The sequence below is a fragment of the Pistacia vera genome, unplaced genomic scaffold, assembly GCF_008641045.1.
Source record: "Pistacia vera cultivar Batoury unplaced genomic scaffold, PisVer_v2 Contig549, whole genome shotgun sequence".
NCBI classification, from domain to species: domain Eukaryota; kingdom Viridiplantae; phylum Streptophyta; class Magnoliopsida; order Sapindales; family Anacardiaceae; genus Pistacia; species Pistacia vera.
The window spans coordinates 1,051,811-1,123,899 of NW_022196389.1; the positions used below are offsets into that span (position 1 = coordinate 1,051,811).

Below are 72,089 nucleotides of genomic sequence, written 5' to 3' on the forward strand. Positions count from 1 at the left end.
TTTACTTTGGGGATTTTTAATCATGATTCTTGACCCCCACCCGTTTCAATTAATGTGTAATGATTTATAATTGGATTGGATAGGCTGATTTATTATTATCAATTTTTCTTACAAATTTAAATATATATTTCAAAATATTATTTATAATTTTATTTTTTTAATAAAACTCAATTATTTCATATATTTAGTTTAGAAGATTTTATCCAAAAAATAATATTAATTAAATTTCCTTTGATTGAAAATGTAAAAAAAAAAAAAAAAAAATCTTATTTTAAGGGAGGTAAAAATATTTTATTTCCTTAAATAAAAAAACAATACAATAAATATATGGATTAAATATCGTGTGACCCGACCCAATAATGTGTGGGGTCCAGTTTTTATTGTGCGATCTGGAATCATCAAACGGTGGATGATGGGGAAGTAGGTAGGTTGTGTGGGGCGGTTGTACTGAGAACAAAATAGTTGATAGCTCCAGCGCGTATTTTCGACGTCAGTGTCAATTCGACTTTCTGTATTCCACTTTCACTTAGCGTTTCACAAATCCCGATTTGTACGGTGCTTCGCCTGATTATTAAATATGATGCACCTCTTTATATATACCCTCACAAATTATTTAAAGCTTTTAGGGCCTTAAATTACATTATTTTTTTAAATAAGGGATAAAAAATGAGTTTAATGTTTTCGAAAACAAATTTGGTACAATTAAAAAACTAATATAAAATATGAAAATAATTAAGACTCGTATTCATAATTTTTTATGTTTTTAATCTTGAATAACTTTGAATATTATATAAAACACTTGCATGTATTAAAATATTAAAATATATATAAAGTTTGAACTTAATTTTAGTTTTAAAATTTAGTTAAGATGACAAATCAGCAATACCTTAAAATCGTCTGAATTAATATCTCATACCAAAACACAAAAACAGAATATAAATAATTAATTATTATAAAATAATAATACATGTTAATAAATTAAACAAATAGTAATAATGGTATAGTATTCTTCCGTATCATAAGATTTTCATCTTTATCACAACGAAATAAATGAAAAATCCGGTTTGATGAAAGAGCAAAAAGGGACGGTGGGAGAGGTGGGAGCTTAGTAAGGTTGTGGTAGATGAGAAGAGGATAAAAGCTTAGAGATATTAATGTTTTAAGTGAAGAGATATTGTGAGGGGGTTTTGAACGGCTAGTGACGTTGCGTGTATTGAATGGTCTCCATCTCCTATCGGATAATATCATTTCTTATTTTTATTTTTTTATTTTATTTTCTTATATATTTCACGTCTTATTTTATTATCCACTCCATCTTTGCTTCTTGCACCCAATTTTTTAGGAGATTCTTCTATCTTTATCAATATCTAAATTCTTGTAGTAATTTCATTATGAATTTAATACTTTGATGACCTTTGATTATTTTAAATATTATATTAATTGCTTATACAACATAAGAGAATGCTAATATATCTTATTGACTGGCTGATGATAAAAAAGTAAAAAAAATTTTATGAGTTTTTTGTTCGCTCTCTCTCAGCACTAATAAAGTGCATAGGACTCTTACTTCAATGTTTAAGATCCTGAAATTAGTTGAAGTGGGTAAACTGACATGATAATCCCGATAATTAAAAAAATGGTCTAAAATATTTATTAAATGATTTGAAATTGAAAAAGGTGGAGTGGAAATAGCAGAATGGGGGGAGAGAGAAAGAGAAGAGAGAAGGATGGGATTGAAATTTGGAAGTAGCAAATAGTGTGTTTGTTTGCTTCGTCTTGAAGAAGAGTGAGAGAGTGAGTGAATGAACGGTTAAGACTCGCCTCCCAGTTAGTCTAGCTGGCTTATCTTGTGGTCCCCTAAGCCCACAACAATTCAGTGGGACCCCTCCTCTTCTTTTCTTTCTTTTTTTTTCTTCTTTAATGCTCACGATTGGCTTTCTAAAGTCAAACTTCTAATCTAATTATGAAGAATTCCTTTCATCGCTCAAGTTCATCAAAATATCCCTTCTACTAAGGTTTTAAAAGTGACTTAAATCCATTTTTATTACGATAATCTCATAACAAATGTCACCGTAAAGTTTTACACTTAAAAACAACCATTAAGTGAGAGATTCTCCCTTATTTGTGGGATCCTAACACAAAGCTGTCTCTGTATTTAGTTTACAATAAACAAAAATAGTTTTCTAAATAGAGAAATTTGTGGACAAAAATAATTTCAAGAAAGTTTAAGGATGAAAATGTATATAATATTTCACCTAAATAGGATAACCACAAAGGCTGCTCACGTGAACAACTAGTAGTATGTTACATAGCACATTACAATTCACAAAAAATCACAAGATACCCAAAAAGGAATATTCTTATTTCATTAAATTATTATTTTATCCAATCGAAACGTGAATGTAAGTCTAAACTATTTCAATGATTTTGACACATCTTATTGATTCTTATGGAATAAGAGCAAATTTAGATATTAAAAATATTTAAATTAAAATATTAGCAATAATTATCATGGGTGACTGATGTAAAAATGTAAAAAATATTTAATATGATCTCCCAATTGAATCTCTTCGAAGGTAAATGAGTAAGAGGGGATCTAATAATCTCTCTAAGTTCGAATCCTCTTATCACGTGATAGTTTCGGGTCTGGGAGATGGGTAGGGTGAGAAAAAAATAGGGTAGAACTGGAACCGTGGGTACCCGAGTTTCGTTCCGATTCCTACCAGAACCAACTGCCACAGATTGGTTCTCGGTTTCGAAAACCTGAACCGACAGCTATACGGTCTTTCCAGTTCACCACCTTAGGAACCAGAACCAGACCCTGAAATCAATAACTAAATTGAAATGTTAAAAAAGTATAAGGACCATTGAATTTTACAATTCAATTAAAGTCTTACCTTATTTCTTCAGAATTTTCTCTTGTTTTGTTTGCTTTTTCACAACTGATTTAATTGATGTTTACTTGTTCTTAAAATAATTCACCATTCTTAGTAAAAAACAACTTTATTTTTCTTCTCATCATCTATACTGATCACAACAACAAAAAAAACCATTTTTTTTAAAATAAAAATAACTTTGCTTTTTTCCTTCCATTTTCTTCTTATCGATATTGACCCAACACACAAAGAACCAAAAAAAAAAAAAAAAAACATGAAATCCAATCCAACAAATTCTGCCATTTAACATTAATATTAACAGAAACCCAATCTTCTCATTTTTCATACAAAAAATTCGGCATAATTTTTTTATTATCTACAAAAAATCAACAAAACATAAAAAAAAATCAATTTGGCTAGACGATCAAATTCTTCTTGCTATTTTTTTAAATTTGGCACAAATCCTTTTTTAGTAAATGCAAAAAGGAGAAGGAGAGATGAAGAGAAAAGAAGAAAAGGCTTATTATCAATTAGAAGAGACTTTAAAAAAAAAAAAAAAAAAAAAAAAAAAGTGATACAAGTTTCATTTGTATCAACGAACATATTTCTTAATCAAGCATTTCTTTTTTTTTTTTTTTAAAAATATGTTCGTTTATGGATAAGATTAAAAAAGTGTATATTAATTTGTAAAAAAGTGTCAATTACTATAAAAGATGTCGGTTTATGATAGAAATGACCCGTGTCTTTTCTCCTTTGTTTTTTTTTAGAAAAGTGTATTCCATTTAATAATTATCATAGCTTTAACATTACTCCCTCCGTTTTTATATAAGTTGTTTTGAGGGTAATATTTGTTTCAAAATAAGTGCGTTCTCTTCTTTCAATGCCCCACTTCTTTATTCTTCACCTTTCCCCTCGTCTCCTCTCTTTCACAATTTATCTCTCTCTTAATTAATATTTCACTGTCTCACACACGTGTTACAAAGTGAGAAACAAAATTTTCCCATCGAAAAAGTTAATTCTCTGCACACTTTTTATTCCTTAAAAACTGTATAAAAACTTAAAACGACACTTATTATAGAAACGGAGGGAGTATAAAGTTAAACAATATGTTACGAACATAAATATCAGATGTTGGGGGATGTTTTAATAAATTAAGAAATAACCCTAAATTTATTTATTGCCATTATTTGAGGAACCTGAATAGCATTTCCCTCTCCAACATTTTCTTTTTCAAATTTCATTTGACCAACTTTACTCCTTTCTATTACCCAATTGCCATTTATTCATCAATCAACAATTATTATAATCATAAAATCTGTCTTTAATTCCAAGAGGGGGGGCCATCCCAGAGTGAAACTGAAAATGGTAAACATACACAACACCCCAATAATTCTTTAATGTTTTTGTCATACTAATTATTATTTTTAAGAAAAAAAAAAAAAAAGGTGCTTGGGTTATGGAAGTTGACGTAAGACAACAACATGTCAACATTTCATATTATGAGAATTCCTCCTTTAAATTGGATTTCACTTTTTTTTTGTATCTCAAAAGAGGAAATGTTTTCAAATTTAAGAGAATTCCCAATTATAGCCAATGATTCATGATGCAACAAAGATGGATTCACAATACGATTTTATAAATTTTCTCTCACCATCTTGACGTGGCAGTTCGCATTTAGTCAACTCACAATTGGGTTAGCGGGATCTATTATTGGACAAACGAGACCCATTACGAGCTACCACGTCAGGATTGTGAAAGAAAATTTGTGAGGTTAGGTTATAGGTGAAGAATTATCGTTCATGATGAAGAGCTAAAAGGGAGTTTATTTTATTTTATTATTCTTTGTATTTGGATTAAAATAAATAAATATCCATTGTTGTGCGGGAATCCAGAGCAGATAAATCCCCATTTGGAATGCAAATATTACACGATATGGATCCCCTAATCAAGATCAATCAACTTAACGTTGAATCGAATTTATAAACCCCATTATAATATGTTTTAGGGACAACGAAAATAGGTCATAAAGAACTCATTAGAAACTCTTGTAAAAACAAATCACTTGCCTTGCATATTCAATAACATAACCATGACCGTAGGTTTTACAATATAAGTAAACACACCACTTTAAAAAGTCTCTTTTATTCTTTGATACTTCATGCATACATCCTATATGGTTCTAACGTTTGTAAATCCTTGCATCAACATCTATAAAGCCAATAATTTTGAAAATAATTAAGCATATACATGTGCTGTAAAATAAGGATGGAATTTAAAATGATTTTGTCAAACACTTTAGTTAATTTTTTGACATGTATGAAGAATTAATGGGATTGAAATTGACAGAATTATTTGCCCACAAATTGGAAGAATTTGTGCTTAATTCTAATATAACATTAAAATATCTGAGATTGTGGATTCGTTTTTTACATGAATGACACTGATCGGGGTGACATTAATTATAATATTCTGTTGAAGATATTATCATTTCAGTATAAAGTAATTATTTAATTATGAGATATGTGTACTAGGGAAGGCTCCATCTGGGTAGGCCAAAGTCAAATTAAAAAAAAACAGAATTTGAATTGTATTCTGTTAAGATGTCTCAATCCAAATCCAACATCAACAATTATTGAATGACACCGTGGCTTCTATCTTCTCCTAATATGGGTTCGGCTTTTGCAAACATTTTCAGATTCTGGTTTTATTTTTATATTAAAATTGCTTACCTAGATCCGATCTGGGAGACTCACTCTTCGTATTTTCTGATTCATAAAATATTTTATTATATCAACTGCAATTCATATGATTAATAAAAATAATAGCAAAATTGTCTTATAGATTTGTGTTTTTTTTTAAGAATTCTTTCTTTCTAACGTTCTAATTTTTTTTTTTTAGTCAGTTTACTTGTACTTTAACTAATTCTCCAAAATCGTGAAGTGAATAGTTGGGTAAATCCTTTAGGGAACTCGAACTCAGGAACCCATATTGAACCTTTTTTTTTTAATGACCAAGGGTGTTTGAGCCAATTTACGTATACCTCAACTAATTCTCTGAGACCGTGAAGTGAATAATCAGGTAAATCCTCTAGGGGACTCAAACTCAGGAACCCATAATTTACTCTTTTACTATCAAGCCACTTAGTGGTGATTAATCAGATTTATTGTTGTTGTGGGAGAAATCCAATAAACATGGATTCATACCGCATGTCCCAAGAATTTGCTTTTGTTCAACGGACAGATTTACGTCACTTGTCAACCTATCTTAAGTTAATCTCATTTACGAGTTAAGTATTGATTTCAAGTTAAACATTGTCCACAAGTTAAAGGCCGACAAGAAGTTAGATTTCACTTATAAGTTTGCTATTGTAATAGCCTATATAAGCTGGTTTTCTACCCAAATAGGGGGACTCTCTCTCTCTTTTCCATTCATGTAAGCCGGATCTTCTTTCTTCTACACATATATCTTATTAAAAGAAGAGAGCAACTCTTTGTAATATTTAATCAAAGGGAAAAACACCCAAAGCAATAATATAACAATACACATAGACTTGGTTTTAACCCGCCGAATCACTTTAAAAATCTTATTTGTCTTTCGTTATTTAGCACACACCCTATCAATTAGCCGATTATCCGTAATCATGCCCACATCTTGCCTAGTCCCATCGAGGTCGAATGGGCATCTCTGATTGTTACGGATTTTCGTAGTAACATTTTGACACTAGAAGGAAAGCCCTCCCCCTTAACAATCATCTCAATCGTAGCAACAGCCGCAAAGCTCTCTTTGTTTTCCAGTAGATTCTTAGCCATCTTTTGAATTGAAAGAGGTCAACCATGGCTCATATCACCAAATCCAACTCCAAAACCAAAGTTGTCGTCGGACAGGGGGAAATTTAGCATGATAAGTCTTGCAAAGCGATAAGCATAAAAATTGTAGTAAGTCTTGCAAAGCAGTAAGCATAAAAATTGTAGCCCCTTAAGTTAGCTTTCCAGTGGTTTAAAAATAATCTAAATACAAGGTCTACAGCTCAAGTTATCATCAAAATATTGAAGCATGCGGACCTCTTCGCCATAGCTCATCGACTAAAGCGCGACCTCGTTGCCTTAGCTCGTCGACTAGAGCGCAACCTTGTCGCCTTAGCTCATACACGAGAGTGACCTTGTCACCTTAGCTTGTACACGAGCAAGACCTCTTTGCCTCAGCTAGTACATGTGCGACCTCGTCACCCCAGAGCTCATCGTTTTAGGAGCTCGTCGTTTCTGATCTTGTTGTTCTTGAGCTCGTCGTCTTGAGCTTGCCGTTTAGAGCTCATCGTTCAAAGCTCGTCGTTTATGAGCTCATCATTCCTAAGCTCATCATTACTGAGCTTGTCGTTTCTAAAGCTCTTAGTTTTTGAAGTCTGAACTCGCACTCCAAAAACTGGAGGGCTATTGTGGGGGAAATCCAACAAGCATAGATTCATGCTGCACGTCACAGGTCTACGCCATATGTCAGCCTACCTTAAGCTAATCTCATTTACAAGTTAAGTGCTACTTTCAAGTTAAACATTGTTCACACAACAAGTTAGATTTTACTTATAAGTTTGCTACTGTGACAAGCTATATAAGCTGGTTTTCTACCCAAATGGGGGGACTCTCTTTGTCTCTCTCTTTCTTCCATTCATGTAAGCCCCTTGGGTAGGGGTGGCGAAATCTGGTTAACTGAACCAGTTTTGAACTTTTTTTAATTGAACCGAAAACCACTTTAAATAGAAATTGAACCGAAATCGGACCGGTTTTGTGCTTGAATCGGTTTTCGAATCAAATCAAATAATTAGTTTAGTTAACTGGTTTTAAACCGGTTTTCAAAATTAAAAATTTAATTCCTCAAATTTTTTTGTTCTATCATTCCTCCTCTCTTTCATTTTTTTTTCTCTTTCTTCTGCAACTTTTTTGTCTCCCCTTCTCTTTACTTCGGGTTTTTCTTCTCATTTCTTTCTTATTTTCTCTTTTCTTCTTCCTCAATTCTTCGTCTCTTTCTTCTTCACTTTTCCTCCTCTTTTCTTAGCCTTTTCCTTATCCTCGTGCTTTTTCTTTTTCTTCTCACTTCCTCTTATTCTTGCTTTTCTCCTCCTCCCCCTCTATTTTCTTTGCTTGACAGCCAAAGAATGCCTTGGCCGCCACAATCTGGCCAAGTGAAGCTTTTAGTTGACGATGATGATCCATCAGCGTTAAAGATACCAAGGCAGTGGACAAATAATTTGCAATGTGGGGATTAACTGAATCCATTTTGGGTTGACAGAAATTTTACACTGCCAAGTTTCTTTCTCTTCCCAGAAAGAGGAAGCTTTTGGGTGAGAGATGTGGAAAGTAAAGGAAATTCAAAGCTTGAGTGAATTAAGTTTTAAAAATTTCTTGAAGAGTGCAGAGTGAGCTAGTGAGGAGTTTAGACTTTAGTTAACAATTATGCAACATTGCAACTTAGGGAGTTAGGGTTAGGGATTAAAATTAGTTTTAGATTCATTTAGGATTTTTTTTTTTTTTTTTTTTTTTTTTTAAACCGGTTCCAGTTAACCGAATTTTTTTTATTGTCGAACCAGTAACCGAACTTATTAACCAGTTTGGACATTCTTCCGAACTGAAACCAAACTGATTTCGAAAAAAAAAAAAATTGATTTTTTGGTTCAATTTCGGCCCGATTTCCAATTCAATTTGGTTTTCGGATTTTCTTTGCCCACCGCTACGGCCTACCCTTGGGCAGAGAGATATTTTTTCCTTTACACACATATCTCATTGAGAGAAGAGAGCAACTCCTAAAGCAATAACTTAATAGTGGACGTAGACTTGGTTTTAACCTGCCTAATCACTTTAAAAATTTTATTTGTTTTTCGTTATTTAGCACAAACCCCATCACTTAGCTAATTATTCGTAATCACGCTCACATCTTGTCCAATCTCGCCAGATCGATTGGGTATCTTTAGCTGTTACGAATTTTCGTAACAACAATTGCTTTCATTAATTTTTCTTCTAATGATCAGTTTGTTGTTTGAGATCAATCAATTATATTGTAATTTATGTTCTTATCTCAAAACTTATTACAACAACATCCTCTCCACTTTTATGTTGTCTACAAATCACTTTTTTTTTTTTAATTTTCTTTTCTTTTGGAATTATTGATACAATTAAACCCTTTGTTTAATCCTCTTTTCACGAATAGTTAGAGAAAATTTAGTTAAAATAACTTTTTACTTAAACATAAAATAAAATTACTCTTTTAACCTCATTAAAATAAAATTATATTCTAAATGGTTCTTAATTTAGTTTGGTTATTTTTTATTTATTTATGTTAGTATTATTTATTTATTCGATTTATTTAACAATATTAACGATGATGATTTTCAAAATATTAAGGCAAAACAATTGTAATTATATTGAATAAAAAATTATCAAAAATGATTAAAGTTTTAATGCTCATAATTACCTTGAAAATTATAAATTATATCATTTTTTGAAAATTCACTGCTACTCACTTGAATTCCTGACTCTGCCACGGTATGACTTTATTTTTATAATTAAACACAATATTAAATTTTGAGTAGTGTATAATTCTCAAAACTATGTACTAATCATTGTTTGAAGAATACATAAATACCTTTAAAATAATGATTTATCATATGAAATTCACCATTGTATAAACTTTAGAAACATATGATTATTCTTATAAAATGTTATGGGGAGTCTAATAAATTAAATGATAATGGATGGATATTTATTATCAAAAATAGCAATAAAACATTTTAAAGTATAGTTTTTTGAAATAACGAAAATATATTTTAATATATAGCTAATAATGATATAATAACATTATGACCTGTCTTATAAATGAAATTAAAATTAANAATACATAAATACCTTTAAAATAATGATTTATCATATGAAATTCACCATTGTATAAACTTTAGAAACATATGATTATTCTTATAAAATGTTATGGGGAGTCTAATAAATTAAATGATAATGGATGGATATTTATTATCAAAAATAGCAATAAAACATTTTAAAGTATAGTTTTTTGAAATAACGAAAATATATTTTAATATATAGCTAATAATGATATAATAACATTATGACCTGTCTTATAAATGAAATTAAAATTAAAATAAAGCAAGTCAAAAGTATAGAGTTGAAATATTTAAAAAAAAAAAAAATTAATAAAATAATAAAACTCCTTTATAAAATTCTCAGAAAAATAAAATGATATTTATCAAAATGAATCGACAACAAGCATTATTCAAAAGATAATATTATATTTATAGCTCAATCTCACAAACTTTCTCTCTCAACCTTAACATGACAGTTCACAATTGATCAGTTTACAAATGAGTCTTGCCTACTCGCAATAGGTATTGCATGCCCAATTGCGAACTTTTCCGACGGATTTGGTTTGTATGCCCTTGAGTAAAATCCATTGGGTCCAGCATTTTCAAAAACGAAATATACCTGGGCTTAGTCTGAAGTTTGAATAAGGTCTTTTCCTTCTGGGCCTAATCTTGGCCCAATAGAAATCACATTCCTTTTGGATTGGACTTCAAAGGGAGTTGAAAACTTAAATAATTGCAGCTGGCAATTTGGTATAGCTGTTAACCATCTTTGGTGCTATTTAAAGTGGCATTATTAGTCTTGGATGATTTATATAGAATATGGTAGCTTATAAATGTGGGTTGTTAGCCCAATTGTATGTGTAAAAGTTTGGATAAGGAGATCTATAAATAGGGGTGGACAGTTTCGAGTACTTGCCTTTTTTTAAGGAACCGGAACCGGAACTGGAGCCGGAACTGAAATCGACCGGTTCCTTTGATTTGGAACCGAAACCGGAATCGCACAGTGTTGATTACCATTTTTTGAAACTATAACCTACCTTGTGATAACCAATTCCGAGTAAGAACTAGAACCGAAACTCGGACACCCTACTATTCCAGTTCTACCCTGTTTTTTTCCTTACCCCTATCTATAAGTCAAATTCAAGAAGCTTATCAAATCATCCAATACGCACCTTTTTTTCAACCTGATTGGCAAGGAAATTAATGGCCTCATATTATTATATTCAAGGGTTTTTCTCCCACAAATTCGGTTCATTATTCAGGACCCACTTAAATAGAAGATCTGAGCCGTACATCACAACAGCTGGTGGTCACTAAATTGAATTTTTATTGAGTCAGCACGAAATGAGTTGCGAGTCAAATTATACAACTCGCTCGACTAACCACGTACATTGCACGTGATTCTTAATGACAAACATAAGTACACTGATTTAATGACTTAAATTACTAAAATTATGTGTATAATTAATAAGAAATTACAAATTTTATTATTGGATGTATAAAAGAATATAAGATCAGGTTATTATAACATAAATTATTAACAAGAAATAATATTTATAAATACAAAGAATGCTTTTTTTTTTTTTTTTGTAATAGAGATGTCAAGATCAATTTACGTGTACCTTAACTAATCTTTAAGGTCCAAACACCTTACAAGTCCAAAGAACCAGGTAAGCCACAATGTTATTGTGGTACTTCACTTTTAAGGCTGCAAGTTGTTTGCTAAGCTACGTGTCAACCCGCATGTAGATTACTTCATTTATAAGCCAATCAGTATGGAGCCACATGTTCGGTTGCATGTGGATTGCTGCTTCATAGAGAAGATCACCTTCGGAATACTATAAATAGGGGGTTCCCTCCCTAGATCAATGATCCAGATTTTCATTTTCTTAAGAGCTACAAAGCAATTTTCTTTCTAAGACCAAATATCTTGTGTTGTAAAAACATCAATAAGATAACAATGGACATAGGAATTGCTTATTGCATCTGAAACACTTTAAAAACTACTCTTATTTAGTATGTTATTTAATGTCTTGCACTTAATTTTTCTATACACATCATCACACCAACCTATCGGTTCATCATCATATTTGCTATTTCTCGATCTTCTATAAACCCTTTGCATAGACTTCCCTGAAGGCTTACGTACCTCTCATTGGTGCGAAAATTATTGGGTGGTAAAAACATGCAAATTGAGTCATCACCACGTGTTCTCCAAAATGCCTTGTCATCAGGACGCATGTCATCTCCTTAGAAGACATTTTTTTTGGAGTCACGTAAAGCTTCAAGAGGAAGAAAGCTAGCTGCCTCTTCAAGACCACATGTCAACCTACATGTGGAGTACATCACTTTTAAGGCTGCAGGTTGTCCTCTAAGCTACGTGTCAACCCGCATGTGGATTACTTCATCTACAAGCCAATCAGTACGACGCCACTTGTTCGGTTGCATGTGGATTGCTTCATACCAAAGATCACCTTCATAACACTATAAATAGGGGGTTCCCTCCCCAGACCAAGGATTCATAATTTCATTTTCTTAAGAGTTATAGAGCAATTCTCTCTCTAAGACCAAATATCTTGTGTTGTAAAAACATCAATAAGATAAAAATAGAAGTAGGAATTACTTATTACATTCGAACTATTTTAAAAACTGCTCTTATTTAGCCTGTTATTTATTGTCTTGCACTTAATTTTTCTATACACATCATCACACCAACCTACTGGTTCAACATCATATTTGCTATTTCTCGGTCTTCTATATATAGACCCTTTGCGTAGACTTTCCCGAAGGATTACATACCTCTCGTTGGTACGAAAATTGTTGGGTAGTAAAAGCATGCAAGCTAAGCCATCACCACATGTTCCCCAAGATGCCTTGTCATAAGGACGCGTGTCAGCTCCTTAGAAGACATTTCTTTTGGAGTCACGTGAAGCTTCAAGAGGAAGAAAGCTAGTTGCCTCTCCATAACCACACGTTAACCTGTATGTGGACTACTTCACCTTTAAGGCTGCAAGTTTTCCTTTGAGCTAAGTGTCAACCTACATATGGATTACTGCATCTATAAACCAATCAGTACAGAGCCATGATAGAAGCTTGAAAATACGCACGTACTTAGTGGTTTATTGTGATTATTTATGAGAAATTAGGTTTAATTTATGCAATTTAACTTAATTATTTCAAAAATATCTTTTATGGGGTCATGGATATGTTTTGAGTGTTTTCAGGTTGCAAGTGCTTAAAGATGTCATTCAGATGAAGAATAATGTCGGTGATGGAATGAGTGATAACGAGGAACAAACGTTTCAAGAATTGAAGTTGAAATGAGGAAGTTATAGGCTCTGTTTGGTTCACAATTTTGTGTTTTTGGGAAAAGTTTTTTGAAAAAAGTTGAATTGGGCGGGTATTACGGTGTAGGATTTACAAATTAATAAAATACCCCCTATGTTTGTTTATTTACAAAACACCCCTTATAATAAAACATTAAAAGTTAACAAAAACACCCCCAACCCACCCTCAAATACGGACAGCCGACCACCACCGCCGGAGGGTGGCCGGATTCACCATATCAACGCATGACCGGCTGGATCTTGCCAGTCGTACGCCGATATGGCCTTTTCCGGCCAGATCTAGGCCAGATCTACAGCTAGATCTGGCCATTGACGGCCAGATCTGGCCGTATTTGCTTGTTAACGATGGCCATCCTACCAGGTTCTGGCCATTTTTCGGCGGTGGTTGTCACGCCTGTGGCCCCACACAGGAGTTCCTCGCGGTGCCCACACAAGTACGTGACTCACAAAGTACTGTCCCCCCCTCGGAGGCGAAAGAAATCCCTTAAGGGGGGGAGAGATATCCTGCCATGCTATGTGATCATGGTTGGCCACCTGTGTGGGGCCGTTACATAAAAAGGCGCCTTTTTATTGTCACGCCCGCAGCCCCACACAGGAGTTCCTCGCGGTGCCCACACAGGTACGTGACTCACTAGGTACTGTCCCCCCCTCTTAAGGGATTTCTTTCGCCTCCCCCATGGCTGGAACCCATGCCCAAGGGGCTATAGGCAAATGGGAAGCACCATGAGTACCATGCGCCACTAGGTACGTGACTCACAAAGTACTGTCCCCCCCTAAGGGATTTCTTTCGCCTCCCCCACCACTTGAACCCAAGACCAGGGGCTATAGTCAATTGGGAAGCATGGTGAGTACCATCAGGCCAGAAAGAAATCCCTTAAAGGGGGGGGGGGGGGGGGGGGACAGTACTTTGTGAGTCACGTACCTGTGTGGGCACCGCGAAGGACTCCTGTGTGAGGCCGCGGGCGTGACAGTGGTGGCCGAAATCTGGTAAATGTGGATTGCTAGAGTGTTTTTGCAATTTTTTAAAAAATATTTAGGGGTATTTAATTAAATTAACAAATTTAGAGGGTTTAAAAAAATTGAATAATACTGAGAGTAGTATGCCCAAAAACTAGAGTTTTTGGGTATTTTACTGTTTAACTTTTTTGGGAATACTAAAAGTAGTATTCCCAAAATGCAACCAAATGAAGCCATAGTGTTTTAAAGTAGAAGTGCAAATCTTGGGAAATGCTCCCATTTGAACATGCTTTCATATTTCAACAATAACTTGAGCTACAGATATCGGATCGAGATGATTTTTGGACCATTGGAATACTAATGCAAAGGGCTACAATTCACTTAGCCATATTCAGATGTTATTATGCTTGAAAAATCAACATCTTTCATGCCGCAACATAGTTTCGTGGTGCAGCAGATTCTAGACAAGTCAAGTCCTTTTAAGGTAGAACCAACTATGCCTAGGCATAGTGTCGCAACACAATTGCGATTTTGGAAATTTGTGCACTAAATTTATGACGTGTTTTTCTTGTTTTAAGAGTTCTAAATTGAATAGGATAGTGGGAATCATAACCCTAGCCCCTTAGGGATATACATATAAGTCTTTTGCTGATTTTTGAGAGAATTAAAGAAGGCTAATGCAAGAGAAGATCAAAGTGACAAAATTTCTGGAGCTTTTGATTCGTAATATAGAGAAGTTCTTTTTATTTATGTCTTAAACTCATGTTGATTATTTTAATAAAGACGATTGTTTCTTTCATGTTGATTATGAGCTAATTTATTTTTTAGGGCTAAGATGTGGTCCAATCTCTACGATTATGTGTTGATATATTTTTGTTAATTTTTATTAAGCATGCTTTCTAAGTTTTATTATTTTGCTTAATGCTTTTAATTCTTAAGGCCCGAGAATTGAATGAATTAATGGGCTAGGTTGAGATTGAGAGATGATACTAAGTTGGTCTAGGGTAATAAAATCATAGGTTGAGTAAACGTTAGAGATAAGTTACCGCGACCTGTGAGATTTTGGTAAACTCCATAGAGTGTAATGATTTGTTAATACTTAAATCTGATTTAGAGATATCTCAGGTTTGTAATTAAGAGTTAATCTGGTAATTGTTCGAGAGAAAGTTATTGGAATTCTAGGGAGTTTGACCTGTAGAAAAAGCTTAATAAGGTTAGCATAAATTATCAATACATAGGAATAAAATTGATGTGAAATCTATGCCCTAGGTTTAGTCATATTGCATGGTTTTATTCAAAGTCTATTTTTATTTCAATTTTAATTTGTTTTCGATTAATTAGTTTATTTAGGGTTTTTCTTCAACAAAATTTGGTTAATCAAATAGTAACAAGATAGTCAATTTTGGTAATAAATATCTAGTAATTCCCTATAGTCAATTTTGGTAATAAATATCTAGTAATTTCTTAGGGTTCAATATATGGTATTTACTCATTATTATTTGCAAGATTTTGTATACTTGTGAATAGTCCTGTCACACCACGTGTTCAATTGCATGTGGATTTCTTTATACTGAAGATCACCTTTGGAACACTATAAATAGGGGGTTCCCTTCCCAAATCAAGGATCCAAATTTTCATTTTCTTAAGAGTTACAGAGCAATTCTCTCTCTAAAACCAAATATCTTGTGTTGTAAAAACATCAATAAGATAATAATGGATGTAGAAATTGCTTATTGCATCCGGACTACTTTAAAAATTGCTCTCATTTAGTCTATTATTTACTGTTTTGCACTGAATTTTTCTATACACACCAACCTATCGGTTCAACATTATATTTGCTATTTCTCGATCTTCTATAGACCCTTTGCATAGACTTCCCAAAAGCTTACGTACCTCTTATTGGTGTGAAAAAATGCATCAACATTATGGCGCTAAATGGAGGGCCTTCGCCATGCTCTTCCAACAAACCAACAATCTTGTTACATAACTGCATTATGTCTACCACAATGCACGTCACCAGATCCAATTAAAAAAATCTTGTCCCTACCAATCAGGTGGGAAAAGCTTCAACCAGCCGTTTGCAACCCATTCTTAAGGAGAATCATCTAATGAGACCAAAAAATGGAGCTAACGCTCAACGAGAAGATCCCCAAATGATTAATGTCCTTGGGATGTTAACTAACGCAGTCCGAACGCTAAGACAACATTTGGATAATACCATTAATGTGCCAGGAGCCTAAGGGCAAAATCAACTGAGTGGTCCTCAAAGATTGGTACCAAGAGCTCAATTACCTTGGTCGTCGCACAATGTGACTGCGATGTCCCAAAACGCCTCAAATGACACTAGTGAGCGTCGCTGCAGTCAGATGCAAGGTGCCAATAGTTCCCATAGAAATAACGACTGTAATTTGCACCCGAAGCCAGCTCATAATAATATCAGGCGACGAGGGGAACCTAACCCATGTAGCAATGCCCAACAGTGATGTGCAGGCAATAACCCACATCAAGAAGTTGTCCATAATCGTCACGATGACAATAATGCACACCCTGGTTGTCTCTAGAACAATGACTCGCCCCAAGCGACCAATAATGTGCGAGGAAGCATGTTTGATAGGTTAGGGAGAATGAGGCATCAAGGCACACACAGAAACAATCACAGTTGCTAGGTTGTAATGCAAAGTGACAACAAGCCTTGTACGAAAGTCACAGAAAGCAACCTCGTTGTTGGCTAACAGTTAGAGGATCTATAATGAGCTTTAGACGAGCTCCAAGCCAAGCAAGAAGAACACGCGATCGGGCATAGGGGGTTTTATTTTCTTCTGAAATTCTTTATGAACCAATTCCCTCAAGATTCGGAATGCCTAATGCCAAAGTTTTTTATGGTTGCAATGATCCACAAGACCATCTTGATGTGTTCAATGACTTGATGGAGTTACATCAAGTCTTTGATCTAGCCAAGTGTCGACACTTGGTGGTCACTCTTAGCATAGAATTGAAGATAGGTTCAGGTCTATCACCTTGTGGAGGCAGTTAAGTGCCCATTTTCTCAAATACTTCCAAGCAAACCAGAAATTCTTTATGCCACTGAGTTATCTTAGCAACATTCGCCAAGACAAGGATGAAACATTCAAATCCTATATAGAAAGGTTCACCAGCAAACTGAACCGAGTGACAAATACTCTCGAAAAATCAATACAGACTCTGATCATAGTAGGAGTCCATCCACAAACAAACATGTGGAAAGACCTTCAAACTAAGGACCACGTGACCTTGGCACAGTTTTACCGAATGGTGGAAAAATACATGCGAATAGAAACTTAATGACAACTCTTGGAAATAACTCAGGATCTCAACCAAAATCCACATCTAGGCTAGAGATCACTCAAGTGAGAAAAATAGGCTTGACCTAACTTAAAGATGTAACAATGATCAGAAGGATCCAGATAAAAAACCACAAGTGGATTTCAAGAAAACCTTTGCACCCCTCCCATGTCAGCGCTTCGCGCCGTTGACTGCATCGGTTGAAGAAATCTTGTTGTCACTAGCAAAGCAGGACTCCTTCCAAAACCAGTAAAGTTAAAAGGACCAACAGATAGACGTAATTTTAAAAAATATTGTCGATATCAACGAGATATCAGACATGCCGCGGAGGAATGCTACACCTTAAATAATGCAATCAAGGAGCTCAATCATAAAGGTCATTTAAAAGAATTTGTGAAGGATAGGCTAGATCGCATGAGGCATTGGAAAGATGACGTATCATAGCCAAAAACTCAAGAAGAAGACAACATCATCATAGTCATTTTTGGGAGACCTGGTATTGGGGCAAATTCTAGGCGATCTCTTAACCTGTATGCAAGAGAAGCGAGGTCGGAACCATATGCAAATATAAACAGTCTCAGGTTATAACCTGCCAAATGCTAGCGAGCTAACGTTGAACCAATCATCTTCATAGAAAAAGACGCGAGGTAGGTTCACCACTCGTACGACGATGCTCTTATCATTACTGCACACGTGGGAAACCACAAAAGTCCATAAAATGTTAGTGGATAATGGAAGCGCCGTGAACATCCTTTATTATTTAGCGTTTGAAAAGATGAGACTAAAGAATGACATTCTGAAACCAGCGTCAACCCTTTTATATGGGTTCATGGGAGATCATATTGTTCCCCTTGGGCTAATCACTTTACTTGTTACCATAAGAGAGAAAAATCAGACAACTACAATGGCCAATTTTTTGGTCATCAATTGCCCATCCTCGTTCCATGCGATTATTGACAAACCCTTTCTCGAAGTCTAAAAACAGCCACTTCAGTGTATCAGTAGACAATCAAGTTCTCTTCTCCACAAGGAGTTGGTTTCGTTAAGGGATCACAACTCGAGTCACATTGCTTATTAGGGATATCGATCCCATGCAATGATCATTTTCAAGGCCAAACCAAGCTCAAATCTTGTTAACGATATTATTAATCCTCGGGTCATTGAAGAATAATTCACTAGTAGAACAGTGGAAAAGCTATCCAAAATGCCAGTTGATGAGTGCAAACCTGCTTGCATGTTGCAAATAGGAAGTGGCCTCAACAGCCAGGTCGTAAAACAATTAATTATTTTTTTTTAAGGAGAACCAAGATGTCTTTCCCTTGACTCATGAAGATATGGTCGGCATCAATCTGAAATCATTTGTCATTGATTGAATGTTGACCCCGAAAAGCACCGTGTCTCCCCAAAACGATGAGCCATGGATTTAGAGCGCTATGAAATGCTAAAAAATGAAGTTGACAAGCTCATATCCATCGGTTTCATTCGTGAAGCTTGCTATTTGTAGTGGGTGGCTAATCTTGTTTTAGTGAAGAAACCAAATAGCAAGTGGCGAACATGTGTAGACTTCATGGATATGAATCAAGCCTACCCAAAGGATGGGTTCCCACTCCCCATAATTGATTAGTTGGTAGATACAACATCCAGACACGAGCTGTTAAGCTTTATCGATGCATGTTTAGGCTACAATTAGATCCTGATGTACGACCTGGATGAGGAGCACACTTCGTTTATCACCGACCGAGGACTATATTGTTAAAAAGTTATGCCCTTTGGCTTTAAGAACGCCAGGGAAACTTACCAATGCTTGGTAAATCAAATGTTTGTTGAACAAATAAGAAAAACCATGAAGGTGTATATGGATGACATGCTTGTCAAATCTAAAACTATATGGGAGCATGTCAATCACCTCATGGCAACATTCTATGAAAATATAAAATGAAGTTGAATCCGCTCAAGTGTGCCTATGGCGTGGGCTCAGGAAAATTCATTGGATTCATGGTCAGACAACGAGGAATCGAGGTGAACCCTAAAAAAATTATAAGCTTTGCTAAATATGAGAAGCCCAACCAAGCCAAAGCACGTCCAAAGTTTGACTAGGAGAGTGGTAGCCTTATGTCGCTTTGTATCCAAGCCAACATATTGATGCCTCCCTTTTTTCAAAGTGTTAAAGGAAAATAAAAAAATTCAATGGACTAAAGAATGTGAGTGAGCCTTCCAAGAGCTAAAGAAACATTTGGGACAACCACCTTTGCTCGCAAAACTAATTCCTGGTGAAGTACTTCTCCTATACTTGTCAGTCTGATTGTATGCAATCAATGCCTCACTAACACGAGAGGAAGGAAAGGCCCAATGGCCAATATATTACATCAGCAAGAGGCTACTTGACGTAGAAACTCGATTCCCTACAGATGAAAAACCTTACACTCGCCTTAGTAACTGCATCAAGAAAACTGTGACCTTACTTTCACGCTCCCATCACTCAAATGCTGAGCAACTACCTACTGCGCCAGGTGATCAAAAAACTTGAGACATTAGGTAGGTTACCAAAGTGGTCAATGGAATTAAGCTAGTTCAATTTGTAGTATAAGCCACAAACTACAATCAAGGGGTAGACACTTGTGGATTTCATCTTTGAATGTTCTTATCAACCAAAGCAACAGCCAAGTCCCAGTGAACAACAAGACAAAGGGAACACACACCGGACGCTCGAAGTACTAACAGCCTAAAGCTTATACGTTGAAGGGTCATCAAACAAGAAAGGGGCTACAACAAGGTTGCTGTTAATCAGCCCTAAAGGCATACATTTGCATGACGCCGCTAAGTTTGCATTCAAGGCCTCAAATAACAAAGCTGAATATGAGGCCTAACTCGTTGGATTGTGTTTTGCTAAGGAAGTAAGAGCGAGGTCAATAAATGTGAATAATGACTCCCAATTGTGATACAACAGATCCTTGGCAAGTATCAGACCAAGGAAGAAAAAGTGATTACTTATCAACAAAGGGAAAAGACAGAGCTAGGCTCGTTCGACAGTCATATAATCAAGCAAATCCCACAAGAGTAGAATTCCAACACAGATGCTTTAGCATGAATAATGTCTACCTTCAACAACAAAGTTCTTGATGCAATCCTTGCATGGCTCCTTGAGGTCCTAAGCATATTAAACAATAACCCAACAACGATGACTATAGACTAAACACCAATGTGGATGGATCCCATCTTCGTTTATTTGAAAGAGGGGATTCTACCAAAGAATAAAACGGAAGCAAATAACGAGATGCTCATGCGTTTAAACCTAGATATGATTGAATCATATCGCAACACAGCACAACTATGAGCAGCGTTGTATCAACAGAAGGTCTGGAAACATTTCAACTCCAAGGTCAAAATCCAGAACTTCAGGATCGATGATCTTGTATTGAGGAAAGTGATGCCCAATACACGAGAACTCAATGTCGGAGCCCTTGGTCCAAATTGGGAAGGTCCATAAGAACTTATCATTTAAAATAATTAGATGGCAATGAAGTACCTATAGCGTGAAATGTTGAGCATCTACAACCCTATTATCAATAAGAATGCAGGTTGTGTACGATATGAGCAGTAACCAATGTTTTGAAAATCGGACTGGGAGCTGACCAGGCCAAACGGCTGGTTCTCGGTTTGAACAGTTTGATCGGTCCGACCGACTGGTCGGACCGGTGATGTCAGCATGCTGACGTCAGCATAATGTCATGCTGATATCAGCATGCTGAAATAAGAAAAAACGTAAAAAAAGCCAAAAAATTCAAATTCTCTATCTAATTAAAGTTTAAAACCCATAAAAAACAACCCTACAACAATAATTTCTCCATCTAATTAAAGTTTAAAAACCATCAAACCAACTCTACAACAATAATTTCTCCATCTAATTAAAGTTTAAACTTTAAAAACCATCAAACCAACCCTAGGCTACAACAATAATAAAACCATCAAAGTTTGATAGTTAAAGTTTACAAATTCAATCCTCAAGTCTAAAGTCTAAACTCTAAAGTTTCAAACAACATTAAAGTCATTACAAAGTAATATCAATTATCAAATATGAATCCACCAACGGCCAACCATCAAAATTACAAAATATCAAAATACCTACCAATCCACCAACCAACATATAAAATTACATAATATCAATCCATTCCACCAACCCAACCACAAAAAAATTCAATAGAAGCTCACGGTAAGTGAAGGGAAAAAGGAGAAACCAAACAGATTCTTCAACGGGTCAACCCATCCTAAATTGATTATCCACATCATCATCCGAGTATCATCATTATCATCACCATCAACTACAAATTTAGCAAAAATTAAAAACATAAGTTAAAATTTATAATGTACATTGTTTTTTGATATTATAAATTAAAATAGTTACCAAGTTGGTTAAAAGTTAGAAAACAACCTTGTGAACCACCTGCTGAATCATAATAGGGTTGGCCATCAACATCGACAGGAATAGATCCTTCTTCGTAAAGTGCTTGCTCCAATTCATCTAAATTGAAGTCATCACCCTCCTGTTCATCATCAGCAATTCAAAATTCTGTTCTATCAATGCCTTCATAATCGATAGGATCACAACTGCTTTTCTTGTAACACATCCTGAAAGACATACCAAATAAAAATATCACTAAAAATATGAGATAATAAAAATATTAAAATTGCCAATGCTTTATACTTATTTTTCAAACGCAAGTTATAATGGATAAAAACCAAATCATTCAACCGTTGATGCTTCAATCTATTCCTTCTTTTTGTATGGATACGTTCGAAAACACTCCAATTTTGCTCACATCCTGAAGAGGTTGAAGTTTGGCTCAGAATCTTAATTGCAAACTCTTGTAACTATGGAGTACTATACCCATATGTCCTCCACCATTCATCTAATTAAAAGTTAAGAGTGTTTAGTGTTAACCATATGAAATAATCAAATAAACAAATTCATAACTTAGAAATTGGACTTAAAATTGAGAAATTTAATAAGTAGGTCGTGTGGTTCTGCAAGTTTGAAAGGCAAGCTCACGATAAAAGCTTTCCTCGCGATCTCGATATATTCTATTTTCGTCCACTACTCTTGTCTTGTTCAACTTGAATGCACTTGCTTTATTATCGACAACATCAAGGAAACCACGCATAACCTCTAGTTTCTTGCAGAAACTTGCACGATCATACTGAAAAGCCGGATTCAAATAATAAGCAGCAGCATGAATGTCGAGACGCAAAAGCAAATCCCACCGCTGCTTAATAATTTCGGTATAAGGCTTGTACAATGTCTTTCTTTTTCTAAAGAACTTCTTGATCGCTTTTTTGGCTCTGTACATGCCATCATACACGTATCCTATTGCAGGTCTCTGAGTCCACAACTTGCAACAAACGCATCAAAGGAGCCACAATTTTGGAAACGTAACCCATGTTATCCCAAAATTCATTATCTAGAATTATGGGAACAACATTCTTGCCTTTACTACTTCTGGCATATCGAGAGTCCACAAAAAACCTATCAATCACCATAGCTTGCAAGTCATGTTTATACTCATGTAGACTTCTTAATGCAATAAAAGTAGTAGCAAACCAAGTTGCACCCGGTCGTATGATTTCTCTCCAACCCTGTTCAAATGATACATACAATACATAATAGATGTTAGTAAATTATTACAAGATGTTTATTAATAACTTGACAAAAACATGAGTTAAAGGTTTATAAGCTATTACCTCTCTTTTCCTTAACCAAGCTATCAAAATTGTGTGATTATACACAAACTTGGTTACTTTAGAAGCACGTTTTGCAAGAGGCACTATGTGGTCCAACTCAGATATATCTTTCAAAATTAAATTTAAGCAATGGGCTGCACAAGGTGACCAAGTAATATTCTCATACTTCTCAGACAACATTCTTCCAGCAGCTTTATAATTTGCTCCATTATCCGTGACAACATGAACAATGTTGTTTGGTCCAACCCATAAAGCCATTTCCTCAAACAACTTGAATAATGTAAAGGCATCCTTTACAACATCTGAAGCATCCACTGATTTTATAAAGTAAACACCTTTAGGACAGTAAACAAGAAAATTAATCAATGATCTATGGCAAGTATCAGTCCAACCATCAGCCATTAATGTACATCCAACCTCTTGCCAAATCCTCATATAATTGTCAACAATTAATTGGACTTCCTTCTTAGCATCTCTCAACAAATTCACACGCATAGCATCATAAGTAGGTTGTTTATACCCAGGGCCAATTGCAGCTATAGCATCCAACATAGGCTGAAAATAAATTGAATTTAAAGCATTCATCAGGATGTAAGCATCATAAAAGAATAGTGCAACAGACATGTATGCTCTCCACTTTGCATCTTTTCCAGCCAAAACACTCCTAATTGAAGGCTGAGACCCAGAAGTAATTCGTGGAGCAAAATAATTACTAACCCCTATAGTTTTCTTTCTCTTACTACTCGTAAATTGTTTTTTACCGCCACTACTACCACCTTCATTCATGGTCATTTGTGATGGTAAAACCTCTTCATTTTCTTCATCTAACTGATCACCCTCAAATTCATGTACTACAGCACCAAAAGGAGTTGCATGCTTCCGGAAATCTTATTTTTCCTTATTTTTTACTCCTATTTCTTTCAATGATTCATTCATATTGAATCTAACATCAAATGGAACCTTAGGACACTTTCCAATATCCCCTTTTACTCCTGCTAGGTGTTGCTTCATTCTGAAAATACCACCACCTCTAGTAACCTTCCCACAATGAAGACAAGATAATATTTTCTTTCCATCTTTATCAACACTCTCAAGAACATGTCCCCAAGCTATATCGGTCTTTCCTCGAAAAGATTGCGAGGAAATGGATGCGGCTGATGAGTTATGTGTAGACGAAGATGATGACATTCTCGCCCCTGGCAAGTGGCAACCAACAATCAATTTGTTATCCTATATGAACCTAACTACTTTATCACCTTAGATTCATATAGGATATAGAATATGCTAAACCTTATTTCAAATCTCTGGCATTAATTAGTAAAGCCTAATTATTTGCTTCCTTCACTGTTTTTCCCATTTTAGAAAGAGCCAGTTGATATTTCAGTTTTATTTTAATTTCTTAAGGCATTTGGTTAACTAGGACTCTCATTTTTTATTTTTTATCTCTTCATTCTTCAAGTCCATGTAGTTGTGGAACATTCAAAAAATTTGCTCCGGATAGGGCATCACTTGTAAAGAACATTGACTCTATATACATAAAATAAAATTTTATTGTTTTCAAGACACATGAACGACATTCTATTGACTTCCAGTACCACTTTCTCATACCCTATACACATCTTTCTGGCTAATGTTATTTTACATTACAACTTAATTTCTACTTTATTAATCATCCCTAACTTTGATCATGAAGTATCCCTTTGAAGCAAATAAACATATATACAAGATCCTAATAGAATGAACCAATACAAAATCTAAATTTCATTTTGACAATTTAAGGGTTGCTTTTAATCATATGACTTCTTTTAAGTAGTAAACTTGATAGAATCTGTAAGTGTTCATAAATCTGTACATAAAGCATAGAAGATAGAAAAGATAGGAATATGTAGATTGTTACTTGGTCACAGCAAATGGCAGCTTGTAGATGGCGGCAGACGGCGGCAGACGGCAGCAGATGTGAAGGCTGAAGCTGAAATCTGAGCTGAAATGACTTATTTGGCAGATCAGCAATGGAGATGGTGATGATTGAAGAGTTCACATTGAAGACTAGAAGACTAGAATTTGAAGAATGAAGCGCTGAAGCAGAGTAGAGCATATTGCAGACCGAAGACTTGAAGACTGAAGAGTGAAGACGTGAGGCGCTGAAGCTTAACTGAAAGCTTGAAGGAGATTTGACTTCTGAGATCTCGAATGGAGGACACGAAGAGGAGGACTACACTGGAGAGTGGAGGAGATCGTGAATGGTAGTAGCAAACGGCAAACCAGATGAAAAAGTGAAAAATTGAAGAAGGGAGACGGCTCTGTATTAGTGTATCTGTAGCTCAAAAGCAAATTAAAAATGTGTTTTTTAATAAAAATTTTGAGGGTTTGGTTTGAGTTTGACAGTTTGACTTTTATGTATGCGCATGTGATTGTTTTGAATTTTTAAATTTTTTTTATTTCATGTGTTAAACCGGAAATGTGTGGACCAGAAATTTGTTAAATAACGGTTGGACCGTCAGTTTGCTACAGTGCGATGGTCCAACTGCGGTTTGAAACGGCTTAATGGCAAATCCCGGTTATTTGCTCTCTTCAAACCAGAAATGCAAGCGGGTGGCGGTCCGACCGTCCGGTCCGGTCCAGGTTTTAGAACCTTGGCAGTAACTCCTTATTACTACTAAAGCCTCACGAACCAAGCACTCACATAAGTGAATGAGGCCTTGATTATACACACAAGCAAACAATCAATGCCATATGCACTTGTAAAATCCAAATAACCATTTGTGCAGGTTCACGCACATGAAAGGCAAAAGCAATACATGCAAGCAAAGATTAAAAGCTACGTATACGAATAAGGGTTAAAGCTGCAAATATAGGTGGAAGTCTACTGAGGTTGAGGTAAGTCATTAAGGGGATACCCTCATAAAGTCAGTTGCATATGAAGGAATGATGTTATTGTTCGTGAGATAATCAATTTTTCGAAAGCAAAAGCATATAGTAGTACATGAAACCAAAACAGGGCAAAACATGAGTCTTTTTCATTCATGCAAAAAATTCTTTGCATTTACATACGAAGAGAATGAAAAAGAAGGCAACTATCTTTAAGAGTTTGAGGCTGGTGGTCTTTTCTCTTAGGCATATCATTTCTTGAGCTTGTTCTCATAGTCTGATAGGATCACAAAGTAGTCGAGGTGGGGATACGCTTCATAAATGAGCTTGAGAAGCTCCAATGCCATATCCGCGACTTCCCCCTCGACATCATCCTTGAGCTTCTTTAATTTATATTTAAGCACCGCAAACTCTTTCGTGGACGCTTTATTCTCCCACATAAGGTCTTCCATCATCTTCTCTATTTCGTTTGCTTTCCTGTAAGTCTACTGTAACTCCTTCTAAATGTCACTAGCCTCGGCCACCACCTTGTCCCTTTCCAGCTCACAATTTGATAATTGATCATTCAAGTACCCCACTTGATGATCAGAAAGATTTCTCTCTTCCTTGACTCGTTTTCAAGTAAATATCTAGCAAGATGAGCAATTTGCGATCCTTCTCTTTCAACTCCTCATGATTGCGATCTCTTTTCGTGAGCAAGGCATGTGCCGCAACTAGGTACTTTTTGGCTTCAACGAGCTCCTCTTCAGCCTTCTTCAGCTTCTCGTTGTCTACATTTAGGTTCCTCAGAGGGGAGAAGATTTCTTGACAAATCAACGTCCTAGTAGCAAAAGTTTATGAACAAAACTGCTAAGTTAGAAAATTACCCCAAGAAAAGAAGCTCTATTGAGAAAGAAAATAAGTATGCTTGGGTTTGCAACTCCATAAAATGTTGCAACAAAGTTATATTGTTGTGACATTTGAGCTCTTCCCAAAACTCCGTTGTTAGACACTTTGCTAACATCATGGATGAGACGCCCACGAATTATGGAAACCTCCCATCATTTTTGGAATGATTCCTTGGGGATTCATGATGACCATGAGGAGAAGCCCCATGAGACTCGCGAGGTGCGAGCTCGCGATATGAGCGAGACATAGTCAACCTCTACCCCGAAGTAGGATGCTTTGACTTCCTTTTCTTCAAATCAGGATTGGAAGCCTTTTCCTTCCCTTTTTCTTTTGTAGTAGGGCACCTCCTTGCTTCAGGGGCCGCTTGATAAGTTTGGTCATTAGACTGTTGGGCCTTGTGAGCTCTCTCAGATTGTGATTTAGTAGTCTCTACTGCCAATTGAGCAGGTGTAATCAACAAGTTTGAGAGAATTGCTTGCTTAGGAATCTCCCTCGATCACGATGACTCATCATGAGGTCGGGATATGAATTCTCCTTTGCTCAATGAGCGATTGATTGATGGGGGTGAACTTGATCAGAACCCCTCGCTCGCTTGGCAACCTCTGAAGAAGTCGAAGTTTCCTTTGTCCAACCTTTGCGCTTCGTTCGACGATGGCGAGCTATTGTTTTCTTTTTCATCTTTGGATCACCAAGATTCTCCTCAGTTAATTTCTTCAGTTTGGAAACATGGGGAGCGTCTTTAGAAGAAGACTTTGGCATATGGGGATCTCCTTCGAGGAAGGTTTTGGTGAAGTTTTTGTATATCAAACAAAGGTTCAATAAACTGGCTACATGTTAACTAAATGCAATAAGGAAAGAAAATCTTACTCTTGTGAGGAGAAACTTGCATAGGGGGAAAACCCAACCTTGCCTGAGCTTTAAAAAACCCATACTTGTGTAGCTTCTTGGTGGTGAGAAGGTTAGAAATGTGTCAAGAGTTAGCACGAAGCTCGCTAAACTGTCTAACCCAAGTTCGGTCTGCGAGTTAGGTGAAGTCCGCAACAAGGTTAGTTGTACATGAAAAACATGCCTTGCTAAAAAAAATGACGAGATGAAAAAAGGAAACCTACATCCACCTCTAAAGCTCCCATCCCCATCGTACTTGAAAAAGAAATATTTGATCTCTCAATCTCTAGTGTTGTTGGGAGTACCAATAACTCCACTAAGATCTCTCGTCGCACACATGGCAAGGTAATTAGTAAATTTTCCCATATTAGGTGAGTTCACCCAAGACATGCTCCTTATAAGCGATGTACATACTGATTATGCAACGATATGAGTTTGGGCTTAGTTGTAGCAGAGCTATCCCAAAGTGATCCAGGATAGCTCAAATGAAAGGATGTAGAGGGATGCCCATTCCACATTTAATGAGTCCCTTAATAGTCACTGTGAAACCAAAGGGAGGAGCATATGTTGGATATGCCTTGGAACCATTAACAAGTATAGAGATCACATATTATGCCTTTATGCGATCTAACTCTGCCTCTGAGTTCACAGTAGAAGTAAATGAGCCTTGGACATGAGGGTTGCGAGGAACTTGTGCCTTGTTAGTAGCAAGAATGTTTCTACTCTCTCTTTGCTGATTGCTTTCACCTTGAGTAGGAAAAAAACCAGCAAAGGTTGATGTGTCTCCTTGGCCACTTGTTCCAACTCCAGGGGCAGCCTAGTCCTCTCTTTCTCTGTCAACCCTATCCATTTCTTGGTGTACGAGAACACTACTGATTGATTCTTTGTACACCAAAGGGGCCGTTCGCAAAGGAGGAATATCTATTCCTACAGGAGGATTCCTTCTTCTCCTCACTAGTGTCTCTGATAAGGATGAGGAAGAAGTGGAGTAAGATGAAGGTTCAACATCATAATTCTCCTTGTAATGATAGACTCCATCAGAACTATGGTCACTCATCTAGAAGTAAGCAAAGAAAATCAAACGTCAAAACTCCTTTCCACTAATTCCAAAAAAATCCTAGAAATCACTCATACTTATCTTCAAATGCTTCTAGAAAAAAAAATGTTCTTCCATATTCATCCTCAAACTTCAAACTTCAAACTTCAAACTTCAAATATTGAATAACCGCCTCAAACACACAACTACGCATATTTCAAAACAACCCAAAAAGTGTTCACAAAACACCGTAAGAATGAAAAATAGCTAAACATAAAATTTCAAGAAAGAAAGAGGCAATAAACCTTTGCTAAAAAAGAAGCACCGAGGAAATAATGCCGGAGATTTGTTGAGAAAACAAGAAATCCCGATAGTAGTAGCAGCAATTTTGCCAAAGAAAAATGGGGTCAAACGAAGATTAGGGTTTCTCTGAGTTGATAATGAAGAAGATGAAGTTTGAAAATGAAAATGGATAAAATCAATTCACTTCCCTCTTAAGTACTCACTCAAAATGCATCCCTAACCGTCCATCACGCACATTTGGCCATGATCGAAGAAATGGGGGTAAGTAACTGCCAAAGGAATGTGGGGAAATGTACAACCGCCTGTCCAACATTAAATCCACAAAAAGGGAATGTTGTTTCGGTGTGTAGGTACTTATTGCACCAACCACGTCTACATTAAATGCACATAAAAGTCTCTAGTTGGCAGTCAAATCTCTCCATGTAAATAAAACAAGTATTTGAAAGACTAACCGTCAGAATCTCAATAGTCATATCACGTCCCATATACCTTGTGAAGCGACAGCAATGACTCAGACAAGCAATTCGTGAGAAGTTAGACGTCGCATTGAATAGCTCGCTGATGGACGATGACATGTCTTGCTCGCTCTGAAGCACCAACTTCTCGGCAAATGCGGTAACATTCAACCAACTCTGGAATTCATGTACGAAAGAGAGGATGCAAGCTCCTATAGCTCACAACAGCTAACAACATCAACTAGCAATAACCACTGCACTAGTTTGTCAACTCGCAAAGACGGTTCACAACCTCGAAAAGTTTTGAATTTTTAAAGCTTGAATTCAAACTCCAAAAACTGGGGGGTAATTGTTGGGTGGTAAAAACTTGCAAGCTAAGCCATCATCACGTGTCCCCCCAAGATGCCTTGTCATCAAAACATGGGTCAGATCCTTAGAAGACATTTCTTTTGGAGTCATGTGAAGCTTCAAGAGGAAGAAAGTCAACCACCTCTCTAAGACCACATGTCAACCTGCATGTGGAGTACTTCACCCTTAAGGCTGCAAGTTGTCATTCAAGCTATGTGTCAACCCGCATGTGGATTACTTCATCTATAAGCAATCAGTTTGACGTCATGAGTCCGATTGCATTTGGATTGCTTCATACCGAAGATAACCTTCGGAACACCATAAATAGGGGGTTCCCTCCCCAAATCAAGGATCCAAATTTTTATTTTCTTAAGAGCTATAGATAAATTCTCTCTCTAAGACCAAATATCTTTTGTTGTAAAAAGCATCAATAAGATAGTAATGGACATATGAATTGCTTATTGCATCTGAACTACTTTAAAAACTGCTCTTATTTAGTTTGTTATTCACTGTCTCGCACTTAATTTTTCTATACACATCATCACACCAATCAACTAGTTCAGCATCATACTTGCTATTTCTCGGTCTTCTATAGACCCTTTGCGTAGACTTCTTCGAAGGCTTACGTACCTCTCGTTGGTGCAAAAAAACGCATCAACAATTACATACCTAGATCCGATTGGGAGATTGACTCTTCGTATTTTTTGTTTCATAAAATATAATTATTTATTAATCAACTGTTATTTTTATTATTAATAAAAATAGTATGTTATGAGTCATTTGCAATCTTTTAGGGAATCAAACCCTTTCTTTTATCCCCTTTTCAAGAATAATTAGACAAAATTTTGTTATCAGTCATTTGCAATCTTTTGGTGAATTAAAAATATGTTATTTTCTTCCATAGCATGTAAATAAATGGATAAATCTCGTGACCAAAAAAGTTTAGGAATATGAAAACCACCGTCACTCAAAATGACATACGATTCAAGAAAAAAATCAGTTGGAATTAATCAAGAAAACTTGTATAATTGCAGCTGGAAATTTGGTAGAGTTGTTAACCATCTTTGCTGCTATTTAAAGTGCCATTACGCAACTTATTTTTCAACATGATTGACAAGGAAAATTAATGGCCATATGTATTATTATATTGAAGGGTTTTTTATTATCACAAATATAAAAAAAAAAAATGATTAAAAAATTCATGATATATTAAATAATACATCCAAGAATCTTTATCGAATTACTTGATCACCCAAAAATAATTAACAAATCCCATATTAATATGAAAAATATATATAAATACATGTAATTTATAGTAGAATAGCATTACACATAAAAAAAAAAAAAAATTAATATTCTTGTATACAAATTGACATGATAGATTATAATTGATGATTTAATATAAAAGATAAAATTAATAAATACATGAATGACATAATAATCCAAAAATAATGTCACTTTCTATAAACTCTGTAATATATATATATATATAATATGAACATTAAATAACATAAAATGTGAGATTTTTTTTTTTATCATATCTCCCACAAATTCGGTTCATTATTGTTCAGGACCCACTTAACTAGAAGATCTGAGCCGTGCATCACAAAAATCTAGTGGTCATTAAATTCGACTTTTATTGGGCCAGCACGAAATGAGTTGCGAGTCAAATTATACAACTCGCTCAACGAACCGCGTACATTGCACGTGATTCTTAATGACAAACATAAATACACTGATTTGATGACTTAAATTACTAAAATTTTGTATATAATTAATTGGAAATTACAAAGAATTTTATTATTGGATGTATAAAAAAATAAAGGATCAAGCTATTATAATAGAAAATTTTGACGCAAATTTATGATTATTGATTTATGATAATCTAATGGTTTAAAAATTGCTTAATTGATGTTAAAAGTTAAAATATAACTAACTCCAACTTCACATCTAAATCTATTAAATTACATTAAATTAAAGACATCGAATTCAATTTATGTAACAAATTTGTGTAGAAAATTGGTGCTATAATAGCCTAACTCAAAAATAAATTCATTTAATTGTAATAAATTTTGTGATCGGAAGTGTTTGGGCCTGCTTGTACGTAACTTGACTAATTTTTCAGGATTTTAAAGTTAACAATCAGATACACCTTCAAAAGCCTTGAAGTTAACGATTAAATTTACTTCTGAGACCCTTAAGTTAAATACCAAATATACCCTTTAATAATTATTTTTATAACAATCAAAATAACTCAAACTCAAAACCTCAAAAATAATACAAGTCCCTATTTTGAACACTAACAATACTTATTTACGTTTTCGTGTACGTAGTCACGAGCGCGTAAAGTAGTTTCGCGTGACATCACACAAGCATACCGTGCAATTTTGTCAAGGTCAACTAAAGTGACGGCAATTACAAATCACCAACGAATTATTATTCTCCACTTGGCCATAGCTCACCAACCCAGTGGTTTAGCGATATACCATCCCCAAATTTTGCTTCGTGCTTTCCGCCTAAATTTCTCAACCAATCTTTGGGGAAAGTAATAACATCCCTAAGGTTTGTTTTAAATTAGCCTTAGTCTTTTAAATTTTTTTAATAACGTTTAGTCCATGTTGTGAGTAACGATTTGGTCCTTACAATAAACTAATTTAAGGGACTAAAATGTTGATGATAGGATCTGAAATGTTACTAGAATTCTACAAAAGTGAAGGTAATTGAAACTTTAGGGATGAAATAGTTATTATCCCAACTCTCTTTTTATTTTAATTTCTCTCGAATTATTACTCCTATAATTCCGTGTCTTCAATTTCAACCAATCATTTTCGTTTATTTATCTTTAATAAACAATTATTATAATTACCTGAATTTTTATAAACAAATTCCATAACTAAAGGAGATCCTCAAGCTGAGGAAATATAAATTAGAATTGAGGTTATCATTATTTGCCAACTAAAACATATAATTTCGTTGTTTAAATCTAAAAAAAAGAACTAGACACTCGGTAACTAACGACTACAACTGAACAACTAACTAGCCTAAAAGAATATAATTGCTTATAGGTAAACTTCTATTACTATTCCCCTTCGTGAGTTGCGTCCTGTTAACATTAGGTTTGATATTAAACTAAACTAAACCCATTGTGAACAGACGTGAAGGTTCTTTAACAAGAATCAAAAAGAGTAGTTGAAAACAGAAACTGAGGGAGAAAACAGTGAATAAACGATTTATTGTCACTAAACACTAAAGGGTATATTGACCTCTAAACTTGCTGGTTTGGGTCCTTCTGCTTCTTTCTTTACAGTTTCCTCCTCTATAAGTAACCACGGTAACTAGTTCCGTGGTGGTCAAGCTCCAAGTAGTAGATACTAGTCTTCCGCGCAGGGTAGCCCTCAGTGGTCCAGCTCAAGTGAGTCAAGATGGGTCTTCGGCCCATACGAGCTAGAACAAAATTTCTTAAACGAATTTAAATTCTAAAAAATCGTATTTCAAATCCAAAAACTCGTACTAAAACTAAACAAAAACAACCCCCACTATCGACCCACCTCGTACTACGCCAACTCTATGACCTCTCACACTTTCACACATACCGCTTCCGCAACCTGTTCCGCTGCCGACTGCCTGTGTTACACCTGTCACCTAACTTCCGGTAGCCCAACTGGTTAGTCTCTCTCTGATGAGAATAAACCTCGTTTAGGTGGCCAAGAGGAGAAATATTACGATAACAAACCTACCTACGAGCGTGGTCAAGCCAAACGTCCAAAAGTAGAACAAAATGTTTGTTTGTTGTTTCTTGTCAGTATTATGTCATATTGATTGTTCTGGAGATTGAAGATCTGGGATACTTTTGGGATTTGATCAATGCCCTTTTTCTAGATGGTATAAATTTGAACTGGAATCAGAAATCTTTTTTAAATATGGGGTTATTTGTACAATTTGATGGTTTAGTCATCACTTTAAAATGATAATTATGAATTAGTTTTTTTTGTTTTTGGGATTTGGTTGGTTTTCTTTGTGTGGATTTCCTGATTATGATTTAGGTTAAGTATTATCAGGTTTTAGTCATCGATTGCGGTTTCTGGAATTTCCTGTCTTGATGTTTAATGTTCATGTATTTGTTACAGGAAATTGGAGAAAGAATTGAGTGGTGGAAGAACCCATTTTGTGGAGACATGTGGTTTGCCTATTAGCACTTATTTCAGTGCAATGAAACTGATATGGTTAATGGAAAACGTAGATCCTGTTAAACAAGCTATAAAGTCAGGGGATGCTATGTTTGGAACGATGGATACTTGGTTGATATGGAATTTAACTGGTGGTGTGAATGGTGGTTTGCATGTCACTGATGTTTCTAATGCGTCGCGGACGATGCTCATGAATCTTAAAACTCTTGACTGGGATAAACATACCCTTGAAACATTGGGAATTCCAGCCGAAATTCTACCTAAAATTGTAAGTAACTCTGAGGTTATCGGAAAAATTGGCAAAGGGTGGCCGATTACTGGGATTCCAATTTCAGGATGTCTTGGAGACCAACACGCAGCTATGTTAGGGCAGGCTTGCAGAAAAGGCGAGGCTAAAAGCACTTATGGTACTGGTGCTTTTATACTTCTCAACACTGGTGAAGAGATAGTTCAGTCAAAACATGGTCTTTTAAGCACTTTAGCCTATAAGCTTGGTCCAGAAGCACCAACTAATTATGCTCTAGAGGGTTCAATTGCGATTGCTGGTGCTGCAGTTCAGTGGCTCAGAGACAGTCTTGGGATAATTACCACTGCAAATGACATTGAAGGATTGGCCTCGCAGGTTGATTCGACTGGTGGAGTCTATTTTGTACCTGCTTTCAATGGATTGTTTGCGCCATGGTGGCGTGATGATGCACGTGGGATTGTTATTGGAATTACAAGGTTTACAAGTAAGGCTCACATCGCTCGAGCTGTGCTCGAGAGCATGTGTTTTCAAGTGAATGATGTTTTGGATTCAATGCAGAAGGATGCAATGGAGAAGGGTCAGAAGACTCACTTCGTGCTCAGAGTTGATGGAGGTGCTACTGTTAATAACCTGTTGATGCAAATTCAGGTTTGGATTTCACTCTTTTTTCTTTTATTTGTTCTGGTTTTCACTGTCATATGTAGCTTTTCATCTATATCACCGATAGCTATTGTTCTTGTATTCTATTTTTTTGTCATCAATCTTCCCATTGTTGTTCCCTTCCTGAATGATTCCTTTCTTAGTAATGTTTCTTTCTGATTTTTGCAACCATTTTAACTAACCTTTATTCAGAATTTTTTTTCTGGTTTTGCGTTTGTGTGCTTCTCATATTTAAATGCAACATTAGTTGTTTAATCTTGCAAGGATAATGAGAAGGTTCGATTGACAGTTCTTATGGTTACTGTGGTTTTTTTTTTTTTTTTTAATTCAAACTGATGTTTTACTAAACAAAACAGAGTTCGCTAATTGTCTGAGTGTCTCAATTGAAGTTAAAACGTATAAAAAGAAGCTCCATAGGCAATTCTTTTAACTGTTATCTTGATGATTTATGGGCCTATCTTAATTCTATGATGTTTTGTGATGATTTTAGGCGGACTTGTTGGGAAGTCCAGTGGTGAGACCGGCGGACATAGAGACAACAGCTCTTGGAGCAGCATATGCAGCTGGATTAGCAGTTGGGGTATGGAAGGAGGAAGAAATATTTGCTTCAGGAGAAAAGGCAAAGACTTCCACCAGATTTAAGCCTGCCTTAGAGGAACAACTTAGAAAGAGGAAGGCAGAATCTTGGTGCAGAGCGGTTGAAAGAACTTTTGACTTGGCTGATCTCTCTCTTTGATGAATTTCTCACTTTGTGTAGATTCTTGTTAATTCCAGACATTGTTAAGAACTCTTTCCGCTTCTCTAGTAATTTAATAAGGGATTTTGCCCTTTTGGGTTGGATTTGATGCTCTACTAGGTGTGTGTTTTTATACATATTAATTCTAGATCTTCAATTTGATTTGATGCTCCAAAAAATTGCCTTAAGATTTAGGCACCTCTGATCTGATATTCAAAGTCAATATCAGAACTAAAGTTCAAACATTGACATGGAGCTTTTAGCGAAGAAGTGGGGCTGGGAAGAGGGTTATTTTTGAAATCAAAGATAACCAAATTTGGTGTATCCACATCTAATTCCTCCAAGTTATGACAGGGTGAAACTCACAAGTGGTTAAGAATAGCACTTGAAATTGCAATCCTTTTGAGGGATTTGCACTTATCCAAAATAAAACGCTCTAGCCAAGAAAATTTCGAGATTAACTTGTGGAACTCTTGGTCTGTAAAGTTGACAAATGTCTATTACTCCCATACATATAAAACTTGTGTTTTAAAACCCGGCCCGACCGGTTGAACTGGGAACCAGGGCCTTCAGTTGACGGGTTTTAAATTTTGAATGTTCTTGGCAAACCCTAAAGATTAGGACGATAATCGGCGAACAATTGGTGATTGGGATATTGAGGCTTTTGAAGAAGAAGGGTTGGTGAGTCGAAAGGTGGCAACAGGGGTGATTTATGCTAAGTGAAACGAGATCGGAAATAGTAAAAGTCGATCGCTAGAAACAACAAGCTATAGTCGACGATTGGTGAGGTGAATAAGGGTAGGGTGAGATGGGTTTTGGTTGGGAGGCTGACGAAAGATTTTTCGCGATGATGGGGTGTATTGTCGACGTTGGAAACAAGGCCTATTTGGTCTAGGTTGTCGATGTTGCATGTAATTTGAGGTGTTTTTGCAGAATTTTAAACTTGTATGGACTTATGGTAATTTTTAGGGTATTTTTATTGGATTTCAAACCTTTTTACATGGTTTGAAGTCAATTTCTTTACCAGCGCGATAATTCAAAGGTTTTACAATAAGATTCAACCACATGTATTGCCTAAATTTCAGCATAGATAAATTATGCTTGCAGAACCTGAGCAATTTAGCATCAACAATATCAATGAATTCCTTTTACTTGATGACGGGTATGTCTTAATCATTAGTTAATCAGTAATGCTAGGCTTACCGACCCAGCGACCGATTTGACATACTGACTCTGAGTTAAATTTTGAGATTTGGGTTGTTGGGTAATGAGTCGGTATATAAAAATCGATATTTGGGTCGGTAAATATAGTATTACTGTTAGTTAATTGGATTCATTTTGAGCATGTACGCCTTGTATTTTGGGCTCATAGCCCTCCTGTACCTTACAAATCTTAGGCCAGCCTCATTTAATTTATAACGTTCACTCAAATATTTTTGAAAAGTAATTTTATTTTATTTTATTATTATTTTTTTTTTTTATGACCGAGGTGTACGGATTAGTTTATACCCACTTTACCTTATCTCACGAAACCTTAAAATTACTGATCAAGTAAGAGTTCCAATGGCTATCCCTATTATCAACCAATGAGAGACTCGAACTCAGGAAGTCTTTAATAATACAACCAAAAGTCCTTATCGAATCACTTAATCACCCAGAGATAGTTGAAAAATAATTTTTAAGCTACATCAAATTTATCAGTAACCCCATTACTAAATACATCTATTTTATATTTAAAACAAAAAAATCATTTAAAACCCTATTTAATATTGAAAGTAACCTTGTAAACTTAATCAAGTTTTTTGTATACATCCATTTTCCTCAAATTTCAAATTTAAAACTTACGTTCAAGTAATATATTCATCAAACAAACAAATATTTGAAATAAAACAAAATATTTCAATAATTATAAAAATTTAGGGTTTATGAAAGAATTAAAAACTAAAAAAAAAATATGTAATTGTACTGTGTGTTGTTAATTTCTAGTAATTTTCATTAACGATAAATTTGTCACAACAAATAAAATATATAAACATGGAGGACTCTGATAAATTAGATGTGGGTTAAAAGATACTTCCCTAATTTAATTTTACATATTTAAAAAAAGAGTAATGCTACATTTACACTACTTTTTTACACCATTTTCATAACATCATGATGTGGCATATGTCATAACCACACAAATTCTATTATAATATTAAAAATTAAAAATAATTAAAAATTTGTATGGTTGTGACATATGCCACATCATGGTGTAATGAAAATAGTGTAAAAAAATGGTGTAAATATAGCATTATTCTTAAAAAAAAGCATAAAATCAAATTACTAAATTTATTTAAAACTAAAAACCATCTCTTAAAGATTTAAACTCCAGTATATAACAGATTTAAATGCATAATACATTTTTCTTTTATCATCGAGGGTGTCCAAACCAGGTTATATGTACCTCAATTAATATTTTGGGACCCTAAAACTGACGACCAGATAAAAACCTAAATAACCACTCCTATTAGTGTCTGAATGGACTTAAACTCAAGAACTCATAGAACCTATTTTTGCTCTTTTATCATGGCCACCAGAGGTGATTAATGCACGATACTCTCAGATTACTCAACTAAAGTTATTGCAGCTTTGATTATAAAGCCAAAAAGAATAAAGGGGGCGGAGAAAAAGGGGCTGTGATCACTCTCAATATCAAATATCTCCGACGGAAGCCAGCTTCTAATCATAGCATCTTGCTGTTCTTGTTTGATTACTCTATCATTCAAGGTCTTAATATATACACGTCTCACCTTATCAGCGTCTGATCCTTGTTCTTCGAATTTAGCATCTCCCAAGGCCATTGCAGGTGCTGGCTTTAGGAGCATGGAGGCCAAAGTAGAGTCCTGACAGATCATGAATTAGAGTGCAAACCTTCAGAGAAGAAATGACAATATATATAAAGATATAAAGACAGCTTTCTCACCTCCATAGGGCTCATATTATAGAGGATTTTTCGCTGAAATTCCTTTTTCACTATCATGCTTGTTGGAGGCTTATCAGGTCCCAACCCAAACGTTTGTTCATTTACAACTGCGAATTCTGATAAATCTGGGACTGCCTGAAACCATCAATTATAAACCACTTAAATATTAAACTAAAGTTTTAATATTTAACTACTGTTACGATGAAACTTACTTCCTTGACATCTTCATCTGTATTAAAACCGTACTTCAACATGTTGGCTGCAACATAAATGGCCATTTGAATCTTCTTACTACCAAACTTGTGTAAGGCGTCCGTCAAGCTCAGACCTCCTGCACTGTGACCCACCAATATCACCTGAAAATTTATGCCTTCAATTAATATCATCCAGCTAGAAATAAATAAACCAATATTATTTAGATTAAGATCTAACCTTTTCATCCTCAGGCAAATTAAACAAGAAGTCAATAAGTGGCTTGTTATATTCTTCAAAAGTGAAGAGTGTGTTAGGGTCAGATGGATCGATACCGGCGGTTTTAAGGTCAACGCAAGTGACTTTATATCCTGATGTTTCCATAAGACAGCGGATCTTGAACCAGCACCACCCTCCATGACACGATCCATGAACTAAAACAAAGTGAAATTTTGGAGGATTACTCACCCTATCACTCATTTTCTTACCTATTCTTTGCCTTCAGTTTCCTTATTTTTGCAAGTCAAACCCAGAACTGAACTTATATATATATATACTATCACTCATTTTCTAACCTATTCTTTGCCTTCAGTTTCCTTATTTTTGCAAGTCAAACCCAGAACTGAACTTTTATATATATATATATATATTAGGGGTGTTCAAAAGAACCGGTTAGAACCAGAACCGTCGAGTACCCTGGGTTTGGTTCTGGTTCCTACCCAGAACCAGTTGTCAATGGGTAGGTTCTGGTTCCAAATTTTTGGAACCGTTACTGTGCGGTTCCGGTTCCGGTTCCCATAGTTAGGAACCAGAACCGGAACCAGAAACCGAGACTAATATAAAATAAAATTAAAGATTAGGGGGTTAATAAAAGCTTTTATAGAAAAAGTAATGTAAATACATTTATATTTATATTTCATAACAGTTAAAGTAAATTAGTTTGACTTTTAAGAATCTACCTTTACAAAGTAATGGAGTTTATAATTTTGAATTTATAATTTTAATTTTTTTTTGTTAATAAGTGCCAAGTGGGGGGGTGTTTGTAAAGTTTAAGGGTTTTTTTGGATTTTAAAAACATTTGGGGTCATAATTTTACAGGGTACCCAAATCGGAACCGGAACTGTTGTTATAGGTTCTGGTTCTGGGTATCTAGAACCGGAACCGTCGGTTCCGGTTCTGGTTCCAAATTTCAAGGAACCGTCGGTTCCGGTTTCGGTTTTGGTTCCTTCAAAAAGTGTAGGGTACCCGGAACCGAACACCCCTAATATATATATATACTATATATATATATATATATAATATATATATATATATTATATATATTAATTAATATTATATATATATATATATATATATAATGCCAATTACTACGAATACGGCTAATGCCTAAGATTGCTCTCTACAATTCATGCATCAATCAAGCTCCCTGATTTCATGTAATTAGACAATTATATTTCCTTTCTTGAACATTATTTATTTATTTATTATTATTTTTGTATAAATTGAGCTTGTACGAACTTACAATTCATATAAAAATGTACAACCTCAATTTATACAAAAATATAGGGTCCGTTTGTTTTATTATTTTGGGAATAATATTGGGTAGTTGAATATTGGAGTATTGCAAGGTAAAATTTAAAAATTTATAAAAAAACCCCCTAGGTTTGCTAATTTAAATAAACACCCAAATATATAAAATTTTTGTAAAATGACAAAAACACCTCCACCACCGGCAGTGCCAGATTCCGGCTACCACCGCTGGAATCTGATCGGAAAATTGCGTTACGACAAAGACCGGTCAGATCTGGCGAGTAGGACGTGGATATGGCCTTTTCCGGCCAGATCCACCACGGATCTGGCTGGAAAAATTCAGATCTATGTCCAGATCTGGCCGTCGACGGCCGCAGAAGTCCATCTTTGGCCGTCAGCGATAGATTTGTGGATCTGGTCGGAAAAGGCTAGATCGGTGAATTACAGGCAAGTTCCGGTCATGGTGTAGGCCATTGTGATAGATTCCGGCTACCACCGACGGTGGTTGCTAGAATCTGGCAAGTATGGGTTTAGGGGGTGTTTTTGTTAATTTTTAAACTTGTTTTTCTGGGGGTATTTAATGAAATTAATAACTTAAGGGGTCTAAAAATAATTAAAAAAATATACTAATATTTCTCAAATAATGTGCCAAACAATATTTGGGAAATAGGATTGGGAATATGGGTAGAAATAATGTGCCAAATGCACCCATAAACTCTTTACTCTTTCTCTAACATACTTAAGCCGTCTTTGCCTCTCTTGCTTTTGACATGGTATTAAAGCCTCCGGGTTGAATCAGCTTCTGCTCAACTAGCCTCTCTTTTCTGCCCCTACAATTCATACAGATAATCGGTTCACACAATACTTAGCTAGCCTCTATTTTTGACCCTGCAATTCAAAACGATACTCAGTTAGATTTTCTAATGGCAAACAACTAAACATTTGCATCTTTTACACAAACTTGTGGTTTATGACCACAAGCTTGAGGGAGAGTGATGAAATATGAATGTCATGATTGTGGCTAATCACTAAGATTAAGTCAATTACCCAAAATCACTCAATCAATCAATTCCCTGATTAAGTGTAATACATTATTTTTTTTCCTTATTGTATAGCTAAACTTTTGTATAAATAGGTGATTTATTCACAATTAAAAATAATTCAATACAATACAATTGAATTCATATAAAGATATATGTCAAACATACTCTAGCTTTCTTCAAAATATCTCTCTTGCCCTCTCAGTTCTGACAGTCTAAGCACGATTATGCTACTTTCTCTTGGTAGCAAGGTAATTCTTTCATCACTCTCATAATTTATGTCGACGGTATCTTGATCACCTGTAACAACTGCTGAAAACTAGCACAATGCATGCATAATAACAATAGAAAATTGGGCCCAAAGTTTTCTTTTCATTACAATTCATATGTCTTTTATACACAAAGAGTACTGTTTACAAAATTCATTTTAAAAGACAAAACAGGGGAAACAGTGTAGCTATTGCTCCTCGCTTGCCGACGCCCCTCCGACTGCATCAACATCTAGATCCTGTATCCACAAAGGAAAATAACGGGGTGAGCACAAAATAATGCTCAGTAAGTAAAACCCTCTATCTGTCTGTCTGTCCCCGTATGAATCACACGTAATTCTTTCCTTATACTATTTCTGTTTCTATATCTGTTTCTACTAAACATCATGGCCTCATCTTACCGGAGGTACGGCCGGATGGCATTCACACAGCACCATCTCACTCTCCATGACTATCGGGTGGAATTCACACAGTACCAACCCGTTCTTAGTGACTACCGAGTGGGGATCACAAAGCACCTACTCGGTTTTCCTAACTATCGGGTGGAGACCACTTAGCACCTACCCGTTTCTCATGACTTTTGGGTAACGATCACCAAGCATTAACCCGTCTCTAGTCACTGTCGGGTGATGATCACAAAGCATCAACCCGCTTCTACTAAATGTTGGATGATGATCACAAAGCATCAACCCACTTATCTAACAACTAACCGGGTGGTGGTCACAAAGCATCCACCCGTTTCTACTACTCATCGGGTGACGATCACAAAGCATCGACCCATCTCTAAGGGCTATTCGGGTGGTGATCACAAAGCATCAACCCGATTCCCATAACTGTCGGGTGATGATCACAAAGCATCAACCCATCTCTACTACTCTTCTAATTCACTCTATTCTAGCATTTTTCATTCTCTCTACCCTTAGAGTAGTTGCATCCACCAAGTTCTCTACTCATAGAGTAATTGCATACACAAAGTTTCCTACTCTTTCTTAGGTCACTTTTCAATGCACAATTAGTGCCTATGGATGGTTCATCTCCACTAATGCACTTATGAAATGCCAACATGCAATGTTGCAAGAATTAAGGTTCACTACTCATACTCAAACCTCTATTAGGCATTTCATCAAACAACTCAAGTGCATAATAAAACTCTACTATAACAATAATTCTAAATCTTTCTCTAACCATCCAAAATGGGGAGAAACCCCCTCACATAGCCACATAACCTGCCAAAGAAAGACACTTCCAAAAGGGTTCCACAATACCCCTTCAATTCCATCTCAAACTACCTTTCCAACCCACAACTCACTTCTTATATTTGAAAGGTATAAACAATCACAAAGCACTAGAAATCTCTATTTAAGCCTCAATAACATGGCATATAACATGTATATAACATACATACATAAGTGCTATCAAAACCCTAATCAAGAAAATTCCCAAATCTCAACTTGGGTTGGGGTTTACTTACCTTGTTATGGAGAGATTTCACTAACTCTTCCTTTCACTTGGTTTGCTTGACTTTTTCTCTACTCTTAAACAAAAGAACAAAAACCCTCAATATTCAATATATACAAAAACTCACAAAGCTTCACAACCAAAGCAAGAATCCTTACCTTAGGATGCCTTAGGTTGATTTTCTACCCCAAATCACTCCAAAAGCCCTTTAAAACTCCTTGATCAAAAGAAAGAGAATTTGAGAGGAAGCAAGAGAGGAGAGTGGCGATGGAGAAGAAGAATGAAGGGTTTGCAATGACTTAATTCCTTTTAATGAAATTTATACACAAGCATTCCCATTTTGCCCTTACTCTTCTTTGGGAATTCTATCTATATCCTTTGATTCATTACAAACACACCCCCATAGCAACATATTCTCCATGAAAATTCCTTACATTTTACTCCCCACTTTTCCTGCTAATTAGGGGTAGAATGGTCAAATTGCCCTTAGGGAAGAAAATATCTAAAACTTAACAAACATTTTAATCGGCCTGTCGCCGCAGCGAAGAAACTTCTGTCGCCGCGGCGAAACTGTCCAGAGAGTTTCCCCGTGGTTCCAACACATCTTCGCCGCAGCGAAGATTCTCCTTCGCCCCGGCGAAGCTTGGCACACTAAACTTCTTCTATTTTCAACCAATTTCAGGGCAAGCATTCAACACAACACTCAATCAAACAATATTACCAAAACCCAACTCAAATAAGAGCGAAATAGGAAACAATAACTACGTACCTCATGTGGGGTGTTACATCACCAGAAATGATGAGATAGCCATCAGAACACTAAAAGAGCATCTCAACAAATAATTCCGTATCAAAGAGCTAGGAGAGCCAAAATACTTTCTAGGAATTGAGTTGCAAGATCTCCAAATGGTATATCTCTCACTCAGCGCAAATATGTTATGGAGCTCATATATGATTCTGGATCATCAGCTTGTAAACCAAACATTATACCTGTTAAGTAAAATACTAAGCTTACCTCTCGAGAATATGACGGGATATCACCTTTGAAGATGATTCACCACTAAAAGATCTCTCACACTATTACAGACTTGTGGGATGACTTATCTACCTTACAATGACACGGCCAGATATTAGCTATGCAGTTCACATTCTTAGTCAATTCATGCATGGGTCCAAACAATCCCACATGGATGCAGCAATGGAGGTACTCAGATATTTGAAAGGATGTCTTGGCTTGGGATTTCTCTTGCCTCGAAATGGAAATTTGGAAATAAAAGCATAATATGATTCAGATTGAGCTACATGTCCAATGATAAGGAAATCACTTACTGGTTTCTATATAAAACTTGGAGGATCACTTATCTCATGGAAAACAAAGAAGCAATCGATCATTACTGTTTCATTGATAGAGACTAAATACAGAGTCATGGCCAAGACCACATGTGAGATCATTTGTGGACTCTTGGGCTTCCAAAGGATCTAAAGGTACAAGTAAAAGGTCTCATCACTCTAAACTGCGACAACAAAGCCGCAAACGACTTTGCAACAAATCTAGTATTCCATGAAAGAACAAAACATATAGAGATTGACTGTCACTTCGTCAGAGAAAAGATTCAGGAAGTATGATTAAGACTTTGCACATTAGGACATTAGAGCAACCAGCGGACATTTTCACAAATTTGTTATGTAACAAACAACATTCACATCTATTGCACAAGCTTGGAGTTTATGACATCTACGAACCACAAGTTTGAGGGAGAGTGAAGGAATATGGAATGTAAATGCTAAAATCATGCCTAATCACTGCAATCATGCCAATTACTACAATTACAGCTAATCCCTAAGATTGCTCTCTACAATTCATGCATCAATCAAGCTCCCTGATTTCATGTAATTAGACAATTATATTTCCTTTCTTGAACATCATTATTATTATTTGTATAAATTGAGGCTGTACAAACTTACAATTCATATAGAAGTATAAACTCTTCACTCTTTCTCTGGCATACTCAAGTTATCTCCTTTTTATTGTCTCTCTTGCCTCTCTCGCTTTTGACAATATATATATTTCATTCATTTCTATTAATTCTTAAAAGTGGAAACCAAAAATATAAAAATTAATATACACATGTTAATCTTTCCACATGTCATTCTAGTATATATGCTTATCTTAATTATGATTATCATTTAATGCTATTAACTAGGGGTGTTCAAAAGAACCAGTTGGAACCGGAATCGGCGGGTACCCTGGGTTTGGTTCCGATTCCTACCCAGAATCAATCGTCAATGGGTAGGTTCTGGTTCCATATTTTTGGAATCGTTACTGTATGGTTTCGGTTCCGGTTCCTATAGTTAGGAACCGGAACCAGGAACCGAGACTAATATAAAATAAAATTAAATATTAGGGGGGTTAATAAAAACTTTTGTAGAAAAAGTAATGTGAATACATTTATATTTATATTTCATAACATTTGAAGTAAGTTGGTTTGACTTTTGAGAATCTACCTTTACAAAGTAATGGAGTTTGTCATTTTGAATTTATAATTTATAATTTGTAATTTTATTTTTGTTAACAAGTGCCAGGTGGGGGGGTATTTGTAAGTTTTTAAGGGTTTTTTTGCCATTTTAAAAACTTTTGGGAGGTCATGTAATTTTACAAGGTACCCAGAACCGGAACCGAAACCGTTGTTACAGGTTCTGGTTCTAGGTACCTAGGAACCAGAACCGTCGGTTCCGGTTCTGGTTCCAAATTTCAAGGAACCGTCGGTTCCGGTTCCGGTTCTGGTTCATTCAAAAAGTATAAGGTACCTGGAACCGAACACCCCTACTATTAACATCCGATATTTAGATAAGATTTTTGGATAAGGATGTTAATTACTTATTTCCAAGCTACTTTTAAACGCTATATAATGCCTTAGATATGTTCTTTGATTGTAATTGATGCATATGTTGTGAAAAGTGAGAAATAAGAGAAATAATGTTATTGGTGTTCTTTTAGGAAATTAAAATTTTATTAGGAAATTGCAGGGAAATTTAATTATAATCGCAAAATATTTAAAATAAAAAATCTAAAATATCAGTCTGATGTTGGTTCTATAAGGAGCAGTTGGGGTTGATGGGTTTGCTACATTCCTTTCTTTTATCCCAAGCCCAACCATGTCTTCTGGAAAATTTGTGAGCCAATCCCTTGACCTTCCTGCAAAAAAATCCTTCAAGAAAGGTCTAAATGTGTTGATACAAAATTTATACCAACCAGAGATACCTAATCGACTTTGGGAGGGGCTAGGTAAGATATATGCATGGTTACTGGTAACCAGTGAAGTCAATAAAACGACATATAAAACTAAAGAACAACAAAGATTTTTATAGTGGTTTGACTATGCAAAGACCAAGCCTACATCCATTGTTATTTTATTGCTTAGAGGTGCTACAAGATCGAGAGAAATTATAAGGGAAATATATGCGAGCTAAATGGAGGACATTTAACTCTCGCGACCTTCTCTCTCTAAACGCTCTCTTATACGTATGAGTGTGTTTTCATCTTGAACTTTACTAAAACTGGAATCGTCTTGTGAAACAGAAGTTGTGGGCTTCTTTTATACTTAGTTCATCTGACAGTGGTTGAGAGTGGGTATTACGAGATTGCTTGCATGCATAATTTCCTTAATCAGGATTTGAGTTAGTAATCTTCATGCTTGTGACAGACTGGGCCATGCTAATGGCAACCTAACTCATGCTTATGACAGTAATCATCTCGTGAGAGAAGGTAAACACTGATGGGACGACACGTGGGATGATCTTGGCCGTCAAGCTGTGATACACCTTAAGGACGCGTGACACAAATCTGACCGCTAGGAAATTAGGCACAATAGAATGCAACCTTGCACCACTAATATTAATCAAAAGAAGGCAAGGGCAATATTTAATGAAATGATTAGGTGTGGGAGTTGAAAGTCCATTTGTTTGTAAAAATTGTGATTGAAAATGTTTATGAAAGTAAAATGAAGTCTAGAAGAGTAGAAGTCCGCATTGGAGTAAAGATTTCAGACAAGTAGGAGATTGACCAGAAACACCCCGTGTTTGGAGTATTTGGCCAGATGCAAAGCAGAAAATCTATTGTTTCACGGAATGTGGGTTTTGTGATTTTGACCTAAAAATCTTGTAATATTTCAATTCCATCATCACATGTATATATTCACAATTTATATTATACATGTGTTACAAAAACTCATGGAATATTTCGGAAGTAATTTAATTCTAATGCTAATCACATGTATATATTCACAATTTATATTATACATGTGTTACAAACACTCATGGAATATTTCGGAAGTAATTTAATTCTAATGCTAACCTCCTGACATAGCAATTGTTGTAGAATATCAAATCTAGATTCACGCTTCTGTCTCCTAAAAGTTTTACAAAGTCTTCTAATTAATTGCAATTTCTAGTGCGATGGTTTTTGGGTTAAAATTGCATTAATGGGGACCTGTAACCTCTCCCATTATATATGCAGTTGTCTTTCAGACAACTGCCCATGGGATAATGTAATTGCCCAACAGTTACCTACTTATTAAAATTACTTTTTATTTTTTTAATAAAAGTTTCGAACCAATGATGTAATAATTTTAATTAAATTAAAATTCCAACATTCCTCCACTTGGTCCAAACTTTATTATACAATCCACAACATAGTAGTTTTATATTAGTTATGTTTAATAAAACAAATAGAATTGCATGAATCATAGCAGTAAGTCTTTTTTTAAACAAATATTATCTTCCATATATTATTATTCAATTTTTCTCTTTCTAAATAAACTCATAAATGTGGAATATTACTGTATGAAAAAATGTCAAATGTCTGTTTCAGATCCTTCAGAATGTTTGTTATTCTCTAACTAAAATGTATATAACTTAAAAAGAGAAAGAATGTTTGTTATTCTCTAACTAAAATGTATATAACTTAAAAAGAGAAAACAAACTAAATTACAGAGTTTCAAATAATAAAAGTATCAACATGTAATTCCATTAAGTTATGATAGGATGAAACTCACAAGTGCTTAAGGATAGCACTTGAAATTGCAATCCTTTTGAGGGATTTGCGCTCATCCAAAATAAAACGCTCAAGCCGAGAGAATTTCGAGATTAACTTATGAAACTCTTGGTCAGTAAAATTATGGATATCCTGCGAGGTCTGTTACTCCTGTAAAGATAAAACTAAGACGAAGAGTTAACTCCTCAAGGCTTGGAAAAACAACTAGTTTAACACTTTCAACTTCATCTGGGAACATATATAAATTAGTACGTTTGTTTAATTATTTTTCCCTATCATGTTAATACTATTTCCAAAATACATGTTTGTTTTCCTACTCTGAAAATACTATTATATTTTATTCAACTATTTTTAAACTCCCTAAGTTTATTAATTTAACTAAGCACCCCCCGAAAAAAGTTTAGAAATTGACAAAAACAACCCCACCCACCCACATTTGTCAGATTCCGGCCGTTGCGCACTACCAGCAGGATCTTGTCGGTAGTGCGCCAATCTATCATTTACCGGCCAGATCTACAGCCAAAGATCTGGTTGTTGCCGTAGCTGGTCTTCAACGACGACCATTTCTTCGGCTGCCGTTGATGACCAAACACGGCCAGATCTGGCCGTAGATCTGGCCTTTTCTGGCCAGATCCATAATACTATTTCTAAAATACATGTTTGTTTTCCTATTCTGAAAATACTATTATATTTTATTCAATTATTTTTAAACTCCCTAAGTTTATTAATTTAACTAAAAACCCCCCGAAAAAAGTTTAGAAATTGATAAAAACAACCCCACCCACCCACATTTTTCAGATTCCGGCCGTTGCGCACTACCAGCTGGATCTGGTCGGTAGTACGCCAATCTATCATTTACCGGCCAGATCTACAGCCAAAGATCTGGTTGTTGCCGTAGCTGGTCTTCAACGACGACCATTTCTTCGGTTGTCGTTGATGATCAAACGCGGCCAGATCTGGCCGTAGATCTGGCCTTTTCTGGCCAGATCCATGGTGGATCTGGCTGGAAAAGGCTATCTCGATGCACAACCAGCCATACCCAGTCGGTCGTGGGCCGTAACGCCAGATTCCTATCAGATTCCAACGGTGGTGGTCAGAATCTGGCAACTGTGTGTGGTGGGGGTGTTTTTGTGATTTTATAAAATTTTTATATATTGGGGTGTTAAGTTAAATTAGCAAACCTATGAGGTTTTTTTAGTTAATTTTTAAATTTACCTCGTAATAATCACTAAACTCTATTTACCAATAATATTTCAAAAATACTACTCAAAATAACAAAACAAAATTATAATTTTGAGATGGGATGCTTAAGATCGCGGCAAGCCATAACAGACAGATCTTCAAGCAATCGGGGCACACTAGGAAGCTTTTCAAGGCACGGTGTATTTGCTATACACCCAAGGTAGACATTGAAATCAATTTTTTTTACTCCCTCCTCTATTGCCAATTGTATCCATTTATCTTTGGCCAATCTCATCCATTTACCAGCGGTTTACAATAAGATTCAACCCCATGTATTGCCTAAATTTCAGCATAGATAAATTATGCTTGCAGAACCTGAGCAATTTAGCATCAACAATATCAATGAATTCCTTTACTTCATGACGGTATGATTTAATAAATATCAGAAAATATCGAAAAAGCAAACACAACTACCATTTAATCTTCTTTAATTTTGGAGTTTATTAGTTTATTTTCTTCTTCTTCTTTAAGTTTTATATTTAGGGAAGTTATTATAGATTACATTGTTTGAAAAACTGATCAAATAACCAAGAAATTACTAGAAATTGAATCAAACAATGTGTTTATGTTAGTTTCCAGAGTGTTTTTAGATATGACATGTAAATAGAAAATATTGAAAGATTTCAGATCTAGAGCAAAATAATTAACATATTTATAAATTCTTCCAATTTTAAATGAATAAACGACTTTTTCCCACCCAAGGTTTGCCTTAATGACACTTTCCCACCGAAAAAGTTTTAAAATACCACTTTCCCACCCGGAGCTTATATTCCATTAATACCCAAAATACATTTCACTTTTTCTCAACCGGCATTTAGCGAGTTACCTCAGGGTAAAAAGGGTTTTATAGAGTGGAGGCCGGTGGATCGAATGATGGTGGTGACCAATTGAATATTTGTCGTCGGAATCAACTAGAAATTAGGAAATCCTAACTTTGCGGTGGCTGACAATTGACGAGAAATCAGATGTCGGAGTGAGAGGAGTTTTGTAGATAGGAGACTGGAAGTTCAAATGGTGGTGATGGAGAAAATTTTCACCACCGAAATATACCGAAATCGATTTTGGATAGTAGCAGAATATTAACTTTGGGGAGGAAAGTGGTAATTTAAAACTTTTTGGGTGGGAAGTGTGATTAAGGCAAACCTTGGGTGGAAAAAAGTGGCTTACTTTTTTAGAATTTATATAAAAACCATTGTTAATATTTTTTCAGATACTGTTATACCCTTATGCCCTTGTCTAAGGTAAAAGATGAAGGCTAAAGATAAGATATGCTGGGTCTAAAAATCACTTCCTTAGTCTTAATCATTAGCTAATTGGATTCATTTTGGGCATATAGGCCTCCTGTACCTTACAAATCTTCGGCCAGCCTCATTAATTTAAAACATACACTCATATTTTTTTGGAAAGTAATTCTTAAGCCCCATCAAATTTGTTGGTAACCCTATTTCTAAATAGTACATGTTTTTTATATTAAAAAAAAAAAATCTTTTAAAACCTCATTTAATAGCGAAAATAACCCTGTAAGCTTAATTAGGTTTTTTTATACATATCCATTTTTCTTAAATTTCAAATTTGAAACTTACCTCTAAGTAATATATTCATCAAACAAATAAATATTTGAAATAAAAAAAAAGGTTTCAATAATTATAAAAATTTAGGTTTATGTAAGCATTAAAAAAAAAAAAAGTAATTGTATTGTGTATTGTTAATTTCTAGTAATTTTCATTAAGGATAAACTTGTCACAACAAAAAAAAAAATTAAATATGGAGAACTATGATAAATTAGATGGGGGTTAAAAGACAGTTCCCCAATTTTATTGTATTTTTTTATGTATTTTAAAAGCATAAAATCAAATTACTGAATTTATTTAAAAATAAAAACCACCAAATACAATATTATTAAAGGTTTAAACTCCAATACATAAGAGATTTAAATGCATAATACTTTTTTTTTTAACACTGACGGTGTTTGAGTTAGCTTGTGTGCACATAAGTTAATCCTCTGGGATTTTGAAATTGTTAACAAGATAAAAACACCAATAACTCACCCTGTTAGTCCCCAAGAGACTCAAACCCAAAAACTCATAGAATCTATTTTTGCTCTTTTAAAATAGCACCAGAGGTGTTGATGCATGATACGTTCGGACTACTCAACTAAAGTTATCGCTGCTTTAATTATAAAGGCAAAAAGAACAAAGGGAGCGGAGAAAAAAGGGCTGTGATCACTCTTAATATCAAATATCTCCGATGGGGGCCAGCTTCTAATCATAGCATCTTGCTGTTCTTGTTTGATTACTCTATCATTCAATGTCTTAATATATACACGAGGCACCTTATCAGCGTCTGATCCTTGTTCTTTGAATTTAGCATCTCCGAAGGCCATTGCAGGTGCTGGCTTTAGAAGCATGAAGGCCAAAGTAGAGTCCTGATAGATCATGAATTAATCTTTTATTATATTATAAACATAAAAAAAAAAAAAATTTTAAAAATAAGACGACCAGTTAAAGTTGAGAATGAATCAATAAAATCCCTGATATTAGAGTGCAAACCATTAGAGAAGAAATGACAATATATAAACCAACCCATGGGTGGTTGAATGGTTTCGACAAGAGCTTTTAGGTGTACTATTTAAGAAGTCCTGAATTCAAGTCCCTTCTCGATTACTAATAAGGGTAACTATTAAAACTCTACTCGGTTGGTAGTTTCAGGATCCTAAAGAATTAGTTGAGGTGCACGTAATTGGTTGAGACATCCAGATCATTAAAAAAAAAAAATTGACAATATATAGGATATGAAGAGAACTTCTCACCTCCATAGGGCTCATATTATAAAGGATTTCTCGCTGAAATTCCTTTTTCACTATGATGCTTGTTAGAGGCTTATCAGGACCCAACCCAAACGTTAGTTCTTCTACATCTCCGTATTCTGATAAATCTGGGACTGCCTGAAACCATCAATTATCAACCACTTAAATATTAAACTAAAGTTTTAATATTTAAGTACTTTTACAATGAAACTTACTTCCTTGACATCTTCATCTGTAATAAAACCATACTTCAACATGTTGGCTGCAACATAAATGGCCATTTGAATCTTCTTACTACCAAACTTGTGTAAGGCATCCGTCAAGCTCAGACCTCCTGCACTGTGACCCACCAATATCACCTGAAAAATTTATGCCTTCAATAATATTATCCAGCTAGAAATAAATAAACAATGTTATTTAGATTAAGATCTAACCTTTTCATCCTCAGGCAAATTAAACAAGAACTCAATAAGTGGTTGATTATATTCTTCAAAAGTGAAGAGTGTGTTAGGGTCAGATGAATCGATACCGGCGCTTTTAAGGTCAAGGCAAGTGACTTTGTATCCTGATGTTTCCATAAGACAACGGATCTTGAACCAGCACCACCCTCCATGACTCGATCCATGAACTAAAACAAAGTGAAATTTTGGAGGATTACCCACACTATCACTCATTTTCTTACCTATTCTTTGCCTTCAGTTTTCTTTTCTTATCTTTGCAGTCAAACCCAGATCTGAACTGATTATATATATATGGTGTGTGTGTGTGTGTACATGATTGAGTGTAATATAAGGACGCCTGCAATCCAGGAACGCTTCCTAAAAAAAATATATATATATATAAGAATTAAAAGGAAAAAATTAAATAATTTTTTTTTTATTCATTTCTATTAATTCTTAAAAGTAGAAAAAAAAATTATAAAAATTAATATACACATTTTAGCTTTATGTCTTTCCACGTGTCATGAGATAGAAAGACAAAGTTCTTTGTGCTGCTACACCGCCTCTGTACTGTGTGTTGCCGCTGTCGACAGTGGCCCTAAAGGTCGTTGGAGCAAGGTTATGCTCCACGGGTCGCGGTGGTTTTCTTTCTCTTCCTTTTGATAATTTTTTCCTTTCTTTTTATGGTGCTTCTATGAAGCTACAAAAAGACTCCGTTGATGGGTTAGGGCAAAAAATTCAGCTCCTAAGATGTGTGAGAAAGCAAGGGGGTAGGCAGCTTAGCCGTTCACCATCTGGAGAGGGTAAATACTCCATGGATTTGAGTGGCAACGATGCTAAGGTGGGTGGTGTGGTTGAGTGTGTTGATTTGACTAAGAAACTGGTGGGGATGGGTTTGATGACAAAGGGGGTTTTGTCCGTTGGTGAGGGTACGTGTTCTATCGATGTGAAGGGTGATGGAGAGCCTATCTTGAGGAAATGCCCTAGATGTAATTAAGATCGAACTAGGATCATTGTGGACATGCAGGATTCAGAAGTTGCCCATTGAAGGGGTGGTCATCACCATGAAATTGTGGTGAATTCAAAGTCTAGGAAGGGTAGTAATCGGGACCGTTCGCGTAACCCTCCCATAAGGAATTGTGGGGAGGTTAGGGGTTTTTCTCGGGTGTCGATTTCAGCTGTGAATGAGGTTGAGGCTCAGGTGGTTGTGGCAGTGAATTCCTCTAGTGGTCTAGTCAAGGAGGTTGGTGTTTAGGTTTCCTCAAAGCATGGTACAGGGGGTTTTGTTGGGCTGACATTAGGGGCTGGAGGCTCTATGGTATGTCCGGCTAATCAAGCTTTATCAAGTGTTTCAGCCTTCGTTTGATGATATGGTTTTGCCATGGGTTGCCTGCCACTGTCAGTTGCCTTGAAGGGTAGGAAAAAATGGGAAACATGTTCATTTATTCATTGATAAACAAAAAAAACCCTTGTTTCACATGGTGCAACATTTTGCTATGAAAATGTGGAAGAAATACAATATAAAGTGATGCTTAACGACAAGGGATTTTTCTTCTTCAAATTTAAAGATGAAGAGGGTACGTCGAACTGTTTGGAGGATGGTCCGTGGCTTTTCCAAAATAAGTCGATCTTGGTTAAAAAATGGCATCCTGACTTGGAACTTAGCAGAGTCTTCCCAAAATCAATTCCGCTGTGGGTAAAGTTCTTTGATGTGCCTCTATAGTTATGGAGCCTAATGGAGCTGAGTTATATGGCGAGCATGGTGGGTAGACCTATAGTCCTTAATAAGACTACATATGAAACGTGTCATGATCAGTTAGGTCACATTGGTTTTGCTAGAATCCTTATCGACCCATAAATTGTTGGAATTGATTAGAATTAAAATGCCTATGGGTGAGAACTAGGAATGGAGAATTTTGGAGGTTCATGTTAGCTGCCAATGGAGACGTCAAATGTTTGGGCATGCAAATGAATCTTGCGTTTCCCTTCTGAAAAATATAGAAAATAACCACGTAGGGGACTCTTCAAAGGACCCTCAAAATGATAAGGAAGGGTTTATTGAGGTATATTGTAAGGGTAAAGGCAAGGCAGTTTTAAAACCCTCGGTGGTTATCTCCTCATCAAAACAGATTGTTATTTCAAGTGATCCTGTAGATCCTCCTGGGATTCCCAGTGATATTGCTTCTCCTTCTTAAAAGTCTAAAAAGGTAGCAAACTCTAAAAATGATAGCTTTGTTCAGCTTAGCAAGTGGAAAAAAGGTATTTGAATGGGTAATGTGTTCCAATCCGTAGCTTTAAACACGATGGTGACAGGGAGTTGGTGATGGTTGATCAGGGTTAGTCGTGTTTGATTGAAATGGGCATGGAAGCGGATTCTGAATTGGGCTCGAATGGTCTGAATGTTGACTCTGACTTTGACTCTGTTTCGATGGTAGAATTTGTCATGAATGGTGGTTCTTTTGCGACGTGTACTGGAGGGGGATGTGCCAACCCTCAAAACCTCCCTCCCACCCATAATTAGAATCAGTTGCTAGAACATTAGAGGCCTTAACCAGCCCATTAAGCAAAAAGAGATTAGGGTCCTTATTAAGGATAAGAAGCTTGCATTATGTGCTGCATTGGAGACTCGTGTTGCAAGATCGAATGTAAAGTGTGTTTTTGATGGCATTTTTAGTAGATGAGACTGGGTTTCTAATAGTGAGTATGGGTCGCAGGGTTGTCGTTTTGCTATTGGTTGGGATCCTTCGGTGTTTAATGTAAGGGTCTATGGGATGACAGATTAGGTTATCCATTGCTCCATTAGGGAGATTGCTAATGGGGATAGTTTCTTCTCCTCTTTTGTTTATGCTGAGAATGATTACTTGAAAAGGCGTGAGTTATAGGAATGTTTGAGGGCTCACAAGCTTACCATGGGGGGAAACCCCTAAGTTATTTTGGGAGATTTTAATGCGATTCTTAATCTTAGTGAGAGCTTGGGGGGGCTCCTCTGTTGTCTCCTCTGAGATGTCTGATTTTTTGGATTGTGTTGAAGACATGAAGGTTGAGGACTTGAGTCAAGTGAATATTATGTTTTCATGGAGTAGAAAACCTCATGGCAATAATAAGGTCCTTAAAAAACTTGACAAGGTGATTAATAGTTCTTCCTTTGTGACAAGGTTCCTAAGGGTGAGTCTTTTTTTTGGCCCCAAGGTCTTAGTGACCATAGCCCCTCTGTTACTTCTTTCCCTACGAATTGCTCTTCGAAGGCCCGTCCTTTTAAATTTTCTAACTATCCGATGCATAAACATAAGTTTTGGGATGGTGTAAAGAAGAGTTGTGATGTTTGTCATGTAGGGATGCCTATGTTTCCTATTGTTAATAAGTTGAAATCCTTAAAGTCTTTCTTTAGAAATCTCAATAGGAAGCAAGGCCACCTTAGTAGAAAAGTGTAGATTCTTAGGAGGGAGGTTGAGATGTTACATCTTGCCCTTAACCGTGACCCTCATAACTGTGAGCTTCATGAGCATGAGGTTGTGGTTTCATCCGCCCTCAAAGAGACCCTCTTGGATGAAGAAAGATTCCTTAAGCAGCAATCTAAAGTGCACTGGTTGAGTGTGGGTGATCAGAACTCAACTTTTTTCCTTGGGTCTCTCTAGTCCTCTTAAAGAGTTAAAAGAATTGCTAGAATTCTCTTTAACTCAAGTGATGTGATTGAGAATAAGGATTTGGCTTACGCCTTCGTGTCTTTCTACCAAAATCTTCTGGGTATTACCGCCTCTGTTGTCTGTTTGGAGAACAATCATGACCTATTCCCTTACCGAATTTTGGAAGGGAATAGGTCATGATTGTTCATGTGGGTGGTGTTTATGGAAGGCCTATTTTAGGTCTGTTTTGTGTCGATGGGGTTGTCCACGTGGTTGATGTGGGGCTATGGATGTGGGTGGTTTTGAGCTTGTGGTGTGATCTTTTTTTGGCCCTGTGATGGTTTTGGGCAACTTCTGTTGTTCAGGTATGGATGATTTGTCCCTGTGATTGGGTCTGTTTTGTGTGGAGTGATGTTGTTGTGTGATTATGACTTTGGTGCCTATATGCTTTTGATTTTGTGGACCCTTTTCTTGGCTACTCTTGGTTAGGCTACTGTGTGCTGTTGGAGCAGTCATAATTCCTTACTGTTATGTTTCATTAACTGTTGCGTCAATTGCAGGAGCTTTGGGTTGATTGGCAAGGTTGCACGTAAGGTGAGGGGTGGTGTGTATTGGTTACAGGATGGCGGGCCAATTTGATTGCCGATTGCAGGGTGTTTGAGGGTGCTGGGTTGTTGTGAGCAGTTGTGTGTCCAATTTTAATTTTGTTGTATTGGGTTATTGTTTGGTGTGGTCCCTTTTGAGTTCTTTTGCCGAGGTTGGCTTATGGTTGGGATGGAGTGGGGGCTATCGCTGATGTAGGTTGGGTGTCTTTTTTGCTTAGTGCCTGCTGGGTTTTTGTGAGTTGCTGCATGGTTGGCTTTTTGTGCTTTGATTGGTCCTTATGGAGGTTCAATCCTCCTGGTTTGGCTTGCGGTTCAGTGGGCGTTGGGGCTGTTGTCGATGTAGGATAGGGTTTTTTTTCTTGCTGCTTGCCCTTTTTTTAGCCCTTGCATGTCCTGGTGTAGTTTTTTTATTTTTTGTTGGTTTGGAGTTTTGTTGTGTTTTGGTCTTCTCTACTGGTACTTTTGCTCAATCCATTCAGCTATTTTTGGGTTGGTTTAGGACATATAGGAGTTCCTTTTGTGTTTGCCTCAATCATGTGATATGTGTTGGGTTTTTTAGGATTGTTTATCCAATTTATTTTGGGTTTCCTTTTGCTTGAGTCTCTCTTTGGCTGTTGTAAATGGATACTTTGTGTAGGGGTCATCCCCTTTTAAGTGTATTATTTATTCTTTTATATAAATACTAGTTACCCAAAAAAGTGAGAAATATGAGAAAAAAGTTATGACTTTAAAGTTTAACTGTAATGCTTAGTCACTAAAATGTGCGTTTGGTTCAGGAAATATTAGATTACTGGAATCTTATATTACCTTGAAGATTACTGGAAATCTTTAGGAAAATATGTTTGGTTAGTTGGTGGGTATGTTATATTAATATGTTTGGTTAGGGAGAATAAATTGGTGGATATGTTATTTAAATTATTAAATTGTCCTCTTTTTAAATATTAACATAATATTATTTTTATTATTAATTTTTGAATAATCTCTTTTAACCCCCAATATTTCAGATTTAGCTAAAACACCCCCGCTTATATAAAACTTTAATTTATGAAAAAATCACCCCCACCCCCTGCCGGCACCTCAAACCACCGTCGGAAGTCTCCGAAAGTCGTCATGAGTAGCTCACTGTGACCACGAGGCTCTGATATGGCCGTTTCTAGCCATATTGATGGCCAAACACGACCATATCAAAGCTAGATCGCTGGCCATTATCGGCCAAGGATCTAGCCGGAAATGGCCAGAATAGATCTAGCCATTTCTGGCCAAATCTAGCCTGATATGGCCGTTTTCGGCCATCAATATGACCGGAAATGATCATATCGAAGCCTCCCGGAACCTCCCAACGAATCTCGATTGTTTTTAAGGACTCCGGCGGTAGTCTATAGTGGTTGGCCCGCTATCAGCAGTGGTGGCTGAGTGGCGGTGGTGGTCTGTAATTTGTTTTAAATATAAGGATATTATTGTCGAAAAACTTAATTAAACAAGGGTAAAATTGAAATTGTATATTAATGTAAATTTATTTTAAAATAGGGGCATCATTGTCCAAAATTTTTATTAATAAGAGATATAATTACTAAGGTAATCTTACAATACGTAAGAAAATGGAGGTAATCAGATTACCTGCAATATTGCCAACAATAATAACTATTAGTAATGCAAGATTACCAGAATCTTATATTACTTGACAACCAAACATGGTAATCAAGTAATATAAGATGACATAACTTCAGTAATCTTCCACTACCTTCAACCAAACGCCCCCTAAATGTTATTGGTGATTTCTTCCTTTGTAATGAATTATCATTATCTTCTTCATTATGCTCGCCAGTAGCATCAATTTCACTTCCATCAGCATTAGTTGTGGCCTTAGTGAAGTTTAGAGTTCCATGAGGTGAAATTGTATCATCCAACTAGACTTGACAATTTAGACCCATACTCGTGGGTAAACTTGTACTCGTCAAAATAATATAAGGTATGGGTCTATGATTTTAGATCCTTTTTTTTGACCTATACTCGGTCCGACTCCTTTGTTTCAGGTGGTCCAAGTATATCTACAGGTACTAGTGAAAATTAAAAAAAAAAAAAAAATGCGTTACCCTAAATCCTTAATTCTTAAATTCTATTCTTCATTTGCATCTTTTTGTCTTCTCCTCATTCTCAATAAAATTCTCACACATGTCCGGTCATTGGTCGATTCTTTATTCTCATTCTTAGAAGAGATTTTGTACCTGAACGTCCAGATTTCGTAGGCAGCATCAACGTGAATATACGTTCCTTGACTTTAAAATCTCTTCCACAATTCGAAAGCTCTTGCTTGAGAAGGACGGTTTTTGGCCTCACGAAATTGTTTTGGAGAAAGAGTTTTATTCAATCACTCCACTTTTTAGTGAAAGAGTAAGTTAATCTTAACTTTTTATTTTATTCATTTTTCTTCTTCTCCATTTGTCAACAAATTTGGAAAAATAATTTATTACCTTTTCAATTTATTCGAGAAATTTTGAAACAAGAGCTTTCTACAGGTTTTGTTTCACATGCTGGAGGTCTTGGTAATGGGTGAAATTAATGATCAAAATATTTGGCATGAATGACTTCTATCACTGTCTTATTCCATGCAAAGTTTAACACATTTGATCTTGTGGAGATGTGGTAAATTAAAATATATATTTTCATCTTCTGTATTCAAAAGCTTTGTGAAACTCCAATACCTTGAGATATGTAGTTGTGAAGTTTTGGGAGAGGTAATATAAATGGAAGAGTTGAGAGAAGAAGAAAGGAATAAAATTATAGTCTTCTCTCATTCAGAGTTAGAAGAAGAAACGAAGAAGTCTTCTGGAAGATAGTCTTCCCAATTTAGAATCCCTTAGGTACCCACAGGTCTACCCGTACCCGTATAGGTAGGATAGGAGTCCAATATTTTAGGCCTATTTAGAATCAGTCTTCCTAGGCCCGTTCCTGTTTGGCTCGGCTCCTACCCACCCGCCTGCCCGTTTTGCCAACTCTACATCCAATATGAGTCTACTTGCAAATGAGTTTTCCATACATTGAAATTGTGAAAAGGTTCTCTCAGGTGTAGTGGATGACACCAGTGGTAATTTACCAACAATGTATGCAGATTGCAGACAAACTATATGATTGAGTTCCCAAAAGAACACCGAGTGACTAGTACCCAAGATCTTGCAAAAACACAACAAAAAACCCAAAATCAAAAGATAAAAAGAAATAATCCAAAAAAAGAACCTGAAAATGTAATGGAGTCTTTACACGAAATTGGAAGGAGAAACTGATGAAGAAGGAAAAACCGATAAAATGATCGGAGTTGGGAGGAGGACCAGTCGAGGATGATTGGACGTCAAAGGAGACCGGTCAAGGAGAATCAGACTTGAGACTTGAGAGGAGGATCGGCCGAGGACGATGAGAGTCGGACTTGAGACTTGAGAAGAGGATTGACGACCAAGGAGGATCAGAGTTCAGAGGATGATCGACAATGAGTTTAGGGTTAGAAAATGAAATGTGAAATGTGAATTAGGATTGGGGTTTGAAATATTTAATAATTAATTATTTTAATTTATATATATTATATTAATATAAAATTAAAATATTATATAATATGTCAAGCTCGGGTAAACTCGTCTGCTTAAATCGAGTATTATTAAACTCAAACTCGGCTCAACTCGACTCGACATGTGAGCTACAGGAGCCTGAGTAGCTCGGCTCATTTGCAAGCCTTTTGACCAATGTTTTAAAATCCAGCCCGAGATGCAACCCGGCAAAGTTTCTGGGTCCCGGGTTGACCGTTTGACAAAAAAATTTAAATTCAGCAAAGATATTCCTAAAAATTACATATAAGTCCCTATATGTTTGAACTCTATCAAACACATCCTAAATGCAAATTGACCGGCGATGGATTGGCGGCGGCGACACCCTAGATGCAACTCAATCATCCCCTGAGCTCATTTCCACTAAAATCTATCTAAGATCTGGCCAAAATAGGTTCAATTTCGGCCAGATCTCATCCACGCCGGCGCGGGTATTCCAGGCCAGATCTCATCCACGCCGACGACGAAAACCCATCCCATCACCCAGGAATCACTCCCCTCCTCCTCCCGACCAAAACCCACCTCACCCCACCCCCGTTAGCCTCTTCAATCGCTGGCGAAATCCCATCGTTGCTGCTGCCATATTTGTTCGATTTCCGGTCGATTTACTCACCGAAGATCAACGATGTCACCACCATTACATTCACCGGCACTTTATCTTTAAAAGCCCTAAGGTTCTGATGGTCAATTGCTCGTCGATCATCCACCCAAATTCTAGGGTTTTGGGTGAATAGGAAAAGTATAAACTTGGCCCGTTGAAGCTTTCGGGTCCCAGTTGAACTGGTTCAACTGGCCGGGCCGGGCTGGGTTTTAAAACAATACTTTTAACTAAGTTGGTTAGAAAATGGGGTTGGACTACTTGAAAACAAATAAATGAAGAGAAAAAATAATTTATAAGCCATTTAATTATCTAGTATGTGAGACAGTCCACTTCCCTTGTTGTTGGGCTGTAATTTGTGTCAGACAAAGCACTTAACCACTATGTATTTTAAGCCCATTAATTCCAATCGGTTTGCATCACCTTTTTATGTCCAAAAATGCTACGGACACCGAATATTGGTATCAAAATTTTACATCGATCTATGTCGCATCTGACTCAAACATTGTCACGTAGGATACAACACAGGTATTTAGTAAATGAACAATTGTTCAACAATTATGGAGGCTCGTCCATATCTTATGGACGACTGTTTATCAAGAATGGACGAGAGTCCAGAAAATATAATAGACTCTCATCCATATATATGGACGGGAGTTCCTTTACTATGGATGGCCGTCCACATTATATGGACGGTTGTCCATATAATTTATACTCAAATAATTTTTTTTTTTGTAAATTTACAATTTCTTTTTCATTTATAAAAACCTATAGTTTGTCTAAGACGCTTCTACAAATAAACATCAAATTTTTTGGATGAAATATCCATTTTTAAAGCTCAAAATTTTTAAATGAAATGAAGGGGAAAAAAAAAACTTTGATTTTTAAAGTACAAAGTATGGACATCAATCAATCTCATTTGGATGGTTATCCATAGCATCCAAATGAGATGGACTGGCATCCATTCACGAAATAGGTATTTTCTGTCCAACGTGGCCGCATCTTAGTGGATGTCACGTCGTTTGGTAAAAAATGTGGGTGCACAAATTTAGTGTCCGTAGTATTAATGTTTTTATGTCATTAAATTATGAAAAACTAAAATGAGGGGTGTTTTAGTAAGTCCCCATTATGAATAAACAATTAAATAAGTTTGTTCAAAGTCCACTAAACATTTTCTTTACATAAGCCTACTTAGAAATGATGTTGTCCACCATATATTGGCTTATTGCTTTCAAGAATCCAAAAAGGATTTTATTAATTTTAATCCGACGGCTTCAATTTATAAATTAAAAATCGGTGATTAATGATGTTTGGGTTTGACTCTCATAAGATAAAAATCTAATTTTAGAAGAATATTTAAAATGATTTATTCTTAGCATATCTTTCTTTTGCTCATTACATTTGGTAACAGCATATATTCAATTCAATTGCATTTATTCTTTTCAACACCCAAAAAAATATATACATATTAACATCTTCATTTCTTGTTTATGTTCCAAAATTAACCTTAATATCAAATTAAATCATTTTTTTTTTAATGATAGGGAGTGTTCGGATCAGCTAATATATACCTCAACTAATCTCTCAGGACCTTGTAACTATCGGCTGAGTAAGAGCTCCAGTTCCCACCCCTATTAGCAACCGAGGAGAGACTCGAATTCAAAACCTCTTGAGTAATACACCCAAAAGTCTCTATCTAACCACTCGACCACCCAGAGGCTGGTTAATCATCTTTTTATGTATCTTACCTGGTCCTTTAGACTTGTAAAGTGTTCAATGGATCTCGAGAATTAGTTAAAGTGCATACAAACCAACCCAAACACTCCGTTTAGCAAAAAAAACATCTTTTTCTTTCTCTTTCAGTTTTTTATTCCATATAATTGATCTCTAATTTATTACATTTCTACCATAGTTAAATTTTATTTTATATTTAAACTAAAAGAAAACAATAGGGTTTCAATGTGTCTTAAATTTATAATAAATGAAAACTAATTGCGGGACAAATATGACTTGTTACAATAGTGGCCAAACCAAAAAAAAAAAAGCTGTAGCACCGAATAAACTTTTGATAAAATAAAATGTCATGCCATTATATTCCTTATTGCTGAACAAAGACTTTGCTTAATTTACACTTTTTACTTGTTCCGACAAAATGTAAGTCAACCCACTTCCACTATATATTCTCTTCATTTTCCTTTTTAGTTAACATATCTGACTTGAAATTCTTTTTTCTTTTCTTTTTTCTTTTTTTTTAAGTGCTCCTTTTTAATTCTGATACATCAGCGTAAAATTAGTTGAAATTCTTAAAGAAAATTCATATTAAAACCTCAAGTAACAACAAAATTTTAAAATAAGTAATACTATTTTTTTCAATTTATTATCTCAAAATTTTTAATTAAAATCATGTACACGACAACTGATTTGAAGGATGTTTGAATCCTATGAATTTTGATTAAAAGATAAATAAAAATATGTGATTATAAATGGATAAAGAAGTTATTTATTTCAGTGAATTTTATTGAAGGGTAAACATTAAGATCATAAATGGATAAAAAAAATTATTGAAGGGTAAACATTAAGATCATAAATGCATAAAAAAAAATTATTTATTTCAATGAATTTTATTTAAAAACCAAAAACCCATAAGAATACATTTTCTATTCATCAATATAAACAATTATCTTTCCCTTAATGGGTGAGTTGAAGAGTCTTTTTTAATCTTTTTTTCGCTGTCTAATCAATTATGAGCTTTGGTAAACAGCATGCTCGAGCATCCCAAAAACTGTGTTTAAAACGAGCAGAAAAGCTGCATAGTCCCCTTACCTTTTTTCACTTAATTTTTCCCTATCTTGTAGTGGATTAAATCAATGAGTCTTTTTTCTTTTTTTGCCATCTAATCAGTACTGAGGTTTGGTAAACATCAAGTGCCAAATGACAAGACTGTAAGTTACTCATAGGTTTTGTGTTCGTCTCACCAAATAATCACTTATTACATTGGTGACTTACTTGATCTATTAGATTTGTAGGATATTCACTATTCAATAGTTTCGAAAAATTACTCGAGTTACTTGATCTATTAGATTTGTAGGATATTCACTATTCAATAGTTTCGAAAAATTACTCGAGTTGTATGCAAACTGTCCCGAACATCTTAATAAAAAATAATAATAATAATAATCTTATCCCTAATACATGCCACTAAAACATAAGCTAAAACAAATCTTCATCTTCAGATCTAAAAAATCAACTAATTATATGATTTTCATTATTTCAAATCAAGGGTTCAGATTGATTGGATAAGATCACGGAAATACGTGGTAACGAAGGGTGGAGATTGGATTTGATTTGAAAATTTGAATTATAAAAATAGGTAGATTGTAGCAATGACTTTTACATTACAATAATTTAATCGTTGAGGGAGCAGAGCAAGTGGATTGTAATAAATAAGACAAGGACGAATCTAGCCCGTTGGATTGTCAGAAAAAGGCGCCGCTTCCTTCCTCTTTCATTAAATCCAACGGCTGCCATCTATAATTCCACCATTAAATGCCTTTCTTAAAATCCTTTTCCAAGATTTACATCAAGATGGACGGATAGTATTTAATATCAACACATTTTATTTACCCTAATTAAAATAACTGAAAATCACACTTCACAACAACTGCCTACGCGCCAGTAAGCGCGCGTAACAAATCATGAATAATATGTATTAAAATGTTTTCCAAAATTGTTATAAATATTCCTTAAAATTTTAATATAAAGTTTTCCAAAATTGTTTTTTTTTTATAACTATTTTGGAATTAAACCAAAAGTTTTAAAAGGGAATTTCTATGTCCTAATTAATGCCACTCAATTAGTTAGGATATAAAAAATAATTAATTTACTTGCTTGAAAAGAAAAAAAAAGGTCCAAGAAATATTACAAAATTATACATTTTTAATAATTTTTTTTGAATTTAGGAAATATGCATAATCTAACTCCGACACCTGGATCATAAAAATAAATAAATAATAATGTTTTGGGAAAGTTAACTAATTAACCGAATAAGAAAAGGTTGTCGAAATATAAACCCTAAAGAAACGCAATAATAGCGCGTGGATACACGTGGCAATAGAATAAGAGAATTCCAACCAGAGATTTGGCAAGGATACTGAGCATTGCATATTTTTCAGTCTGTTAATGGAGACAACTTCAAAAAGAAGAACACCAAAGTTGAAAAATAAAAGATAATTAATTAATATATAACTCCCCACATACAATTAATACAAATTAGAAAACAAATCCAATGTAACTAAAGCTATAATATAATCTAAGTTAATCTCAATTAATGATGAGCTAATTAGAAGAACAATGAGCATCATTACTTGTTGGAGAACTTAACGGGAACAGTGGAAGAAGTTCAGGCTCAGCTCCTCTCGGCGTACTCAATGGACTCGGATGCAAGTAAAATCCTTTCTCAGCAATGGCTCTCTCTTCTTCTTCCTCACACAGCTCCCTCGGACTGCCGCCGCGCGCGTGCACCTCCTCCATCGGCGATCTCGGGCTCACGCGCGAAAGAAACTCCAGGGTCGAAACGGGCGACACAAGGAAAGAATTTCCACGCTGCTTGAAGAAACAGAGCTCGTAGTTCCCGTTCGGGTTAACGCTACTGTTGTTGGGTTTGTTGTTGAGTTTGATTTCGAGCTTTTTGGCTGTTTGTCTTCGTTCATGGAGCTTGAATGCTGGTCTTTTCGGACCCACGTTGTGGATTGGGTGAGTTACAGGGAGCTTCGGGGCCGCGGGGTCGTCGGGTGCGCCAGTTAGTTTCTGAACTATTGTCCTGAACGTTGAAGGGTCGGCTTGGACAAAAGTTGTGTTGGGTGAAGCTGAGTCAGAGGGGTAAGCTGGCGGTGGCTGTTGCGACATGGTGGCGACGGTGGAGGTGGTGGCGTGGGAAGTGGAAGCCATGAAAGAGATCGGTGAGAAAGAAATGAAAGGTTTACATACATGTAAGTATATATATATATAAGATAAAAAAGAGAAAGATTTTGATTAGTTTTTGTTTGCTTTGAGAAATGGCGTTTATGTTTCCACTAAGGTTTGGTTGTGGACTTTTAGGCAGTGTTTGGGGTTGAGAATCTTTGGATTAAAGTATGTTTATTCGGTTCAGTTATTAATATTTTGAGTGCACGTTTTTATTTGCAGATGGTTAGCAAAAGGGTCAATAATATATCAACTCAATTCTTTCTTTCTCATACTTTATTCTCAAGTTAACTCTACTTAATCAATCATAAACTCATAACCAATTTTTTTTTTTCTTTTTTATGTTTGGGCTATCTTAAGCACGTCTCAACTAATCTCTTTAGTCTTAAAAATGTCAGTTAGATAAGAGTCTTAATAACTACCCCATTAGTACTTGAGTGTTCAGACGAATTTATGTACATCGTAACTAATCATTTGGGTCTTGGAATTGTTGGCCAATTAAAAGCTCCCGTGGTCACCCCTTTATTAGTGTTTAGGTATATGAGTTAATTTATACGCACTATAATTTATCTTCTGGGTCTTGAAACTGTCGGTGAAATAAAAACTTTTGTATCCACCCCTATTAATGTCTAGGAGGACAATTTAAAAGCTCATTTTAACGAGGTGATTAACTCATAACCAATTTTTACTACTAAATGAAGTTATCCCAGAACTAATAATACTAGGGATTCAAGAAATACTATTAGCGAAAGTTGTTAAAATAGAAAAGAAATGGATTGTGTCAAATGGGTAAAGTTGGTTACTGATGCATTTAAAACAGTGTTGAGCCAACAACCACAAAGATAAGCCACTTTTATGAAGTCTAAATGCTTTTCATTAAGTGACGCAAAATGTCTTTCCTGATGTAATAAGAGCAAACGGCATGTTCCCACTAAAGGTAAAGCGAAATGTCAACTTGCCACCCGTGGTTTCATAAATTTTAAATTCCCACCTTAAAAATAACACTGTTAACAAATTTTAAATTGCCACTGGTGGCCGGATTTTTGGAGTTTAGTCGCTTCACGATCCGGCGCCTATCGGCGCGAATCTGCCATCCGTTTGTGCTGTGCTTTTTCGGCGAGATTGGTGTTGATTGGAGTTTTTTTGCTGAGATTTTGAAAGGAGATTGTTTGTGTGTTGTTTGAAAGTCGTTTGGGATCGGTTAAGAAGTGTTTTGAGTTTGTTTTCTGGGATTGATGGAATTTTGGGGAGGACGATCGAAGCTTTGTAAATTTTTGCACTCCACCTGTTTGTAAAAATTCCCAAGCAATTGTCCTTTGAACGGTGGATTTCTCTCTTTTTTTTCTTTCCTCCCAATTTTTCTTTTCTCTCTTGTTTTCTTTGATGACTGATTGATAGTAGGTAATTTGTATTATGTGATTAAATTGTTTAATAGATTATTGATTGGGTTAGGAAGTGTTTGTAATTAGCGGTGGTTTTTGGCTGTATGGGGTAGATCTAGTGGCTGCTCATTTTCAGTTTGAATGTTTAATTGGGAATGACCTTTTAACCTTTGACTGACATATTAATCAATATTCTGTTAATTTAAGGATGGAATCTGAAACTTATGAAACAAGGGTGGGAACTTGCCATTTCGCATTACCTTGGGTGGGAAACATGTCGTTTACTCCATGTGTAATAATAATGGCTAAGAAAAAGAGTCCTGGAGAAATTCATCTGTTTAAAAACTTAAAATATAAAAAACTTGCATGCTTTGAATTTGAATGGTAGATAGCTGGCAATGAATGATGAAGAGAGAAGCAGGGTCAGCGGGGCATTGAAACAAGAAACGATGAGAGAAATAGGAGACTTTGCAGAGAGTCTGCAGAAAGCAGCTGGCTTATCAGAATTTTCTTCAGACTTTGTGTAAATTTTCTTTCAATCTTTATGCCTTTATTGTATTATTTTATTTTTTTTCAGGTTGAGGGATCAGGGTGATGGCCTGATGGGGTAAGTTTCGGTTTCTGTTTTTCTATCCCATTGTTTGCGTAAGGGAATTGCACATTAAAATTAGAGAGAAAAATAAAGTCAAGTTTGTTCAGGATCAGGATCAGGATCAGGAGGAGGTACTTTTGGCTTTGTGTTTTTGTTTGCTTTACTCTTCCTTTTCTTTCTGTCTTTGTGTTGCTTTTCTGGGATGGTTAGGATGTCTCTTACTTTTTTATTTTCTGTCTTTATTAATTCAATGGACACTTGTTTGTTCTTTTCTTCTTTATTTCTTGTCTCTTCTTTCATAAGCTTCAAATTTAATTTATTCCCTTTATATACTAATTGACAAACTTTTACCCACGTTAATAAATATCCCAAAACATAAGAAATCCCCTAATAAATATATCATTTAGGGCCCGTTTGGTTGGGAGTAACGTGAGATTACTAGAATTATATTATCTTATATTATTTTATTATCACGTTTAGTTGTCAAGTAATATAAGATTTTGGTAATTTTTAAATACCAATAATAGTTACTGTTGGTAATATTAGAGATAATTTGATTACCTCCATTTTCTTAGGTATTCTAAGATTATCGTGGTAATCTTTTTTTGTTATAATTCTATCTCTTATTAATAAAATTTTAGGACAATAATACCCTTATTTTTTAATTTATTTACATGAATATGTCTTTTACTATTTCACCTCAATTAATTAACTTTTTGGATAAAATTAACCTTAAATTTAAAACAAATTGCAGCCTGCTCAAGCCACCACCCCTACCCACTTGCCGTCGGAATGACGCACGGAATGCTGAAAATGGCCGTCGTGCGTTGATATGGCCGTTAACTGCCAGATTGACGGATCTGGTCGTTGACTGCGAGATTGACGAATCTAACCGTTGATGGCCAAATCGATGGTACATGGCCGTTAACGGCCATCGATCTGGCCGTCAATAGCCAGATCTATCACGTCTTGCCATTTCTGGCCAGATCTCTGGTCGAAAATGGCCATACGGCGCACGAGGCCATTTCCTGTCTCCCATGCGTCGTTAGATTGCCGGTCGACAGTGGCTGGGTTGATGGGGGTGCTTTGTTGATTTTCCAAACTTTTATTATGGGATTGTTTTTACTAAGTTTTTAAATGGAGGGGGGTTATATAATCCAAATAATAATCAATATTAAAAAATAATATAATAATAATATTTAATTAGAGGACAATTCAGTAATTTAAATAACATACCCATCAATTTATTCCTCCCAACCAAACATATTAATATATCATACACACCAATTAACTAAACACATTTTCCTAAAGATTCCCAATAATTTTTAAGATAATCTAACTTTCCAGTAATCGAATATTCCCTGAACCAAACGCCTCCCTTAATTATATTTTCTAGTTTTTAGATTTTTAGTTGTTCATGATTTTCATGGCATCCACGAGCAAGGTTAATTTTGAAGAAGAGGAGGTGAATTGTTATTAAATCCTTAAATTCTTTTTTTTCTTTTTTCTTTTTTTATGACTAGAGGGGTTTGAGCAGTTTGCACACACCTCAACTAATCCCTCAGGAACTTGGAATCACTAGCCGGGTAAGAGTTTCAATGGTCACCCTTATTAGCAATTGAAATAAATCAAATTCAAGACCTCTTGAGTTATATACCCAAAAGTTTTAATTAATCACTCGACTGGTCGATGGAAGTTAAATCCAATAAAACTCATTTTTCATGCAACAAGTTTGCGAATTGTACGTGAAATTATTATTATTTCTGTTGTTATTATTAATTCTGTAATGCTGCGGCTTGAATGGTTTGATGATTTCATTGTTGCTTAGGTATATTTTATTTATGTTACTAATTCATGTTTTATGAAACTGAATTTATCAATATTGGTTTAAGGTTCACATCTCAAATAGAAGCAATTTGTCGGCAGTGGTTGGCTGATGGACTCTAAAGAATTTGTTAGTAGTTTCGTTTAAGACATTGAATATGTGATAAGATAAAAATTCTATATTATAAATTTGAGAATAATGCTAAATCCACAATCCAATCTTATAACCTTCTTTCACAATTTCGACGTGACAGTTTGTTATTAGTTAGTTCGCAAAATAGGTCTCGCCTGCTTGTATGTATCTCGTTTGCCCATTTGTAAACTAACCAATAACAAACTACCATATCGGAGGTTACGAGATTAAGTTGTAAACCTAGCATTACTATAAATTTTATTATCCATCAATAAATACTTTTCCTAATAACTTTAAGTATGGATAATAATATAATATCATTGAATTAGGAAACTAAAATCAATTAATAATTTAATACAATTGTATTTAAATATTGGCAAGAGAACTGGACGAGTGGAAGTAGGCAAAGTGCAACAACACCATTCACCTAACTTATAAAAGAACACATTTTTACAACTAGTGTAATAGCTAGCTTTAATTTGTGGCGCATGTCAATTTTTTTTTTAATTCACTACTACTTGATCTACCAAGTCAATGGCTATATCAAACAAAATTTAAAAGTGTTTTGGTTTTGTTGGGCAAGAAATACATAACAGATAAATCCTCGGTTGGTATGTAAATATCTTGTGATATGGATCTCAGTTTCAAACTCAATTACTTAACTGACACTATATAAATCCTATTATCATCTATTTTGGGGGGACGGCGAAAAGAGATTGCAAAGAACTCATTAGAAACTCTTGTCAAAGTAGATCGCTTATTTTACATATTCAATAACATAATAGTAGACGTAAGTTTTACATGATAAGCAGTCGAATCACTTTAAAAAGTCTTTTGTTCTTTGTTATTTTATGTTAATTACTGCATATTCATCATCGTATTATTCTAGAACCGATCCATCGGGATTATGCGTTCATCTAACGTGGTTCTAACATTGTCAATCACATACTTCTGGTTGGTGCAATTTTCTCATTTTCCACATCAACATGTTTAAATTGGGTTCTGCTATAGTACAGCATCATCACTGTAACAATGTATCATCATGCAACATGAAACTGAAAAATCAAAATGTGAAACCAATAAACCATAAACTTTTGTAGTATGCACTTTTATCCTCATGGGTGCACAGCAGCCAACCTTAATCCTCTAAGAGGAGTTTGAGTATAAGCATGTTTGCCAGGACTCGATAGATGAGTTTAGAGATCAAGTTTTTGAATTCCGGTTATGGGGAGTTTCTGATTTTGAATTCTTGTAAGAGGAATTTTGAGGTCTCAGAAAGCTCTAAGTTCTATTCTCTATCTTCAATGCTTCGACAATGCAGAATCACTCGGTGTTTTACCTATGGAGCCTCTGAATGGACTATACATTGTGGATTGTAAATATTTGGAAGAGTTGAAGATCGAATATGCGCCAGAAGTACGAAAATCATCACAGCTTTTATGGTTTTCGCAACCTTGAGAATCCGAATAAATTTTTGCTAAGAACTTGACATTGCTTGTTTTTGCTCCTAACCTCAAGTTTATTAGTATATCAAGTTGTCCTAACATGAACCAGATAATCAATGTTTGAAATATTGAATAAGATTCCAGAAATGTCAGGAAATGTAAACCTATTTGCAAAAGTTGAATTTCTTACATTAATGGCTTCGTACATCTGAAGAAGATTTTAGTAAAAAAATGTCAAGAGCTTAAGAAACTTCCGCTTGATTCGAACAGCGCAAAGGAGCGTAAAATTATTAAGGGAGAAGAAGATTTGGTGGAAAGAACTTCACTGGGAAGATAGAGCCACTCAAAATGCTTTTATTTCATGTTTCAAGTGTGTCGATGATGATTAAATGACATGCATATATTGTTTGAACAATAGGATGATTTTTGTTTTGGGTGTTTTTTGGTTCAATAGTTGATTGTTTTGCATCACTCATGTTGTCTCTGTACATTTTTTTTTTAACCGGGGTGTTCAGGTTAACTTGTGCGTACCTCAACTAATCCATGGAGTTCATTGAACACCCTACAAGCTCAAAGGATCAGATAAATCACAATGTGGTAGATAGCCGTAAGTTTCTAACCTAAAAAG

The 72,089-nt window shown here is 35.5% G+C and overlaps 5 protein-coding genes across 6 annotated transcripts; 1 reads left to right on the forward strand and 4 right to left on the reverse strand.

The window, feature by feature from the left end:
• Nucleotides 1–21,919: 21,919 nt before the first annotated feature.
• On the reverse strand, nt 21,920–25,191 carry LOC116107870. Its single transcript, XM_031394148.1, has 6 exons — nt 25,002–25,191; nt 24,045–24,292; nt 23,097–23,924; nt 22,716–22,991; nt 22,473–22,621; nt 21,920–21,986 (listed from the first exon to the last, which is right to left on the reverse strand). The coding sequence occupies exons 1-6, from the start codon at nt 25,189–25,191 to the stop codon at nt 21,920–21,922; spliced, it is 1,758 nt and encodes a 585-aa protein (XP_031250008.1).
• An 8,804-nt stretch (nt 25,192–33,995) lies between these two features.
• Nucleotides 33,996–35,825, forward strand: LOC116107871 (glycerol kinase-like; the record flags this gene model as incomplete). The annotated part of the gene is made up of 2 exons (XM_031394149.1): nt 33,996–34,961; nt 35,464–35,825. Coding segments are annotated over 2 exons (1,212 nt in total), but the record flags the coding sequence as incomplete, so codon positions are not given.
• Nucleotides 35,826–38,065: 2,240 nt separating this feature from the next.
• LOC116107915 (methylesterase 17-like) lies at nt 38,066–39,435 on the reverse strand. Its single transcript, XM_031394189.1, has 4 exons — nt 39,107–39,435; nt 38,887–39,030; nt 38,675–38,809; nt 38,066–38,594 (listed from the first exon to the last, which is right to left on the reverse strand). The coding sequence occupies exons 1-4, from the start codon at nt 39,344–39,346 to the stop codon at nt 38,316–38,318; spliced, it is 798 nt and encodes a 265-aa protein (XP_031250049.1). The 5' UTR covers nt 39,347–39,435; the 3' UTR covers nt 38,066–38,315.
• An 11,909-nt stretch (nt 39,436–51,344) lies between these two features.
• On the reverse strand, nt 51,345–53,348 carry LOC116107894 (methylesterase 17-like). 2 transcript variants are annotated; one of them, XM_031394167.1, is made up of 5 exons: nt 53,200–53,348; nt 52,699–53,082; nt 52,480–52,623; nt 52,268–52,402; nt 51,345–51,883 (listed from the first exon to the last, which is right to left on the reverse strand). In XM_031394167.1, the coding sequence occupies exons 2-5, from the start codon at nt 52,936–52,938 to the stop codon at nt 51,605–51,607; spliced, it is 798 nt and encodes a 265-aa protein (XP_031250027.1). In that variant the 5' UTR covers nt 52,939–53,082; nt 53,200–53,348; the 3' UTR covers nt 51,345–51,604. The 2 variants fall into 2 exon arrangements, with proteins under 2 accessions (XP_031250027.1, XP_031250026.1); XM_031394166.1 differs by having other exon boundaries at nt 52,699–53,348.
• Nucleotides 53,349–65,374: 12,026 nt separating this feature from the next.
• LOC116107903 (VQ motif-containing protein 11-like) lies at nt 65,375–66,183 on the reverse strand. The gene has a single exon (XM_031394174.1). It carries the CDS (start codon nt 66,068–66,070, stop codon nt 65,459–65,461), a length of 612 nt encoding a protein of 203 aa, XP_031250034.1. The 5' UTR covers nt 66,071–66,183; the 3' UTR covers nt 65,375–65,458.
• Nucleotides 66,184–72,089: the final 5,906 nt, after the last annotated feature.

Excerpts from the sequence above, each read along its gene's own strand:
- LOC116107870 (XM_031394148.1), bottom strand. The coding sequence starts at position 25,191 with ATGCTCTACTCTGCTTCAGCGCTTCATTCTTCAAATTCTAGTCTTCTA. Across the intron at positions 22,992-23,096 it reads CTTGGTTAAGGAAAAGAGAG|GGTTGGAGAGAAATCATACG; the intron begins GTAATAGCTTAT and ends TCATTTGAACAG. Across the intron at positions 21,987-22,472 it reads AATAAAGCAAGTGCATTCAA|GATGTGTTACAAGAAAAGCA; the intron begins GTTGAACAAGAC and ends TATGTCTTTCAG.
- LOC116107915 (XM_031394189.1), bottom strand. The coding sequence starts at position 39,346 with ATGAGTGATAGGGTGAGTAATCCTCCAAAATTTCACTTTGTTTTAGTT. Across the intron at positions 38,810-38,886 it reads CAGATGAAGATGTCAAGGAA|GCAGTCCCAGATTTATCAGA; the intron begins GTAAGTTTCATC and ends TGATGGTTTCAG. Across the intron at positions 38,595-38,674 it reads ATAATATGAGCCCTATGGAG|GACTCTACTTTGGCCTCCAT; the intron begins GTGAGAAAGCTG and ends ATGATCTGTCAG.
- LOC116107894 (XM_031394167.1), bottom strand. The coding sequence starts at position 52,938 with ATGAGTGATAGTGTGGGTAATCCTCCAAAATTTCACTTTGTTTTAGTT. Across the intron at positions 52,403-52,479 it reads CAGATGAAGATGTCAAGGAA|GCAGTCCCAGATTTATCAGA; the intron begins GTAAGTTTCATT and ends TGATGGTTTCAG. Across the intron at positions 51,884-52,267 it reads ATAATATGAGCCCTATGGAG|GACTCTACTTTGGCCTTCAT; the intron begins GTGAGAAGTTCT and ends ATGATCTATCAG.
- LOC116107903 (XM_031394174.1), bottom strand. The coding sequence starts at position 66,070 with ATGGCTTCCACTTCCCACGCCACCACCTCCACCGTCGCCACCATGTCG.